Raw genomic sequence first — 72,089 nt, forward strand, 5'->3', positions numbered from 1 at the left:
ATTCAATCAAAATTAAATAAAAGCAACATCAAACAATCAATAGGAACTCACCTAACCTGGATTTCCTTAGCTTCTCCTTGACTCTCGCAAGCTCTCTCTTGATCACCAATGTCCTCCTTTTCCTTTTTCTCAAGACATCCCCTCAAGCTTCACTCAAAACTCACCCAAAACTCACCAATTCGTGCTCTCTTCTGTACCCACACTGATAAGCTCACCAAACCCTTTCTCTTACTCCTAATTGGCTTTTTATTGGGTTCTTAAAATGATTGAATTGCACTAAAACGAATTTTTGCAATTAATTTATCATTAACATCACTTAATGGCCTATTACCTTCTGTTTTCCAGCCACCCTTGCTGCCATATACCCTAGGGTTTACGTGCCTCTTCATGTCCATGCTAGAGTAAATTTTTGCAAAAATAAAGAGACTTTGTTCTAACCAAGGTTTGAACCCATCACCACACAATTCAACTTTAAATGCACAAGCCATCCAACCAATTCACATTTCATGCCAATAGTTATGCATCTAAGACTATCTAGTTACTCATCACAATCCATACATCTCCTTAAAATTCATAAAAAATAAATAGCATACAATTGGCACACATAAGACTCCAACCCAAGTCCTCTCACACAATCAAAGTACTCTTAACCATTTAAGCTAGTACTTTTCCACATCATGAATGTCAGCATTTAATACCTTAAAGGCTTCTCTCCCTCACATTAATTAAATAATTAATTATTTAATTATTTAAATTTAGTGGGTCTTACAACACCCTAAAGATAAATCCATGAATAAGAAATAAGCAAAATCACAAAAATCCAAGTCAAGCATTGCATGAAGACGACAAGAAAAGCTTGAAAAAGTGAAGAAGTTTGGATAAACCAAGAAGAGAGCAACAAAAAAATTGAACCTTGCGGTTTTCTTTATCTTTATGATAGAAGATAATTTGGGAAAAATATATCTTTAGATATATCATAAAATATTAAAAGATAATAACTACCAAATCTTTTTAAATATGACAAGATCTTCTTGAATCTTTTTAGATCCACAACAAACAAATATATCTTGAAGATATTGGATTATTTAGAAGATAATTTGAGGAGATTGCAAAGGGTTGACTTGAAAAATTAATACAAATATTAATTGGTGATAATTTATCATATATCTTTAATTAATTAATTAATTAATTTAATTATATTAGATATTGATATTATCAACCAACTATATTTGTCAAATAGTATATATCTCTCCAAATATTTTTAAATATTTATCTTTATCTTTATCTTTATTTTAAAAGATATTTGAGAGATTTTAGCAATAGAAAAGTCCAGTCCAAGTCCTATATAAAGAGACCAAGGGAGTAGAAGAGGAACAAGCTCGACACTTCGGAATTTAGGAACCCTTAGGGAGGCCTAATTTATTTCTCTCTCTTTTCTTCTTCTATTTTTATTTTATTTTGCATTTCATGGAGTGCTAAACTTCTTGGGTTGATTCCATTGTAATTTCATTGTGGATTTTGATGTTAGAATGAAATAATTTCTTTGCTCTTTTTATTATTGTTGAGGTTTTAATTCATCTATGTCTTTTATCTTTGAATCACGTGAAAAGTAATGGTCTTTACATCACAGCTAATTACTGCGATGTCTTAATCTATATGCATATCAATCATATAAGCTCAAGGGTTTTTAATTTTAGTTGAGAATTTACTTTGATTAAATTTAGAAACTTTCATGTGATTGAATGGGTTTTTTACCAATGATTGAGAATGTACTTTGATTAGAGGTGTAAACTTTAACTAGAATTAATCAAGAATTTACTTTGGTTAATTGGCTTTTTGCTTGATTTGAGAGGTAAAAGAATAGACATGATTAAGGATAATAATATTTAATTGAGAATGTACTTTGGTTAAATTTACTATGATTAATCTACAAAGTTCTTGCTTTTGATTGAGAATTTACTTTGGTTAATAGTGAGAATGCCAACAAATTAATTGAGAATTTACATTAATTAATTTGTAAATCTACAATAATAATTAATTGAGCAATAATCTTTAGATAACCGATGATGGATCTATTTTGAAAAAGTAGTGGAATCAATAAACCAAATTATAGGAAATCCAAATTAAATCAATCTTTAAGCACACAAATTCAATTAAATACCCATAATTAAACATTAAATTAGGGCAAAAATACGCACACATCAGTGCTCCATCAACAACAACAACAAAACCACCCTAGTCCTTACACTAGTGTTGATGATGAGAGTGATGATAACCCTCGTGCCTTTCATCAACTCTCCAAAGAGGTTCATGACCTCAAAACTTAAATAGATGCCATGCAAGTCAATATACATTTCTTAACTAAGCAATTTAAGGCATCCAAAAATAATCAACATGTTTCTCCTAGACCTTTTCGTCCTCCTTCAAGGCATGAGCATGAACATGTTCATTATGAGGAGGATTTTGAGCGCCCTCATGAGAGAAAATCGCCTCATCAAAGAAGGAAAAGGCGCCCTCCTCCTCCCAAGGAAGTTAGGATAAACTTGCCTCCCTTTCATGGGAAAGATAATGTTGAAACATATCTTGATTGGGTGGCAAAGGTTGATCAACTTTTTGACAGCCACATGATAGAAGAAGATATACGTGTCTGTTTGGTTGTCCTTAGCTTTCAAGGACATGCCCTTAATTGGTGGACTTCCTTAGTCCTTCAAAAGAGAAGAAAAAGGCAACCTGAGATTGACTATTGGTTTGATCTCAAAGCAGTCCTAAATGCCCATCATATTCCTTCATATTACAAAAGGGAGCTTATGGATAAACTCCAAAGGCTCCAACAAAGATCAATAACTGTAGAGGAATATAAGCAAAAGATGGAATTGTATACTCTAAGGGCGGGGATTGAAGAAGAGGGGGATTTAACTATTGTTAGCTTCTTAATTACAATATAAGAGATAGAGTTGAATTGCTCTCATACCAAGGTTTGAATGACCTAGTGCAAATGTGCATCAAGGTGAAGCGTCAACTTTCAAGAAGACCTTCTCGCAAGGATTCTTCTATCTCTTTTCCTAACAATGATCTTTCAAAAGATTCTAAGAAAGATTTTTCAAAGGAATAAGAGACCACTCATAGAATCCCTGCAAAGGTTAATGAAAGAGAAGAGTCCTCCACCAAAAAAACTAGTGACATTAAATGTTTCAAATGTCTAGGTAGAGGTCATGTAGCTACCCAATGTCCTACAAAGCGCACCATTGTGCTAAAGGAAAAGACCTCTATAGCAGTCAAGAGGAGTCTACTTCTTCAAGTGACTTTGAGAGTTCTCATTCTAGTGCTTCCAAAGAACATTCTTTTGCCAAAGAAGGCAATCTTCTTATGATTAGGAGGTTGCTTAACAATCAACCTAGCCTTCCTCTTAATGATCAAAGAGAAAACATTTTCCACCCAAGGTGTGATGTTTTAAATAACACTTGTTCTCTTATCATTGATAGTGGGTCGTGCTACAATTGTTGTAGCACTAGGTTGGTTGACAAGTTGAACCTAGCATTAATATCCCATCCCAAACCTTACAAACTTCATTGGCTTAATGAAGATGGGGATTTCAAGGTTCGGCATCAAGTTGAAATCAAGTTTTCCATTGGCAAATTTAAAGACAAAGTTTTGTGTGATGTGATACCAATGGAAGCTTGCCATATTCTCTTGGGAAGGCCGTGGCAATTTGATCGCAAAACCATCCACAATGGCCATACCAATGAGATCTCCCTCCTTCATCATTCTAAGACTTTTGTCCTTCACCTTCTAACTCCTAGCCAAGTTGCTAGTGATCAATCTCAAATGAGAGCTAGGATAGAGGAAGAGAGTTCTAAGAACTCTAAAGAGGTTTCAAAGACTAAGGTAGGAGAGTTCAATGTCTCTAATCCTAAGGTCATTTCTCATGAAGTGTTTCTCACTCAAAAATATTTTTTCCATACTTTTCATGAGGAACAACCTTCCTACCTTCTTTTGTGTCAAGCTATACTCACTTTTCTCTCTAGCTCTTCACTTAAGAATCTTCTTCCTCCTATTATTGCTCTCCTTCAAGAATTTTAAGATCTTTTTCCAAAAGATGGTCCTCATGGACTTCCTCCTTTTAGAGGGATTGAGCATCAAATTGATTTTGTCCCAAGGGCTAGTCTTCCTAATAGACTTGCCTATAGGACAAACCCAATTGAAACAAAGGAGATGGAATCCCAAGTGAATGAGCTTCTAGAAAAAGGGTGGGTACAAAAGAGCTTGAGTCCTTGTGTTGTGTCTGTGTTGTTTGTGCCCAAAAAAGATCGTAAATGATGCATGTGTTGTGATTGTAGGGCCATCAACAACATAACCATCAAGTATAGGCACCCAATCCCAAGACTTGATGATATTCGAAATGAATTACATGGAACCCAAATTTTTTCCAAAATAGACTCAAGAGTGGTTACCATCAAATCCGAATTCAAAAAGGAGATGAATGGAAAACCGCCTTCAAAACCAAATTTATTCTTTATGAATGGTTAGTCATGCCTTTTGGCTTAACCAATGCTCCAAGTACATTCATACGCTTAATGAATCATGTCTTGCGTGATTGTATAGGTAGATTTGTTGTTGTTTATTTTGATGATATTTTGGTTTATAGCAATGGCGGATTATTATGGTGGCAAGGAGGGGCCTTACCCCCCCTAAATTTTGAAATTTTTTTTACAATAGGTATTTTTATTTTTTTATTATAGATATTAGGTATTTTTATTTTATTTTGTTATAAATATTAAATCAAATATTTTATTTCTTTTATAAACATAATAAATAATACTAATAAATAATAAAATATAAAATCAAATATAATAAAGAATAAAGATTAAAAAGATTTTTCAAGATATTTTATATTATTTGTTTTCATTATAAGTTGTGTTTTTCATAAATTGTTCTCACTTTTCATTCTCATCTATTTTTCTTTTTGTTTCTGAAAAGAAAAAGATCTATTATATTTTCTCTTATTTCTCCTTTATTCTCTTCCATCCTCGAGGGAGAAAAAAAGAAAGTAATTCTTTCGTCTTTGATAGTGAAATATTAGTTCAATAATTTATTTAATGAGCCTCTTTTATATGTTTATGCCTTGAGTTTCTTACAAATTGTTCTCATCTTTCATTCTTATCTATTTTCTTTTGTTTCTGAAGAGAGAAAAATCAATTATTTTTGCTCTCATCTCTCAAATGTTCTCTTCCGTCCTCGAAGAAATAAAGAAGAAGGTAATTCTCTTTTGTCTCACTTGATAGTGAAATATTAGTTTAATAATCTATTTAATGAGCCTCTTTTATATTAATTTTTTATTTTATGAACATAGAAGAAAAGATGAATGTATTGTGTGTTTTTTATAATTGAATTTTAAGTGTGGTTTGATTATCATCGAATTTTCTTTTGTATTTATGTTTCTCAATTTTTTATTAGATTATGATAAATCATTTTTTAGTATTATTTTTTTAAAATAGGTATATTGATGAAGAATAAAAGAATAGATTCATTTTTATTAGATTATCGTTATACTAAGTTATGTATTCATTTTTATTGTGTTAGTGACAATAATAAAATATATAAATTTTGGATGTATTATTTTGGCTCTCTCAACAATTTTAGTCAAGATCCACCACCGGTTTATAGTATTAGTCTTAGTGGTCATATAGATCACCTTAGGATAGTTCTTTCTCTTAGGACCAATCAATTGTATGTCAACATAGACAAATATAATTTTTGTTTAGATAGTGTTGTTATTTTAGGGTTTATAGTCAATAAAAATGAGTTCCATGTTGACAAAACCAGACACTCTATTTTGCTCATCTAACTCCTACAATGTAACGTCTGCATCTCCTAAAAATATAACTGTGCAAACATCTATGGTTATGTTAGAAAAAGAAGACACGTTTATCCGGTGAGAAATATAATATAATTACTTAGCTAGTAAGATAGTAAAAAGACAAAGGATCAAAATAAATTGACAGAAAGATGGCAAAAAAAGGCCGTTAAGTCTAGAAAAAGCAAAACATAGAGGGACCCACGAGAGGACGCAAAAGTCAGAAAGTGACCTCTTTGGCATGTGATGCACAGAATTGGTAACTTCACTCACTCACTTCACAGTTTCTCTCTCCCAGCGCACAGAACTTGAGAAGAGAGAGAGAGACAGAGAGATTCACTGAGAAATACGATGCCATCATTATCTTCTTGGTTCTTCACAACGCTTCTATGCTTCTTAGATGTTACTTTTGCAGGTGACCCTTATGTTTTCTACGATTGGACGGTTTCCTACACCTCAGCCTCCCCTCTTGGAGTTAAACAGAAGGTTTGTTATTCCTTTTCTCTGGTAATTCTATAGTGTGGCTTTGTTTTTCTTTTTCATAGTCATGCCAATGTTGGATGCTGTTGAGGTCAAGAGTTTTTGAAAAACTTGAAATATTCTTGGTTTACAAGTTGCCAAACTCCATGTGCTTCTGGATTAAGGCTTGTGTTGTGATCTGAAGTTCTGTTTGTGACTGGATTCATGAGGGAATGGTCAAATGTATCCTAATATGTGGTGGTAATTCTGTTTTCAGCTAGAAATGTTTTTTACTTATGCCTGAATTTTGTGGTAAATTAAATGTCGGTTGATATACCATTCTGATAGTATTTACTTGATAGTTAATTCTGAATTAAGTGCTAATTATTATAACTCAAATGGACAAGAGGAGAGTATACTATCAATGTCAATTTTTGGTATGTTAAATATTTGGCATTTTGTGATTAACAACAGATGAATTTAACCTTCTTTCTTGCATATTGGTATTTCTGGTGAATAGTTTAGATGGGATCCGATTTTGACCTTTTTTTGCCCTTAAAATGTTCAGTAAGGGTGTCTTTGGTGGAGTGGAGGGGAAGGATGGAGAGGGAGGGGGAAGAATTTTGGGCGTTTGATAAAGGGAAAGGGGAAAAGAAATAATTTGGGGGACCACTATATTATTTCTTACATATATATATATATATATATATATATATATATATATATATATATATATATATATATATATATATATATATTCACCTTTCTATCTTTTCTTATTTTCTATCAAATTATAGAACTTTCAAATTGTGTCTCTATTTCTCACCCATTTGTACTCTATCAAACCACTCAACATTCAATTTTTTCTTTTACTTATTTCTCTTTTTATCAACTTGTTTCTTTCCATTTTCCATTCCTTCTATTTCTCTTTTCAAAAACCAAACGCAATATCAACAATTAAAGTTAGTCGGAGTATCACCTTCTATAGTGTTCTTAAGAAGCTCCAACATATTTTAGTACTTTTGGGTTTCCTTTTTGGGGCTGATTCGATTTTCATTCAGTGTGTCCTTGTAAATGTCGTTTTATGGTATTTTAGGATAGGAGGAGGTTGGGGATGAGGAACCTTCCAGTTCAAATGATAAATAATGCTGAGCTGAAAACCAAAGTAGAGCCTAACTGACAATGCCCTTCTGCAATCCTACCATCAACCAAAACAGTGAAGTAATCATCATATGTTGTCATAGTACCTATTTGGATACAAACTAGCGTTGTATGCAATAGACTCCTACTCTCCTGTTCAGTCCTAGAGTTAAGGACCAAACACTAGCAGGTCTTAGTGCTGCAGTAGAGCAATAAAGGACACTTTGACACTCTAGTTAGGCTTCTTTATGAGCAAAGAGATGTGAGTTAAAGTGAATACCTGACTAGCCAAATCCCTTATACTTTGACATTCTACAGGGGCAATGATTTTTGGATATCCTATTATTTTAAACCGTCCATCATAACCTCTAATTTCTCACTCTTTCTCTCTTTTCCTATCACCTATTATTTTATCTCTGTCGCACTTGCTGTTGAATAACATATGGGGAGTCCAAATATATTTTTCCTTTTCATAATGGGAGGTGGCTTGATAGAACACTTGAGGAGGGGCTGATACAACATGAGAAAGATGATGAAGAAGGCCATGTTAGTGGAAGGCCCAAGATATGGAAGGTTTACTCTAGGGTCAACTGCCACTCCCTGTTCTGAGATAACATGGCCTAAATATACCACTTGTCTACTGCCAAACACACACTTCTTTTGATTCACCACAAAAGCTTGTTGCTGTAATAGTTGCAACACTAGAGATAAATTCTCTAAGTGGTCTTGCCACCTTCGACTATACACTAAAATATCGTCAAAGAATACTAAGACAAACTTCCTTAGATAGGGCTTGAAAACTTGATTCATTATTGATTGAAAAGTGGCTGGGGCATTAGTTAACCCGAAGGGCATTACCAAGTACTCGTAATGGCCTTCATGAGTGCGAAAAGCTGTCTTGTGCACATCTTCCTCTCTCATTCTAATTTGGTGATACCCGGACTTCAAGTCTAGTTTTGAAAAGTAAGCAACTCCATGCAACTCATCCAATAGCTCTTCCACCAAGGAATCGGGTATTTATCTGGCACTGTTACCTTGTTCAGTTCTCTATAATCCACACACATCCTCCATGAAGCATCCTTCTTCTTAACCAGAATGACTGGGCTTGAGAAAGCACTTGTGCTATGCCTAATAGTTCCTTGATGTAACAATTCACTCACCTGTTTTTCTATCTCTTCTTTGTGATGATACGGATATCTGTAAGGTCGCACACTCACATGTCCGACCTCCTTATACAGTTCAATACCATGAGAAATCTTTCTAGCTGGAGGTAGTCCTTTCGGTTCCTTGAAAATTTCTTGAAAAGTGGACAACACTTGCTGCACTTCATTCAATTGTATAATAGACAAGCCCCTGTCAATACCTAGATAATTTTTCTGTGTTCTTTGGGCCATTAAGCTTTGCAAAGAAGCCACCATTTCTGTTTGACATCTCCTTTCTGTTTTCTGCCCCTGTAATTCCACTAGGTATCCCAACCAGTTAAAACTGATAACTCTGTTTTTCCAATCGAAAGTCACCTTACCAAATTCTTGTAACCAGGCTACTCCCAATATCATATCCAGCCCTCCTAATTCCAACACATGCAGTATTACAACAGTATGAAAATTGCCAAATTGGATTTTCACAGGCTTGCATCTACCCAAAGTGGGTATCTTATGGCCATCACCCAACTGCACTCCAATAGGCTTTTCATTCTCCATTTCCAATCCCAAAGCTGCCACTACATGAGGAGATATAAAGTTGTGGCTCGCCCCACTGTCAACCAAAACCACCACAAAAACTCCATTAATAGATGCTTCCAAGCGTAGGGTCGAAGGAATAATCCTTTCATTTCCACCTATCTCCACTCCTCCAAACATTCCCATAGCTCCGCAATCCAATGTGGACTCTTCCTTTTGCTCCATCTCCTTACTAGCGATAATCTCTCCTTCCTCATTCACGGTTTCATCATCACCCAACACAAGCAGCCTCAACTGTCGTTCTGCACAATTGTGTAATGGATGATATTTTTCACCACATCTGAAACAGAGCCCTTGTGCCTTACGATTCATTAATTCAGAATAAGGGAGATGTTTAGTACCCCTATTTCGTTCTGATGGAGAAGATCGATCGCTATCAGCACGTTGTATGGGTGATGCAGCAGCTCTCGCCCCTCCTTGGGCCACACTTTCGTTAGAGAACCCTTTTGATTGGGCTCTAACACTTGGACCCACTCCTATACCCATCTTATTTGGGCTGTAACCCGACCCGATACCAGTTCTATCTGGGTTATTCGAAACCCATCCTTGATTTCCTCTTCCCATGCGTCCTCCGACTCCTCTACCACTTTGTTCCCCATATAACTCAATTTCTACGTTCCTCGCGATTCGCATAGCCTCTAAGCGGTTGATAGGATTGAAAGTGCGAACACGTCTTCGAATCTCCGGTCGAAGACCACCGATGAAATATCCTAAATATTGTTCTTCCGACAATCGTGATACCTGGGACGAAATGAATTCAAACTCCGACAGGTATTCCTCTATGCTTCCTGTTTGATTCAAGTCCTTAAGTTCCTCATAGGGATTGTCACTTCAACCACCTCCGTATCTCCCAATCAGCTCCCGTTTTAACTTCGTCCAAGTCAACCCCTCACCAGAGTCGCGGAGAAGATTGAACCAATGGATAGTGGCCCCCTCCATGCTTAACTTAGCCAATCGCACCTTCATTTCCTCCTTCGACCCCTGAACCTCGAAATAAGTCTCTGCGCGCGTAATCCATCCCACCGGGTCAGTTCCGTCGAATAAAGGCAGTTCTACCTTCTTCGCTGTCATTCTTTCCTCCGGTGACGCTTCCATTTCTGGAGACGATGAAACTCGCTCTTCACTTCTTGCAGTATGCAATCTAGCAAATTCCTCCAACATAGATTGACGAAACTCCACCAACGATTGTCGCATTGAAGCCTCCATTGCCGTCAAACGCTCCTCCAATGCTTCCACTCTATCTGACATCTTCGGTGGCATGGAAGAAGGGTAACTCCGCTAACTCTCCTAGCAGGTATCTGGCAGGTCGGACCAGTGATAGAACTATGACCACAAAAATAAATCAAAACAGCACAGCAAATGATAGTGTATGAAAACTGTATTATTGAATGTGTGAAAATGAGCAAAACGATGGTATGACAATATTTGGAGGAGGGAATAATGATAGAACACTTGAGGAAGGGCTGATACAACATGAGAAAGATGATGAAGAAGGCCATGTTAGTGGAAGGCCCAAGATATGGAAGGTTTACTCTAGGAGGAAGAAAACAGGCCCAGGGAATATTAATTAGTTAGGAGGGTAATGACGTGGCAAAAGAAGAGAAGTATTTGAGAAGGGAGGAAAGAGAGAGGGAGGATACGGAAGTTTGTTATGAAATAGGGTAAGGAGAGTGATCTCTCTGGAGGAGTCATAGACTCTAGAGATATTCTATATTGTCATACCACCGTTTTGCTCATTTTCACACATTCAATAATACAGTTTTCATACACTATCATTTGCTGTGCTGTTTTGATTTATTTTTGTGGTCATAGTTCTATCATGGCTCAATGTGAGAAGGCCTATATGACTTGATCTATAGGTATACTAGCGATAGGACTTACATCTTTGGTTTTCGGTCTCTACCTGATCTAATTCAGCTCCAATGAGGATTCTAGTTTTTGTTCTTGTGCAGTATATATGAGATCTGGACCAAGACGTCATGCTAACCGCCCAAACTCCACCACTAGGCCAACCCTAGTGGTTTGAAAATTCAAAGTTTCTAAAACACATACCATGATGTTTTTAATCTATTTTCTTAATGACAATGATCCATACAAACATGTACAAACCTTCACTTTTCTTACACCGTATCCCCCCCCCACCACCACGCCCATATTTAATTTCTTTAATCTTTTTCTAATAGTTATGCACTTTCCAAGTTTTCATGGTTTCAAATGCCTTCATAATGTCCCTAAACTAATTATAACCATACCATGATACCATCATTCAATTCAGTTGAGTGTAAAACAAAAGGAAGATCCCCTTCCTCTCTTAAAAAAGGGACATAAATACTTTGGCATCACTAGAAAGAACTTACAAGGACATGATATGAATTAGTACAACAACGTTAGGTTATCAATCACCCCCTAAATTAATTAGACTACTGAGAATGTATCCTAAAACCTTTTAATAATTTAGATATCTTACAAACTAACAAAGAAGCCATTTTGACTTATCCCTAGTTTCTTGCTCTCTTTTTTCCACCAGATCCCAAATGGATTGTAAAGACAACCCTCCAAAGTCTTTGGAGAAACCTATTCACTTTCAATATACGTTTGACCATTTAACACTGTACTCGAGATTTCTTATGTGTTGTATAAGTGCATAAAATTTAATTCATTCGTTTTTATTAGACTAGTGCATGTAAAAACATGTGGTTTGTTTCTGTATTTATAATATACTCTGTAGCTTTTTGAATTTACTTGTTTGTTTCATACTCACCTATGACTAATGCTGTTTTTCATGAACCCTCTTTTGTAACAAATTTCTATTTCAGGTTATTGGGATCAATGGACAATTTCCAGGACCAACTCTGAATATCACCACAAACTGGAATGTAGTTGTCAATGTCAAGAACAATCTTGATGAACCATTACTTCTAACATGGTAACATAATTGGGTTTTGTCCAGAATGATGATGTAACTAGTAATAATGATGGTAATGATTATGTTGCGTAGTTAAATGCAGGAATGGCATACAACATCGGAAAAATTCTTGGCAGGATGGAGTTTCGGGAACTAATTGTCCAATTCCAGCAGGGTGGAATTGGACGTATGAGTTTCAAGTTAAAGATCAGATAGGGAGCTTTTTCTACTTCCCTTCCTTAAACTTCCAGAAAGCTGCAGGAGGATATGGAGGTGTCATCATAAACAATCGACCAGTTATTCCTGTTCCCTTTGGATGGCCAGATGGAGATATTACCCTATTTTTGAGTGACTGGTACACCAAGAGTCATAAGGTCCTTTTGCTTTCCCTGACTGACTTTGGTAATTTTTTTCTTTTTCTTCATAGAGCTTTGAGCATTTCACATGGTGAAACAGGATCTCAGGAAAGATGTTGAAAATGGGGTTGACCTTGGAGTTCCTGACGGAGTGCTTATTAATGGACTAGGTCCTTATCGCTATGATGACAATCTTGTCCAAAATGGCATTTCTTACCAAATAATAAATGTGGAACCAGGTAAGAACATAGGCAATGGATTTTTTTTTTTTCACTTAGTTTATAAGCATGGGAGAGGCATGTGACAGTAACATACATGGCAAGTTGGCAACAATCTTCCTTCTCCTTAGAACTTTTATTTTCCAGAGGAGTCCACACGAAGTTTTATGTCTGAAATTATAATTTAATATAATAAAGCCATGCCTATTGCAGATAGTCGCAAAACAGTTTGGATTTGAAATAGACAAATTGTATCTTATACAAGATGACAAAGTCAAGCTGGGACATCGTGTTAACTTTCGTTTTTTTACCAATCTGGGTTAGTTTGCTTTTGAAATATAGAAATATAGAATAAATAATAGTTTTTTGCCGAGTTATTGAAATTTGAGGTATCTTATTATCCAGTCCTTCTATGTTGTCCTGAAATACGCAGACCAAACTCTTGTCTGCTTGACTTGAGCTAATTGTCATCTGTGACAAGGCAAAGTCTTTTATATCATAAGTGTATGCATTTATGTTTCATGATCATGTGATCCAGTGATGAAGGATTCTCTTGTTCCTTTTTAAAATAATTGAATATGGTGTGAGTTGATTAAGAAAGCTAAGTGAAATCCCCACTGGATATTAAGATAGCAAGCTATCTAGATGTGCAGGTTCCTTTCACAATGCTCAAGAGAAGAAGATGATAGATTGATTCAAAACAAAAAGGAAATGGAAAGCACATAAACCATAGAAAACCAAGAACAATTAAAGGAAGAAGAAAACATAAAATGGAAAGGAAAGAAATGGTAAAAAATGTGAGAAGCACGCCACTACAAGGCTAGGGTAGAAGCCATGGCAACCTTGAAGATGAGTGGATGTGTGCCGCCACTTGCTATGCAAGATAAGGCTTAAAAGTATTCACTCCCAAGGGAGGAAACTCTCACAAATGGTTGAGACACAAGAGTGTTTTTACTTCAAAATGTTCAACCCTTTTACATGTTTAGGAGCACCCCTTATATAGAAGAGTTTAGGGGCCTCTAAGCAAATAAAAGATACCTAAGAATGTCTCTACAAAAACCTAATCCTAGCTTCTAGAAACTAGGTCAAATAAGGTTTCAAAAATGAGAGACAAAAGAGCCAACTATGGTGTGTGCAAGGCTAATTTCGTTCTAGCACAAAAGGAGACAAAGAATGTGTCTCATATGTCTCCAAAAAGTGGCCAAAGTGTGTTAAATTCAAAGGAGACCAAAGGTACATAGGTACACTTGCTTTATGCATTTTTCTTTATGCTTTATGCATTTGCTTTACTCTCTCCTCCACATCATTTATGCTCCTCAATCACCATGCGCCACCTAGCATTGCTTTCTTACTCCTAATTAACTTACAAAGCAAATAAACATAGATTAGTATGTTGGCTTAAGTCAAGTCAACTATAGTCAACAAGTCAAACCTAGTCAAAGGTCAACAAGTCAACTAAAGTTGATTCAACTAAGTCAACTTAGGGAATAAAAAATAACAACCACAAATGAAAGGGATAATGGATTAGTGAACTTCCTTTCTAAACATGCTTAGTCTTCTTAAGCATGTGCCTCCATCCTTGGTTGGGGTTAATCCTTCATCATCCTCCCCTTCTTGGAGAGAATTTGACCACAAATTCTTTAAGCCTTTGTGGATGGAACTTGACTTGATTTGGGGGAGGATTTGCGTCTCCCTTTTAAGAGCTTTTATTCCATCCTTTCTAAGGGTATGACCCCTAGCTTTGGTTAGGCCATCTTTATTTTCTAGACTATTCTTCCTCTCTTGCTTATGCTTTGGGCCTTCCTTTTTGGCTTGGGAAGAGAAGGACGAGTGATGCACATCTTGCTTTGGAAGAATTTTTTTGTAGGCAAGTAACACCTTGGTGAAAGCTTGCTCCTTTTCTTTTTCTTTTTTATCATTTCTTATTATATTTCTATCCTTATTAACTTCTTGAGGTGATAGAGGTAGTAAAGTTGTCTTTTTCCCATTTTTGAAGAAAATGTATTAGTTGGTATGACCATCATGTAAAGTTTGTTTATCAAATTGCCATGACCTACCTAGTAAGATATGTGTGACTTCCATGGGAACAACATCACATAGCACCTCATCTTTGTAGCTTCCTATAGAAAAGTTAATTAGGACTTGTTTATTGACATCTATTTCTCCCTCTTTACTTATTCAAGCAAGCTTGTAGGGCTTAGCATGAGGAATGGTCTCTAAGCTAAGCTTTTCCACCAACCTTGTGCTAGCTACATTGGTACTACTTCCTCCATCAATAATTAGAGAGCAAACCCATTTGTTAATTTTGCATCTAGATTGAAAAATGTTTTCTCTTTGAGTTGGCTCAAGCTCACTTTGATCTTGACCTATCATGCACCTTAATAACAGGGTCTTTCTCAAAAATTTTAGTTTTACTAGAGGAAGAAGATTCTTTTGAAAGAGAATGGGGAGATGAGTGTTCACTTTCAACATCATTACTCTTCTTTAAGATCATGGTCCTCTTGGTTGGACAATTTAAAGCAATGTGATTATAACCCAAACATTTAAAACATTTAATGGAACTTGATCTTGAAGAAGTGGAATGGTGAATGTGATCACTTGGAGACTTACTTTTACTTGGTGGTTCTTTATGAGAGTTAGAAGAGAACTTATCATGTTTCTTTTTATCATTTCCCTTCCGTGAGTGACTAGAGTAGTGGTTGGGTGAGTAACTCTTTTTTGCCCTTCTTTTTCTTTTCAATTGAATTTCAATCCCAAGGACAAGTGTGAAAACATTTTCAAGAGTGGAGTACTCATACAACTCTACTTGGTCTTTTATGTCTCTCCTAAGACCACTCACAAATCTTTTTATTTTCTCTTTATTAGTTTCTTTTATTTCAACCCTACGCATTTGAGACTCTAATTCTTTAAAGTACTCACTCACACTCATAGAACCTTGGTGAAGCCTTTGGAGCTTCAAAGGAAGTTCCTTCCTATAGGATGGAGGAACAAATCTAGCGCGCATAAGAGTTTTAATGTCCATACAAGAAGCCGCGGGTGGCCCTTGGTCATAATTCTTACAAACTTTATGCCACCAAGTATTGACATACTCCAAAAATCCTAAAACTACTAGATCAACTTGTGCTTGATCCTTTACATGATTTTCATTGAAAATTTGATCAACTTTAGCTTCCCAATCAAGATTTTTGGATCACTTCCACCATAGAACTTAGGAATCTTTGGAGTTTGCTTCTCTTGTGATGGGTTGCGCCTAGAATGCCCTCTTTTCCTAGCCTCTCTTTCTTGCTCTTTAGCTTCAAGCCTTTGAATGTGCTCTTGGATTCTTAGGTCACTTTGCTCCTTTTCTTTTCTCAATTGTTCAAAGGACTCCTTCCTAGAGAACTCCAAATCCCGAAGTAATCTCATCAATGTATTGTTTTTGTTTAGAGTAAGTGCATTTGATGAACTTGCCATGATTCCTACAACAAAACACTCAAAGCCAAGACAAAATAAATGAATTAGGAGTTAGACAACATGAAAACCGAGACCAATTCCAACCCAAAATGTAACCCAAGTGTTTAGATCACTCTCCCAAAGTAATAAGGCAAGGCTACACTCAAAGCTCCTCCAAAGGAGTGGAGCAAACACTTTTAAAAACTTGTTCAAAACCTTTCAAATGCAAGGCAACTGATTCGGCAACAACATCCAAGAGTTTCAAGAAAAGAAAAGTACTAAGACAAAACAAAGAACACCTAGTGACAAGCAAGAAAAGCACAAAAACAAGGAAAGCTAAACTCTAAAGAAGAAAAGTTTGAGACAAAATTTTTAACAAGACTAAAACAAGAAAAGCACATTTTAAAGACTCTATGGAAAGCACTTAACAAGCATCTTCAAGTCTTAAATCATGCATACACCAAGAAAGATCATAACTAAGTTAAAGCATGGAACTAATTAGCCAATATCACCCAATTCTCAAGTATGAAAACTAGTAGCATAACACCTAGTGAAAAACACACTTTTAGTTCACCAAGGAGCAAGGTTGCTCTCGGTTTTTAGGCAAAAATTGGTGCAAATTTTTCTTCTTTCACAACTAGTTTCATAAAATGGTGAGAAAGAGTTTTAGGTGGCTTGGACACTTACTTCCTCAAGTTTTAGGCCAAAATCAATTTCATGGAGCATACATCAAGCAAGACATAAAGTGAAAGCAAGATTCAAATACTTGGAAAAACAAGAATAAGAAAACTTCAAGCTAACATATGACATATGACTCAAGCAAAAGTTAGGCACATTTAAAGACTCAAACATGTAGCTATCATGCATTTAAACTTTTGGAAATAAAGGTCAATGATTAAGCACACAAAGACATGTTATCCAACAACATTTAGGAGTAAGAAGAGTAACAAAAACAGTAGCCAAAACTGTCCAACATAACCTGAAAAACGTTGATTCGCGGTGATCTTGGCAGTTCTGACCTTTGCTCACTATTTCAATCATAACTCTCTCCACAAAACTCCAAATGCATTGGTTCTTTTTTTGTTAAAAACTAGACTAACAGAGCTTTCTTTAGACATCAAGAACGTTATTTTTAGACCACTGAGCAGGTGCAGTTTAATCTTTTAAAATCGTGAACAGTTTTTGCCAGCATTGTTTTTATGTGAACCATTAAAAGATAGCTACACAAGACAAGGTTAGAACATGAAAACACCATATTCAAGGACAACCAAAGCTCTAGATACCAAATGATGAAGGATTATCTTGTTCCTTTTTTAAGATTATTGAATATGGTGTGAGTTGATTAAGAAAGCTAAGTGAAATCCCCACTGGACATTAAGATAGCAAGCTATCTAGATGTGAAGGTTCCTTTCACAAAGCTCAAGAGAAGAAGATGATGGATTGATTCAAAACAAAAAGGAAATGGAAAGCACATAAACCATAGAAAACCAAGAACAATTAAAGGAAGAAGAAAACATAAAATGGAAAGGAAAGAAATGGTAAAGAATGTGAGAAGCACGCCACTACAAGGCTAGGCTAGAAGCCATGGCAACCTTGAAGATGAGTGGATGTGTGCCGCCACTTGCTATGCAAGATAAGGCTTAAAAGTATTCACTTCCAAGGGAGGAAACTCTCACAAATGGTTGAGACACAAGAGTGTTTTTACTTCAAAATATTCAACCCTTTTACATGTTTAGGAGCACCCCTTATATAGAAGAGTTTAGGGGCTTCTAAGCAAATAAAAGATACCTAAGGATGTCTCTACAAAAACCTAATCCTAGCTTCTAGAAACTAGGTCAAATAAGGTTTCAAAAATGAGAGACAAAAGAGCCAACTATGGTGTGCGCAAGGCTAATTTCGTTCTAGCACAAAAGGAGACAAAGAATGTGTCTCATATGTCTCCAAAAAGTGGCCAAAGTGTGCTAAATTCAAAGGAGACCAAAGGTACATAGGTACACTTGCTTTATGCATTTTTCTTTATGCTTTATGCCTTTGCTTTACTCTCTCCTCCACATCATTTATGCTCCCCAATCACCATGCGCCACCTAGCATTGCTTTCTTACTCCTAATTAACCTACAAAGCAAATAAACATAGATTAGCATGTTGGCTTAAGTCAAGTCAACTATAGTCAACAAGTCAAACCTAGTCAAAGGTCAACAAGTCAACTAAAGTTGATTCAACTAAGTCAACTTAGGGAATAAAAAATAACAAACACAAATGAAAGGGATGAAGGATTAGTGAACTTCCTTCTTCCTTTTTAAACATGCTTAGTCTTCTTAAGCATGTGCCTCCATCCTTGGTTGGGGTTAATCCTTCATCATCTAGACACTAATTATGATTTTTGTATATTCTTTTATTCTGCGAGTATGTCTTGCTACCATATCATTTTTGTCATCCTCCCAAATCTTTCTCTGATCATGTTGTTCTTCTATATTGGGGCATAACATTTATTCAGGCCGTAGAATAACATGCACAAACATAGCTTCTGCACAGGGCTCCAATTATCAAGGGTCTATAGATTTTAAATTTTGGCTCCCAAATACGCTGCTTGACTCTTTAGGATGGAACCAATTTTCATGATTAGAAGAGGACCTCTAAGAATTTTAAGATGTCCCTTCATATTATGCAGCACTTAAGATTTTCACCCAAAAATAGATGGTTTTTAATTCTATCACTCACGTTTACATGCTCAAACAAGAATTTGCAGATACTTTAGTCATTTTAAATCTAGATATCTAAAGTAGTTTGTAAACAAGTGAGAACTTAAATTTTTCTGTAGTCATGTATCATCAACTGTTTATCATTCTGTTTGACACAGGAAAAACATATCGCCTACGTGTTCACAATGTTGGTATCTCAACAAGTTTGAATTTTAGGATACAAAATCACAACTTGCTTCTTGTGGAGACTGAAGGATCATACACGGTTCAGCAAAACTACACCAACATGGATATTCATGTGGGTCAGTCATATTCATTCTTGGTTACAATGGATCAAAATGCCAGCACTGATTACTATATTGTTGCCAGTCCTCGGTTTGTTAATTCATCATGGGCTAGAGCTACTGGAGTTGCCATTTTGCACTACTCTAATTCTCTGGGACCTGCTTCAGGCCCCCTTCCTAGTCTTTTGGGTGAAGATGATCCTTCATTCTCAATAAATCAAGCAAGATCCATAAGGTTATTAGTTGGTACTTTGTCTCCTAGCAGAAACTTTTGCTTTGATAAAAAACTAGGTGAATACTATAGTCCCTAAGTTATTACACTGTCTTTTTGACATTGGCGTTTAGGGGGACAATACAAAAAAAAAGAAAAAACAACATTAATATATTATACTTGCTGCCCTTTGATCACACCTTAAATTTTACGGTTAGGTCTAGAGTATTTTAATATCATAAAATTTTGAACATTCAAACTCTCATTCGATTATGGTACTTTTAGGTGGAATGTTTCTGCTGGTGCTGCACGTCCAAACCCACAGGGCTCCTTCAAATATGGTGATATTACTGTGACAGATGTATATGTTATTCTTAATAGACCTCCAGAGCTTATAAATGGAAAGTGGCGAACTACCCTTAATGGTATATCATACTTACCACCTTCAACACCTCTGAAGCTTGCACAACAATTTAAAATTTTGGGTGTGTACAAGATTGATTTTCCAAATAGATTGATGAACAGACCCCCAAAAGTTGATACTTCTCTGATTAATGGTACTTACAGAGGTTTTATGGAAATAATATTTCAAAACAATGACACTGCAGTCCAGAGCTATCATTTGGATGGCTATGCATTCTTTGTTGTTGGGTAAGATTTTAGCTTTAAAATTTCAATTTATCATTTTGGTTTTTTATCTATGTCGCACTAAAATTGAGGATAAGAGGGAGTGAATTTCTCATTTGAACTGTAGCATGGATTTTGGAGTATGGACGGAAAATAGCAGGAGCACTTATAATAAATGGGATGGTGTGGCTCGCAGCACTACACAGGTATTACTAACTTACTTCCTTAGCCACACCACAATCTCTTACTCCATACATTTGCTCAAAAACTTATGTGAAAGTTATGTTGGAATGAACCATTTTCATATATAACAAGGGGAACCAAGTATAGAGATTGTTTCACACATTCAACCATGAATTACTTCATTTTAACCTGTCTGCAGGTCTTTCCTGGTGCTTGGACAGCCATTTTGGTATCTCTTGACAATGCCGGTATTTGGAACCTTCGTGCGGAGAACCTCAACTCTTGGTATCTGGGCCAAGAAGTTTATGTGCACGTTGTAAACCCAGAGAAAGACACCGATGAAAGTAATTTGCCTGACAATGCAATTTTCTGTGGCTTACTTTCCTCCCTTCAAAGGTAAGAGTTCCTTTAAAGAAAGTAAATTGTAATAGCAATATACTTCAACTAAGACAATCAAATTCTCAGAATTTCACCAAGATTTGTGCTTTAAATGAAGAAAAGGATGTCATTGAAATATAAATATTTCAGTTATATAGCTTATTAATAAAAATTTGAAATCTCTTGTTGGATTTTGATATTACGCCCTGTTTTTCTCTCAAGATACATTGATGTATACTAATTTTTTTTATAGTAACACTATTGCTTGTTTCTCTTCTGCAGGGATCAATCTCACAAATTCCAGTTCTCCAGGGGATCACCGTTTTGCAGTAATTCTCTAATTTTGTTGTTCATGCTATTTCTAGCATTACTTGAAAGTTTATTTGGTATGTCGGGTGTTGAACTTTAAGTCAATTAAAACAAAGAAAGTTATTGTTTGTAACATGACAGTAGCCATTTAAAGATTTATAGGTTTTTTTGTCAGAAATGAATTTTTGTGTGTACAACATGGAGAAATTGGTGCAGTGATGTATTCATAATTGTAAACTAGAATCCTACATTGAAGTTCTTTTTTCCTTGTATTTATAATTTTGGAGGATTGTAACCTTCCCCCAAGGATTTTCCTACCCAACTAATTTGGTAAGAGAAAGTCGTTAAAGGAATGCTTGATGCTTAAATTCATTATTGTTGTTGTTGTGTTCTTCTCTTTTTCTTCAATTCTCAACAATCTATTATCCATAAAAAGGATATGGTTTGATGCTCATTCCTTTTATTAAATTGAGTTTGAATTCCACTACCAATGTGAGTACTTTATTAATGAGTAATTTCTAAATATCTATACATGAGTGTGGAGCATTGTCGTGTGTGATAATCATGATGAATTCTACATACTGCAAATATTTGAGTAATAAATGTGAAAAGGATTACGAAAAGTACAAAATTTGAAGAAAACTAATAATTTGGTTCAACACTTGTTTGGGGAAGAAAAAAATGGTTATTTCGATGGAATGAAATCATTGGGGTTTAATTTCTTTAACCTATCCTACCATGCAATAAAAACTATTCTTATTCAAATAAATCTGTGTTATGATTAGGGTTGGACATAATTTACTGAACTATACTAAACTATAGTTAATTGTACTATACTAAATTAAAATATACTAAACTATTCCTAATAATAATTGAACTGTATTTTCACTTTTAAGAAACTAAATTTATGTTAAGTTAACTAAGTTAACTGTTGAACTATAGTAAATAGGTTATTAATGTGAAAGAAAAGATTGAAAGAGCAAAATTAGGATAAGAATTGGATTTATGTGTTTTGGGTTTTATGTTCTATTCTTTCTCTTTCATATTCAAATATTTATTTTATTTTGTTTTAATTTTTTTTTTTACTCTTTCTCTGAGAAAAATATACAATATTTGTAATTAATTTATTAAACAAATTATAAATTCATTCAAGATCTTATTTTATTTTGAATGAATTTTACTATGTAATGTTGTACCACACCTAGCTAAACTCGACCAAATAATTAAGCAATACATATACCAAGGCAGTCAAGTATTCAGCCTAGGCCGAGTTAGCCTAAGTTTTACCAGTTCTAACCTAAACATCTAGAGGAATAACCTACACCTCATATAACCAACATAAGCTGTCAAGATAAGTAGCCGGCCTAGACCAACTACTCTAGCAGACCCAATAAGATTAAAGCCTAGGCCGACTACTCTAATATACTTAGTCAAATTGAAGCCCCCGTGTTCAACAGGTCCTAAGGGCCTGGGCTAGGGCCCAGGCCCACTTACAGCCCAATCCATGGCCCGGCACATGGCATAATCAGATACAATTAATGCTCTATAAATACACGTGGATCCCAATAATTAAAGGTACGCATTCATTAATCATAGATTTGACCTTTTTGAGAGTTTTGACTTACTTGAGCTTCGGAGTCCCTTCGCCAACCTCGCTTCACCAGATATGCCCCTCTTACCGTAGTCCGCTCCCGCATCCTCGACGAAGCCCTACAAGCTTACCTAATCCCTCCACCACGCAAGACAACCACACCTCCCAACGCTGATATGACCAAATATTGCCGCTACCACCACAACCATGGCCACACTACAGAAGAATGCAAAGCACTCCAGGATAAAACAGAAGAATTGGTCCGTGCTGGCCATTTTCGTCGTTTCATCCGTAGAGATGACCATTCCTCTTCCTCTCGATCCCGCTACTCCCCTCGATCCGACCACATACGTCCTCAACATGACTCCCATTCCGACAGACGCCCCGCCCAACCTCCCAACCTAGAACCCGAACCGGCCCGCACCGATATCACCCCTGTCGATCCCCCCCCTACGCGGCACCATCAACACCATCTCCGGTAGCTTCGCTAGTGGAGGATCCATTTCTTCTGCTAGGAAAAGACACCTTCGCCATATCCAATCCATCAACCATATCACCCATTCCCACCATAGACGCTGTATGCCTCCTATCATCTTCACAGATGACGACTTTCATGGCCTCGACCATCAGCAAGATGACCCCATGGTTATCACGGTCGAAATCGAGAACTACGCTGTTAAAAAAGTCCTCGTTGATCATGGCAGCTCTGTTGATATCCTCTACTAGGCCACCTACCAAAAACTTCAGCTTCCGGACACCGTCATGGTCCCATATGACGAGCCAATCTATGGCTTCTCTGGTGAACAAGTATCCACCCGTGGCTATATCGACCTCCACACCATCTTTCGTGAGGGGACCTAAACCAAAACCATCCCAATCCGCTTCCTTATCGTCGACGCGCCAACATCCTACAATATCCTCCTGGGTCGTCCTTCCCTGAAGACCCTCGGCGCCGTTGTTTCCACCCCTCACTTGGCCATGAAGTTCCCTTCCCCTCCCGGCGACATCCTTACCATCCACTGCGATCAGCGCTTGGCACGCGAATGTTACATGGCCAGCCTACGACCACAACTCCCAATTCAACAAACCAACCACATTGAGCGACCCCCTGGCTCTTGCATCACCCTGTCTGGCGAAGATCTAGACCCCAGAGTAGGCTGGAATGTTCGTCTTGAACCAATCGAAGAGACCTCCCCTCTAGAGCTTCCCAATGGCCACTCTATCAACCTAGGCACCGATTTAAACACTGACGAGCATGCCATCATCACACCCATCCTCATCAATAACACAGATCTTTTCGCCTGGTCAGCCGCTGACCTCGCTGGGGTGGATCCTCTAGTAGCATCCCACAAACTATCCATCTATAAAGAAGCCCGCTAAGTATCCCAGAAAAAACGCAAACTTGACGAAGAATGTCGGCTAGCAGCTAAGGTTGAAGCCGACAAGTTACTAAACGCAAGATTCATAGAAGAAGCTCAATACACCACTTGGCTTTCTAATGTTGTCTTGGTGAAGAAAGCCAATGGCAAATGGCGGATGCGCGTAGACTACACAAATCTAAACAAGGCTTGCCCTCGTGATGCCTACCCCTTACCCAACATCGATCGACTCGTTGACGGCGCGGCAGGAAACGAGGTGCTTAGTTTTTTGGATGCATATTCCGGGTACAACCAAATTCACATGGCCTCATCTGACATGCACGAGACCACCTTCATCACGGATAATGCCAACTACTTCTATAGGGTCATGCCCTTTGGTCTCAAAAACGCTGGCGCAACTTACCAACGGCTGATGGACAAGGTTTTCAGTCATCTAATGGGACAATGTGTCGAAGTATACGTTGACGACATGGTTGTCAAGTCTCCAAGTCATCGACAACATGCCGAGGACCTATCAGCAGTTTTCTCTGCACTACGCCAATACAACCTTCATCTCAACCCAGACAAGTGTGTATTCGGCGTTGACCGGGGTAAATTCCTTGGTTTTATATTAACCCAGCGCGGCATAAAAACCAACCCCGAAAAATGCAAGGCCATCATCGAGATGCGCAGCCCCACTACTATTAAGGAGGTCCAACGCCTTATAGGCCGTCTCACAGCCATTTCCCGCTTCCTACCCAAACTAGCCGAACAAACCCAACCCATAGTCCAACTCTTAAAAAACTCCTCCCGCTTCACGTGGACTGATGATTGTAAACAAATCTTCCCAAAACTCAAAACAACCCTAACCTCCCCACCTATCCTCCACAAGCCGGACACCCATTAACCCCTACTCGTATACATCACAACCACCGACTACACCGTCAGCGCCGCGCTTGTCCAAGAAATAGAAGGCACGCAGCATCCTGTGTATTTTGTGAGCAGAACGTTGCAAGACCCTGAAACCAGATATCAAATGGTAGAGAAGTTGGCCCTATCTTTGGTCCACGCAGCACGTCACCTACGCCCATATTTCCAAAACCACAGCATAACCGTTAAAATTGACTACCCAATCCAAAAGATATTAGAAAAGCCAGATCTAGCCGGACGCATGTCATCATGGGTTGTCGAACTGTCAGAATTCAACATCCGCTATGAACCCCATGGCCCCATCAAAGCCCAGTGCCTCCTAGACTTCGTCAACGACCTCCAGCATACACCCACAGAGGACCAGTGGATGCTTCATGTAGATGGTTCCTCAAATCCAAGAGGTACCGGCGCTGGCATCGTCTTAGAAGGCCCCAACGACATCCTCATTGAAAAATCCCTTCACTTCGCCTTCAAAACGTCAAATAACCAAGCCGATTACGAAGCAATCCTCGCCGGCCTCTCCCTGACCCGCGAGGTAGGTGTCAAGAAATTAACGTGCAAAATCGATTCCAAGTTCACTGTAGGCCATCTAAATGACGAGTTCCAGATCAAAGACCCCATCCTTCTACAATACTACCATCTGGTTCGTGCAGTCATTCAATCCGCCTTCGAACAAGTCCGCATCGAACACATCCGAAGGACCGACAACATCAGAGCCGATATCCTCTCCAAATTAGCCAGCACCAAGTTAAAAAACCGTCACCGATCGTTATTACAACAAACACTATCTACGCCCTCCATCACACACACTTGTCAAAGCTTAACCTACGCCCCAGTTGACAACGTCACCCCCTCCCAAAACCATAACTGGACCACCCCCTATGTCCAGTACCTCAAAACCGGCAACCCCCCTCAAGATGCGGACAAAACTTGGCTGGCTAAGGCCGCCATGTACACCATGATAGGCGAGGACCTCTATAAACGCGGATACGGCCAACCCCTTCTCAAGTGTGTCACGGCAGAACAAGCACAATATATTAATAAAGAGCTACACGAAGGCATTTGTGGCTATCATTCCGGCGCACGCACCATGGCTACCAGAGTTCTTAGAGCCGGATATTTCTGGCCGACCATAAAAGCAGACTGCCAGGATTATGTCAGAAAGTGCAAACCATGTCAGAAACATGGCAACCTTATTCACCAAAAACAAGAACAACTACACCACATACTATCCCCATGGCCATTCGCTAAGTGGGGAATGAACATTCTCGGCCCCTTTTCACCCGGCAAAGGCCAAGTGAAATTCCTAATTGTAGCCGTCGATTACTTCACCAAATGGATAGAAGCCAAACCGCTAGCTACCATCACGGCCCAACAAGTTCAACAATTTGTTTGGAAGGATATTATATGCAGATATGGTGTTCCACATACCATCATCACAAACAATGGCCGACAATTTATTGACAAAGAGCTAGCCAAGTTCTACATTGGCCTAGGCATCACGCACATCACAAGTTTTGTAGAACATCCACAAACCAATGGACAAGCAGAAGCCACAAATAAAGTTATTCTCGTGGAGCTGTGCAAAAGATTAGATACCGCCAAAGGCCGATGCCCCGAAAAGTTAGTAGAAGTGCTATGGGCTTACAGGTGCACCCCTCAATCATCAACAAACAAATTCCCATTCAGCATAGTTTACGGCGCAAACGCCATGATACCAGTTGAAATCGGCGAACCATCCCTACCTTGAGAACTATATGACCCAACCCACAACCACCAAAACATGGCCATACATCTCGACCTTCTACCCGAACTCAGAGAAAAAGCTCAGATACGCAATTTAGCTGCAAAACAACGAGCTGCCAGAAAATATAACGTAAACCTATGTCCACGATCATTCGCCATCGGGGACTTAGTATGGAGAATGGCCAGCAGTGCTAGAAAGAAGGATGGCAAGTTCTCCGCCAATTGGGACGGCCCGTACCGCATACGCGAAGATGTAGGAGGAGGAGCTTATCGCTTGTAACACTTATCTGGGGAAGAGATTCCCAACACTTGGAATGTATCACACCTCAAATTCTATTTCAGTTAAATGTATGCTACCTAAGCCGAACACTTGTAACCCTGGTGTACTCTTTTTCCTCGCCCGGTCTTTTTTTCCTAAGGAGGGTTTTGGCCAGGGAGGTTTTAACGAGGCACCCCTGTTCAATAAATAAAATGAAGGGTTCTCAACTATACAACTTTTCTACGTTTTTTACTGCTTAATTCGTTTAAGTTCCCCACCCTTACCACAAGTAAGCGGCCTGGGTCGAACACCCTTAACTTGCGCTTAATTAGTTTAAATTCCCCACCCTTACCACAAGTAAGCGGCCTGGTCGAACACCCCTAACTTGCGCTTCATTCGTTCAAGTTCCACACCCTTACCACAAGTAAGCGGCCTGGGTCGAACACCCTTAACTTGTGCTTAATTCGCTTAAGTTCCCCACCCTTACCACAAGTAAGCGGCCTGGGTCGAACACCCCTAACTTGTGCTTAATTCGTTTAAGTTCTCCACCCTTACCACAAGTAAGCGGCCTGGGTCGAACACCCCTAACTTGTGCTTAATTCGTTTAAGTTCCCCACCCTTACCACAAGTAAGCGGCCTGGGTCGAACACCCCTAACTTGTGCTTAATTCGTTTAAGTTCCTCACCCTTACCACAAGTAAGCGGCCTGGGTCAAACACCCTTAACTTGTGCTTCATTCGTTCAAGTTCCCCACCCTTACCACAAGTAAACGGCCTGGGTCGAACACCCTTAACATACAGTCGATCATATCACACATACACCACATATCATTAAAACACAACATACATAATAACATACACAATCTTAATCGCATTTAAACACAAGTGCAATAATGTACCAATGTAGCTAAATGTACCAAATATTACAGACATAGGCTCAAATAATATTCTTGAATCAATTAAGACCAAAATCCTAGTCTGCTGCGACATGTGCCTCATCGGGATCGCCCGCCTTCTTCTCCTCCGCCGCCTTCTCCTCCGTCTCCTCATTCGCACTGTCCTCGTCCTCCTGGACCAACTTCCCGTCAATAATGTCCTTATTCACATTGAACCTTGAATCCGTTACGTCGACATCCTGATGGAAAAAAGCTGCGTGACGCAGTCCCTTCTCAAAACCATTGATATGTTCCTGTATAATACTATTCTTCAAGTCGTCAAGCTCTCCCACGGCACCATCATACTTATCCTTCAGTTCTTCATAATCTTCCTCCCACTCCCTTATTTTCTTGTTCAGTCTTTCCTCTGAATCCAAACAGCGAACCCTCCACGTTATCAATCTTTTCCTCTCTGCTTCCCAACTCTCCTTCGCCTTCTCCAACGCAGCCTTCTCCTCCTCAAGCTTGTCAACCTTCCCCTGCAACTCCTCTACCCTCTCCTGACCCCCTCCTTCACCTCCCTCTTATATAAAGACCCCACACGCCGGCTCAATATTAAGGCCTTACTTCCAAACTCCACCATCGTCCTCACAATATGGTCTGCATCCATGCCGTCAATGGAGTTTACAATGGTATCTGGGAAGGTGATTGCAATATCCTTCCTCACAGATATTTTCGGCAATTCGATTAAACCAGATTCTGGTCCCTTCTCCCCACTAGCCGACCCCGCTCCATTGGCCGACCCCGTCCCGAGCAAGACCGCCCTCACTTTCTTCACGTCTTTCCCCTTGCCATGTCGAGACGGCAACTCAGCCTTCCTCTTCGTCCCGCCGTGTACATGCAGTTCCACCACAGACTCTTGTAGGTTGGGAACATCAGTCTTCCCAACTGCTTTGGCCTTAGCGGCCATCTCCTTCCTTAGCGATTGGAAAAGTGCCAAGTTTTTCTTTCCCGATTGCGCCATGTGCCCTACAATAATATATTAACTCGGATTAAAACAACTTAGAATCATTAACACAGTTTAAGTAATAAACAGATACCTTCAATATCTATTATCGGATGCACCGAATTATAAACTCTAACTAAGCCCTTAGTGGGCAACTTATCAACAAACTTCAACAAGATCTCCACCACCTCCTTATCACCCGCCGATAACTCATCCATCCCCATATCCTTATACCGAGAAGGGTTACCCGTCCAACTAAATGAGAATTTGGTACTCCCATCTGCGTTCAAAAAGTGAGCTTTACCTTTTTCTTTAACAACAACCTTGAAGTATCCGTCTTTGAAATGCTTGAAAGACTGGGAAAACGCGTCCAGTCTGCTGATACTAGGACGACTTATCAAAGACAGCCAAGTAGTCGGCCGACGGGGTCTGGTGTCGTAGAAGTACAAATAAGCATAAGGAGAAGGCTCCAAGTATAAAGACTGGCACAAGATGCGAAAGGCTTGCAAGTAGGTCCAACTATTCGGATGCAACTGTGTAGGTGCCACATTCAGTGCGCGCAATACACCCATAGTAAAACTGTCTAACGGTAGCCGCACATGTAGTTGAGAAAAATGACACATGTACATGTAGTAAAACTTCTCTGTAGCCCCCTCCTGCCCATGACATACTCGGTCAATGGCGCTAACTCTCTTCAGGGAAACGATATCCCTACTTACACCCTTTGAGATGACAGGCGTGCAGTTTAACCAGGACTTCAATAGGCGAGACCACCGGAACAAAGATGATTGGTTGCGGACGTCGACAGCCACCCACCTATAACCGCCTTTAGCCGGCCAGTTACTTTCGGCCAACTCCTCAGGGGGATCTTCTCGAACCTCCCTCACCGTCTCCATTGGAATCCCACTTACCATGCCTCCAAAACTTGTACCCTCTTCGTCAAATTGCCTACCCCTACTTCTCTCCGACCCTGTACTCTCACTACTAGATGTGGATAACGATATACTATCGCTACTAGACATACCTGTTTTCGTGTTTACGGGAAGATGTCGGTTGAAATTGGGAACTAGTCAGACAGTATAATGCACACAAGACCTCTGAATTCAAAACTCTCGCAAATGAACCAAGTAACCCCTCACTTGTTTTGAAACCTATATTTATAGGCCAGAACCTCATGCAACGAAAACCCCTTCCCGCCAAAACAACAGCCCATACCAATCAACACCATCATTGCGAGATACATGACTCTTAAAAACTACGACGCCAGAACTTCCTGATTTGACCCCTGACACCCCTTCACCTACCTTCAGATGATTACCACTTTTTAGCCTTAACACTGTTCATCACACTTAAAGGCTGGGGGACTGGTGTATCACACCTAGCCAGTTTCGCTAGCATACCAACACATATCACCCTTGACCGACAACTCATATCGAACAAGGCTGGGGGACTAGTGTACCACACCTAGCCAAACTCGACCAAATAAGTAAGCAATACATATACCAAGGCAGTCAAGTATTTAGCCTAGGCCGAGTTAGCCTAAGTTTTACCAGTTCTAACCTAAACATCTAGAGGAACAACCTACACCTCATATAACCAACATAAGCTGTCAAGATAAGTAGCCGGCCTAGACCAACTACTCTAGCAGACCCAATAAGATTAAAGCCTAGGCCGACTACTCTAATATACTTAGTCAAATTGAAGCCCCCGTGTTCAACAGGTCCTAAGGGCCTAGGCTAGGGCCCAGGCCCACTTACAGCCCAATCCATGGCCCGGCCCATGGCATAACCAGATACAATTAATGCTCTATAAATACATGTGGACCCCAGTAATTAAAGGTACGCATTCATTAATCACAGATTTGACCTTTTTGAGAGTTTTGACTTACTTGAGCTTCAGAGTCCCTTCTGCAGGTAACCCCTTCTAGGTCCAAACCGACATGTATCAACCGGGAAAAGACCAACTGAGGAGATAGCGGACTACATGGTAAGGTGACGTTTGTGCCTAACTCATCTTGTTTGTTCTCTACAGGAACAAATGTTATTTTTATGTTATGATTTTACAAAAGTTGTTTTTAAAAATTTAATTTTGTGACAGCTAACATTTTTATAATTTTTTATTTAGAGTAAAGTTTTTCGTAACTTAAATATTAAAATTAGTATAATAAATATAAACATTGGTACTAACGTATTTTTTATTTTAAAATCTTATGTAATATTATTTTTTAGTTTTAAAATATTTATCATGTGGCGTCAACTTTCTTAAAGAATATTTATTTTAAAAAATTCTTAAAAAATATAAAATTTATTGGTTCGGTATTTCACGAAATATATTTTAGATCTTCATAAATTTTATAGAACATTTTTCACATAAATATTAATGAATACAACTGTTAAAAAAAGATATTAATTTTGATAATTTTCTAAAATAAATCTTTTTAAAAAATTTGACGCAACATAATAAACATCATAAAACTAAAAAGTAATATTATATAAAATTTTAAAATATAAAAAAAAACATTAATACAAATATTTATATTTATTATATTAATTTTAATATTTTAATTACAGTTATGGAAAACTTTAATATAAACAAAAAAAATTATAAAAATGTTAATTGTGACACAACTTAACTGTTGAAAACAACTTTTGTAAAATTATAATATAAAAATAATATTACATAATAAAATTCATTCAAAATAAAAAATAAGATCTTACATAAATTTATAATTTTTTTTAATAATTAATTATGAATAGTATAGAAAAAAAATTAAAACAGGATAAAAAAAATATTTCAATGTGAAAAAGAAAAGCGTAAAATAGAAAACCAATATTTTATTTGTTGGTACTTTACTTTCTTAGTCTTTTCTTTCATATCAAAAGTCTATTTACTATAGTTTAATAGTTAACTTAGTTAACTTAATAAGAGTTTAGTTTTTCAAAACTAAACTGTTTTATAATTCAGTTCAATTAATTCTATAAATAGTTTTATTTAATATAATATAATTAACTATAGTATAGTATAGTTTAACAAATATGCCATGCATACAACAATGCCAAACTAACCAGATACAGAAAAGTTTAATAGCGATAAAAGGAAATTTAAAGGACAGTCAATACATGGGCCGTGGCCCTAAAAGAAAGTCCACTAAGCAGGATCCAACCAAGGCGGGCTAAGCAGCTGAGTCACCGTTCCCCTGTTGACCGTGAAGACCTCTCGCATATGCTCACATCAATAAATTGATGATCATCACAAAAGAGAAGAGCCACCTACAAGACAACCAGACAAACAAATAGGGTAAGCTAGAGTAAAACAGTTCATCAAGTAGTCACATGCCACTACACAATCCAAGCATTTTATATATCATCCAAACATGTTCCGACTTCTCAAACAATACACTAGACTCTAACTCGACTCATCCGGATACATATAATCTGGTCGGATTCAACGGATGCTTGCACTTTTGGTGGATACCTCTGCTCACCCCTGAGCTATGTGTTACAAGTGTTACAATGAATCAATCCCCCCACACAAGGTTAGCCCTTAATGAGTTTCAGGTCTCCTGCTACTCTCACCACAAGAGTCAATCCGCTCTAAGTGAGACTAACTGACTCCTTAGAGTATCAAGATGCAACCTTACCTTGAATCCTTACCAGACCATATAGATGGGGCACCACCATGGACAACGACTAATAGGGGCCATGGAATTACGTCCTAACCACTGAAGCACGACCCTGAAATCTCACCTACAGATTTCAAGGATTTACGCACTGACCACAAACCAATCATAATCAAACAAGAAATATTTAGCATGCATATATAAGTCTCATGCCCACCTTTACAATGCATCCTCATTTGAATCACATGTGAAATTCATACCAACACATCATTCCCAAACTATGAATATAGAATTATTTCTCATAACAATACCATGTCAAGGGTCATCATTTATTATCCATCAATCCCTCCATATTTCATATCAACTCCATAACCAACTCATCATATTAAATCCATGAACCAATCCCATACATACACATCATGCCTCTCATGTTTTAAACAAACCAAATCACCCAACAATATAATAATCATACCAGAACAAGAGAGAAAATAGAACCTGGTGCATTCTCGCCCAGCCCCTCGCTCAGGCAGAGAAGTCTCGCTCAAGCGAGAGAGTCTCTCGCTCAGGCAAGCTCCCTTCGCCTAGGCGAGGGCTCGAAAAGAGGAACAGTGGCGCTGTCACACACTCTCGCTTAGGCGAGACGTGCTCTTGCTTAAAGCTGGAGCTCATCGCTTGAGCGACAGCTCGCGCAGGCAAAAATGGGCAAGTGCTGCTAATCTCGCTTAGGCGAGACAGGTCGCTTGGGCGAGAAAAGCAGGACCCTCCACTGTTCACGCACGCACAGATCAAACATTTTAATCGCACCAAACACACAGTACATATTCACAACACCATAACTTCAATCATGCATTCAAGATCACGAAAATGGGCATAAAACTTATCAATAAAGCTTAAGACGCAAACCCTAACTTCCCTTACCTAGAAGTGTTGGCTAAAAGGCTTTGACACCCGAACCGTGACGAACAATAGCTCAAGCAGTAACTTCGAGAGCTGGAAAACAGTGAAACCAGTTCAAAACGAGCTTACCAAGACAAACCCTAGTTGGAACCACGAAGAAAGAACTAAATGGAGACAAAGTATGAGTTGGAACAGACTTACGTGAAGTGGAGATCTGGTTGGAGTTCACTTGAAGAGGCCAAAGAGCGGAACCCTAGCAGATGTTCTGTTTTAGGGAAAGAAAAGGCAAAGCGGCTGTTTTTCTGAGATGAGAAAAGAGTGATGTGTTAGGGAAGACTTAGGGGTCTGGTTCCCCTTTGGCTCAGCCCTTAGACCTAACCCACATGGGGCAACCCTTTTAATTTAGGACAGAAAAGAATAAGAATTTTAATGGACCTTACAATGAACTTATAAGTTATCCTATTCTTAAGGTCTTAAACAACAAAAAAATTTTTTTTGTAGTTGAATGACTTGCATTAGGAAAATAGGTTTTATCTCTCAACAATATTCTTTGTTTTATTTCTATACATAAATAATATTGATGGTGTTTTTCAAGTATAGTCCAAATTGAGTTTTCTTAAACACAAATAACTATTGTGGTAATGCGCGGGTCCTAGAGGAAAAAACCCGAATCAGAAACGCTGTCGTTTTCATGGCTTCGGTGTTTCAGTTGCAGCGTCGTTTCCTCTGCACGTCCTCCTCGAAATGGAGGGTGAAGCAGGTAACAGCTTCCATCTTCGAAGAGACCCTGCAAGAGCTAAAGACTCACATCTCTTCCTCCGACTATGTAGCCGTATCCATGGAGGACCAGCTCTCCGTCGCCGCCGTCCTGGCTTCGCCCTCTACCTTTCGACACCGCCCAGACCGCCTACTACAAGGCCCGCCGCGCCGCCCACCGCTTCCAGCTCCTCCACTTTGCTGTGTGCCCCTTCTCCGTCTCCAGCTCCGACAAACTCCTCGCTCACCCGTCAGTTCCCGACACCTTCGCTGCTTTTTCGTTTTTGGAAAATACTGAGTCTCGATTTGTTTTGAAGATAATGTTGAAAATTTGCAGTTATAATTTCGTGCTGTTTCCGAGAGACGAATTGAAAATGGGGATGCCTGCTTACAGCTTTTCGTGCCAGACATCGTTTCTCGCCTCCATGGCTCGCCGGGGCTTTGATTTCAATGCTTGCGTTTATAATGGTGAGCTTTTGTTGCTTTTGTGTGTTCTGGTTCTTGTTCTCGTTTTGGGCGCGCTAAGTGGGTAAATTCAATTCCTTTTGCTTGATGGTTTAAAATTAGCACAAAACCTAGAACATCTTCCCTGAGTGCTTCTGGTGCTGTTCTACGGATCAAATATGATTTGGGCTAGAAAATTTTCAGCACTTCTGGGAAAGAATAGTGGTAGAAGAAAAAATTGAGACTAGTTCCTCCGTATTCTAAAATGCTTAGAGTGTGTTTGGATAGAATATTTTAATGAAGTAATTCATTTTTATTTGAAGAATTTAGATTTTTTTGCAATGAAATGTTTTGTTTGGATACAAAAATTAAAAAGTATTTCAAATGTAAGCATTTTTTTGAGGGATTTCAATTAGCTAAATTAGTAGAAATTCAAATACCCCTTAAAATAGGTGGAATTTGAAATTCTTCTCACTCAACCTCACATTGTAGACTCTTTGGTAGGTCCTATGACACAAACGGAGCCAACGATTCAAACGGGTTCGACGACCCAAATGGGTTCGACGATCCAGACGAGTCCGACGACCCAGATGGGCCCGACGATCCAGACGGGTCCAACGACCCGAATGGGCTCGACGATTCAGACGGGTCTGACGACCAAAATGGGCCCGACGACCCAGATGAGCCCGACAACCCAGATGAGCCCGACAACCCAGACGGGTCCGACGACCTGAATGGGCTCGATGATCCAGACGGGCCCGTTCGTCAATCCGGAAAGGCCCGTCCGTCGACCCGGACGGGCCCGACGACCCAAACGAGCCTTACGACCAGAATGAGCCTGACGACCTAGAATAGCCCGATGACTCGGACGTGGCAGACTATCCGGACAAGACCAATGATCTGACGGGCCCGACAATCCAGACGGCTCCGACGACCCGAACGGGCCCGACGATCTAGATGGGCCTGACGACTCGGACGGGTTCTACGACACGGATTGCTTGACAACCCGAACGGGCCCTTCCAAACCTTCGGATCCGACGACCCGGACGGGCTCGACAACCTGGACAGGTTCGACGACCTAGATGGGTTCGACAACTCGGACGGACCCTTCCAACACGTCAAGCCCGACGATCTAGACGGACCCGATGAAATGGACGGTCCCAACGACACAGACGGGCTCGATGACTCGGACAGGTCAAACTATCCGGACGAGCCCGACGACCCAGACGAGCCCGACGGTTTGGAAGGCTCGTATGAGTCGTCGGACCTGTCCAGGTCGTCGGTCCATCTAGGTCGTGGGGCCCGTCCGGGTCGTCGGACCCGTCCGTGTCGTCGGGCCCTTCTTGATCGTCGGGTTTCCAAATTTATCATGAACTCAAAACATAATTAAGTTTAAAATAAATATTGTTAAAATTAAATTTGATCTCACAATAAATTCAAATTTTTTTTCCAAACAAGAAATTGAAATGTAAGGTATTTTAATTTCCTTATCCAAACAAATTATTTAAAAAATGAATGGAATTTAATTGCAAGAAATTCAAATGCAAAGCATTTCAATTTCTAAGCATTGTTAAAATGTTTCATCCAAACACAAGGTTAAGCTAATTTGTAGAAATTTTCTTTGGGAGAAGTTTGTTTAAACATATCTCATGTTTGGTCCAGTGTTTGGAATCTTAAAACTTAGTTTGTTTTGTAAACCCCCAGTTTCATGGCATGCTTGTTTTCTGTTGTAGTAACACTTGCAAATTTGAGGAATGCTGGTGACATCCTTTTAACACACTTTACCATTGATTAAAATGTATTGGAAACTACAAAACCAGGAGATGGAGTCATTATATGTTGGACCCATTAGAATTTGTAGTTCCAGTATATTTCAGCCGATAATAGAGGGTATGTTTAATGCTCATTTTGGTAGAGGTAAGAAATAGAGGAAGTGAAAAATCGATAGATGAGAAATGAATGGAAAAAAAATGTTGTTCGGATAGAAAGAAAATATATTTTAGTTATTATAAATGATTTTATTTATTACTATTGATACTATTTTTTAATTATTTATTTTATTATAATAATAAAAAGAACAAAATAGTAAAAACTAGACCCATATGTGATTATGGGTGTCCATAGTCGATTATGATTTTCAAAAGAACTTTATACTCATGGCCAATTCCTCATGTTTCTTCTTTGGAATTTTGCATGAAAAGAAGACGGTTAGAATTCTTCCAACCAAACTACAACTTCCTCCCTTCACCTGCTTTCCTTCCTCTCCTCCCACTTTAGCTCTAAGAAACGTAGGTAAAAGAGTGTTAGAGAGTGTGTTGTTAGTATTCTGTTGCACATTTATATTTGACCTAAAACTATTTTTCAGTTGAAAGCACAAAACGGATGCTGATTTTGCAAAATTGGTTTGCAAGAGAAATCCATGCAAACTTAAGTTTGCAAACTTTAATCTAAATATTTACTTATCTGTTGACTTTTAATGCTAGTATTTATTTATGAACTACTGAGGGGAAACTCAACTTTGATTGGAAAGCAGCGTAAGCACATGAGGAAATATTCCTGAATGGGAAAAAGATAGAAAGAGTTTTTTTCCGTCCTAAATATGAAGTAGGGTTTCGGTCATGGTGATTGTTGCTCGCCTGAAGAGATGGTCCCTTCAACTGTACACTGGAATGTATAATCTGTTTAGGGACTCTTCTAATGTGGTAAATGTGGAAAGAAAGGTTATGCTATGACATGTAAACTGAGGATTTATTGTTCTGTTACTTATTTAGGGATCAGGATTCCAAGCATTTTGATTTTCACATAAGCATGATGACCACTGTTGCAAGGACATCGGACAGACAGGTCATATATTGGATGTGCACAAGGTTTTTATCACTAGATAAAATAAGCTATTTGATCTTCATACTTCATTGAAAGTTTGCAATTGACTGACTGTTGAAGTGTGTCAAAATCTCTTTCTGTGGAGAATCTGAATCCCTTATTTTGATATCCTGGTGACCTATGACCGAGAATGAGCCTTTAGCTTGGATAAACTTGCTTCTGTGTTGCTTAGAGGTCATGGATTCAATTCCTCTTGTGGGGCTAAGACTGAGTAATTTACATTCCCTGCACCTCATTTTCCGTTGGCCAGTGCCACCTGCACTAGGTTGCTCTCTTTTAATAACCTGTTAGTTTTTATTTGTATGACAGGCATATCATATCTATCTAGAGCTCAAGAGTCAGCAGCTAAAGTTCGTCTTGGAACTGCTCTCTCTTCTCTTCCAGTGGTGAAATCTTCTTCATCACCTACTGTTGCGGACACAGTTTTTGTTGAGAGGATTAGATCACGGATTAAACATTGGAGAAAGACATGTGAAACTCATTTTTTTCTTAAACTCATTTTATGCAGAAGAACTTATCAACTTCCTTAGGAATATTGTCCTGGGAGGTGAACAGTTCAGATCAAGACCTTGCATGACCATAGATGTATGCAGTGAACGTCAAGTGCAGCTAGTTCTTGAGGTTTAGTGAACCAAAAAGTTTTAATTGTTCTAATCTGAATAATACAAATATGATCACCTCACTATCTGTTTTCTTTTCTGTTTCTTGGCTGTTTACTTGTAGATGTTGTTAGACCACTCAGATGATCTTCTTCCTTTGCTGATCCCTACAAAGAGTGGGACCATACATGCAATACGAATTGTTCTGGTAAATTCAAAAGAAGATAAGGAATCATTGGAGGTAATGAGAAATATCTACCCACTTGAAGAGGTTTTAGAGAAATGAAACAGTGAAAAACTATCACTGTTACTGTTTTACCATTGTTTATATAAGAAAAAATAGGCAGAATATAAAGAGTCATCAGTCCTAACCCTAATCCTAAAGAAGGGATCCCATACATGATAATAAAAAAAACATTACATTTCAACACTCTCCCTCAAGCTGGAGCATATAGATCATATGCTCCAAGCTTGGAACATATAAATTGAATTCTAGGCTCTCTTAAAGATTTAGTTAGAATGTCTGCAAGTTGTTCATTAGAGCCGACAAACTTAGTAACAAGATCCTTGGATAGTAATTTCTCTCTAACAAAATGACAATCAATTTCTATATGCTTTGTTCTCTCATGAAACACCGGATTGGAGGCAATGTGAAGGGCTGCTTGATTGTCACAACATAACTTCATCTGCTCATTTTCACAAAATTTCAACTCTTGAAGGAGTTGTTTAATCCACACTAGTTCACATGTAGCTAGAGCCATAGATCGATATTCTGCCTCTACACTAGATCGAGCAACAACACTTTGTTTTTACTTTTCCAAGAAACAAGGTTCCCTCCAAGGAATACACAATATCCTGTGGTAGATCTTCTATCAATTGGACAACCAGCCCAATCTGCATCACAATACGCTACAACTTGAGTACTTCCCTTGTTCTCATACAAAAATCCTTGTCCTGGGTTCCCTTTTACATATCTGAGAATGCGAATCACAACATTCCAATGATCAATGTGGGGATTTTGCATAAATTGACTTAAAACTCCCACTGGATAAGAAAGATCAGATCTTGTTATAGTAAGGTAGATGAGTTTTCCAACCAACCTTCTATATCTCTCTGGATTTGAGAAAAGTTCACCTTGATCTCTTGTTAACTTTTGATTTGAGTCCATAGGGCTATCAATGGGCTTGCAATTTGTCAGGCCTGTTTCCTCCAAAATATCAAGAGCATATTTTCTCTGTGCAATGATGACACATTCTTTTGATTGTGCCACTTCAATACCAAGGAAATATTTAAGACGACCCAGGTCTTTGGTCTGAAAGTGGCTAAACAAATGGTTCTTCAATTAAGCAATTGTAGTCATATCATTTCCTGTGATAACAATATCATCAACATAAACCATAAGATAAACACATTTGTTAGGAGAAGTATGACCATAAAATACTGAATGATCCGCTTAACAACGTTTCAATCCAAAATTCTGCACAACACGACTAAATTTACCAAACCAAGCTCGAGGAGATTGCTTCAAGCCATAGAGAGAACGATGTAACTTACAAACTAACCCAGACTCCCCCTGAGCAACAAACCCAGGAGGTTGCTCCATGTATATCTCCTCTTCCAGATCACCATGAAGAAAGGCATTTTTAATGTCCAACTGATACAGAGGCCATTGGCGAATGGCAACCATAGCAAGGAAAAGACGAACAGGACTGGTTTTAGCCACAGGAGAAAAAGTATCACAATAGTCAAGGCCATAAACCTGAGTATACCCCTTAGCTACGAGACGGGCTTTGAGTCGATCTACAACACTAGTAGGACCAACCTTAATAGCATAGACCCATCTACAGCCCACAGGCTTCTTACCAGGAGGAAGAGAGACAAGTTCCCAAGTCCCACTGTGTTCAAGTGCCTGCATTTCATCAATCATGGCTTGTCGCCATCCAGGATGACCAAGTGCCTCATCAACATTCTTAGAAACCTTAATGGTAGACAAGGAGCAAACAAAAGAGAAATATGGAGGAGACAAACGATGATAACTCAAAAAATTATAAATAGGATGTGGATTACGAGTAGAGCGAATACCTTTTCGAAGGGCAATAGGCCAAGTATGATCAGAGTCAAGAGAAGACGAAGAGGATGAAGGATCCATGATTCGAGAATCTGGTGGAGAAGGATTTGAGTCCCAGGGGTCTTCAGGCAAGGAAGGAGTCCTTGGAGTGCGACGTTGATATGTGAGAAGAGGTGGTTGAACAATGTCATTGTCATTTTGAGTGGGAGGTTGAGTTTTAGGAATAACCAAGGGATCACAGGATGGTAAAGGAAGGACCTGTTGAACAGATGAACTCTCCTCCATGGAGGACAAGAAAAAAGGTGTGTCCTCAAAGAATGTAACATCAGCAGACATATAATACCTTTTGGTTGAGGGAGAATAACATTTATACCCTTTCTGAAGGCGAGAATATCCCAAAAAGACACACTTAATAGCCTTTGCAGAAAGTTTATCAAGACCTGGAGAGACATTATGAACAAAACAAGTACATCCAAACACACGTGGAGAGACACGATACAAAGGATCATTTGGAAAAATTATCGAGTGAGGAACTTTATTTTCAATAGAAGAAGAAGGCATCCTATTGATTAGAAAACAAGCAGTGAGGACTGCATCTCCCCAATGATGAACAGGAACATTAGTATTCAACATTAGAGAGCGTGCAGTTTCGATAAGGTGTTTATTCTTTCTTTCAACTATGCCATTTTGTTGTGGAGTGTGAGGACATGTTGACTGATGTAAAATTCCATGGGAAGATAAAAATGAGGAAAACGCAGTAGAAAAATATTCGTTAGCATTATCACTTCTGAGAATTTTAATTGTCTTTCCAAATTGGTTCTTAATTTCATTAAAGGAACGAGTCAATTGACTCAAGGAGATTAAATTGTAAGGACAATGAGGATTGTACAAAACAGAGTTTAAATTTAGTGAAGGAGATAAAGAAATTTTGCCAATTCCTTGAGATGCCACTTTGGATCCACTTGCAACAGTAATAAAATGAGGAATTTTGGGAGAGGAAATGGAGGAAAATGTTACCAGAGACATGATCGGAGGCACCTGAATCAAGAATCCATGGACTAAAACCTTCCACAAATTGAGAAATGCATGCAGTTGACATTGAAGAGGATGGGCCAGGATTGTTGGATTTCTCAGATTTGTACCTCAAAAATTCTTAGTACTCTTCATCAGAAAAGCTAGATTTTGAATGATCAGACTTGGACACATGAGCAGCTTTATCAGGAAAACCATGTAAGGAATAACACTTGTCTTGGGTATGGCCCATTCTATTACAATATGAGCATTGAGGACGCCCACTTCGACCACCACGTCCTCCACGGTTGCTTCGACCTCCTCCTCTTCCTCGTGGTGCTACCATTGCTGATGTTTCAAAAACATCAGTTGAACTTTCATCTTTGACCAATGTAGGTACACGAAGAAGTCTAGTAACTAAGTTGTCCATTGAAGGAATTTGATCACCAGCTAAAACTTGATCACGCACATGATCAAAAGTCGAGTGCAAGCTCCTCAAAATTAAGACCATGTAAAACTTATCAAGTTTTTTGTTGATATCGTCTAATGAATCAGCCACAAAAAAATTCTTCAATTCTTCTACTGCAGCCCTAGCCTTTCCTATATGAGAAACCATATCATGATTGATTTGCTTGAGTGAGGCTACTCTTTGAGTTGCATCAAAGAGGCGTTGAATGTCGTTAGCAAAAATGTCTTGTGCCCTTTTCCAAAAAGAGAAGCATGTCTTGTAAGGTCTCAAAATGTCTAAGACCCCTTGCTCAACCGATTGCCATAAAACAACACACAACTGAAAATTCAATTTCTGCCACTTAGGTTTCTCTTCTTCTGAAATAGTAGAGACCTCTTTTTCAAGATGATCATGATAGCCTTGACAAAGAAACCACAACTCCACCGAAGCTGACCAAGAGGAGTAATTTTTCCAGTTCAATTTTGCAGAAGTAACACGGCAGCGACGGCGGACGGCACGGCGGATGGCACGGCGGATGGCACGGCGGATGGCACGGCGGACGGCACGGCGGATGGCACGGCGGACGGTGGACGGTGGCGGAAGACGGCGGACAAGCGGCGGACGACAACAGTCGCTGTGACAAACAGTGAAGATGAACCAGAGAAGATATTCTGGCTCTTGATACCAACTTGAAGAGGTTTTAGAGAAATGAAAAAGTGAAAAACTATCACTGTTACTGTTTTACCATTGTTTATATAAGAAAAAATAGGCAGAATACAAAAAGTCATCAGTCCTAACCCTAACCCTAAAGAAGGGATCCCATACATGATAATAGAAAAAACATTACATTTCAACATACCCTTTGTGCTTGCCTCCTAACTTTCTTTTTTGGAAATACTTATGGTTTAATTGCAGAGAGAGCTTCAGAATTTTGAAGAGGAGGAAAGAAAGAAAATTCATGGATTTAGAGAGGTAACCGATTCAATTTCTGCTTCCCTGAAACCTGTTATCTGCTACAATTGCCTTAATGGTGTATCTCTTGAATGAAAATTATCAACTTAGTTGTAGTATCTGTCTGGTCTACTTTCTTCGTGTTACTAACTTCTCATTTACTTATGCAGATTGTACTCTAATCCATTCAAAATTCATTGCACCACTTCCACCAGAGGTAGATGAATTTGTGAGCTCTTTGCGCTCAGTTTTTCCCAATGTACTTGACATAAATTACTTGATGAGGAAACATGGAACCATGAGAAAAATGACCAACATTCCGAGTGCTATATCCTACTTGAATAGTAATTTCTTTGCACCTGTTGATTTGGAAATTCCTGACCAAGGTTAGTCACCGCTTCTTGTTGTTCACAACTTTCTCTTCTCGTGCAAAATTCAAAATCATGCTTATTACGTGGTTTCATACTTTCATTCATTTTGTCTAGTTTATTTTGTGGAAAGTCTCGTGAACAAGGTAAAGTTTCATACTTTACAAAACTGAATGCTTAGGCTTGCTTATGTTTTCACTTTTTTAATTACAAAACTGCTAGTTTTCAATCTGTTTATTGTTTTCAAATATTAGTAATAGAAGTATTAAAAAGAACTTCTTCTTTTTCTGTTTCGTGTTTGAATCTTTAAAAACAGAAACAGATTGAAAGTATAAGGTGACAATTTATATAATTAATTAACGGAAATGAAAATAGGAAATGAGACCAAAAAGTTAACCAGCTCTAGGGGGCTTTTACTTGTATTTTGTTTCTTGTTTTCACTTTTTAAGAACTGTCACCATGAAAGAACTTCACTAAAATTCACATTATACAACTCAAGCTATTTTCTATCTTTTATTTTTCATATGAGAGATGATACAAGTACACCATCACATGTACATACACCAATCCAACACTAATAGACGGCATTTTGATATGAGCTGGCATTTATGCATTGGCAAAATGAAAATGACATCTTGCAAAGCATTATTTAATAGGTGGCAGAGGGTAAAAAAGTAGTTAGATTGGGAAGAAAATGTAGAGTGAGAACGATGAGAGGGTGAAATAATGAGTGTAGAAGTTGCAAATGATTGTCAAAGCTCTTGCTCTCGTTGTCGAAGTGGGAGGAGAAATTAGAAGGGGACCATGCCGACGTTGTGGCAAGAAGTGGGCTTGCAAAATATTTGGTTAATTTCGTTACAAAATGTTGTTAATTGTGGTGTGAGATGAGTTAAATAAACTTATGATTTCCACAATCCTTATGAATGTCATCAAGCCCTTGGTCAGTCAATGGTTCACTCCTGGATGTCCTTTGTGGTTTCCACTGCATAATTTTGTGGTGACAGCCTTGGACTTCATTTCCAATCTCAGTGGTTAAAGTCATCCTGAAATGTGGTTACTTGTGGTCACGAGTTACTTAAATGGTATTTAGATTTGGACATGATGTTGACTGACCTAAGAATGAGCATGGGCATTGCATCAATGGTGCTAAACTGAACGGTGAAGCTATTTTTTATGATTGATACCTTGCTTAAGGAACTTTGATTGATTCCATCACTGAAGAGTGCCTACAAAATATTTGGTTAAATTAGTTACTAAATATGGTTAGGTGTGGTCTAGGATAGGTTGAATGAACTTATCAGTTCCTCAGTCCTTATGAATGTCATCAATTCTTGGTCATGCTTTATGCAATCAATAGCTCACTCCAAGACGTAGCTTAATGGTTTCCACTACGTAATTTTGTTGGTGACAACCTCAGCATTCATTGGCAAGATCAATGGTTAAAGTCATGGTTAATTGTCGTTTCATGTGGTCAGAAGTTAGTTAAAGTTAGGTTTGGAAGTGATATTGACTGACCCATATATGTGTGTGGGCACTTAATCAATGGTGGTAAAGTAAATGGTTAAGCTATTAGTTATCATTGACACCTTGCATGAGGGAACTTTGATTAATTCCATCAGTGAAGAGGGTCTACAAAATATTTGCTTGAATTAGTTACGAAATGTGGATAATTGTGGTGTGGATGGATTAGATAAACTTATGAGTTCCATAATCTTTATGAATGCTAAGAATCCCTTGGTGATGCCCTGCCTAGTGAATGGTCCACTTCATGGAATCCCTTCACGGTTTCTATTCCATAATTTTGTTGGTGACAACCTTGCAATTCATTGGAAAAAACAGTGGTTAAAGTCATGGTCAAAAGGGGTTACGAGTTGTTAGGAGTTGTTTAAATGGTGGTTAGATTTGGAAATGATGTTGGCTGGCCTTGGAATGATCATGGATACTACATCAATGGAGCTGAACTCCACGGTTAAGATATTTTTTGTGATTGACACCTTACTTGTGGGAACTGTGATTAAGTCCATTAGTAAAGAGGGTCTGCAAAATATTCGGTTTGATTAGTTACGAGATGTAGTTAACAGTGGTATGGGACGGGTTTAATGACTTATCAGTTACACAATCCTTATGAATGTCATCAATCTCTTGGTCAAGCCTTGTGCAGTCAATGATCCACTCCAAGACTCCCTTCATGGTTTCCACCGCATAATTTGTTGGAAAACAACCTTAGAATTCTTTTCTATGATCAGTGGTTAAAGACATGGTCAAATGTGGTTACATGTGGTCACTAATTGGTTAAATGGTAGTTAGGTTTGTAAATGATGTTGACTGACCTAAGAATGAACATGGGCATTGAGTCAATGCAGCTAAGTTGAATGGTTAAGCTACTTTTTATTGGCATGTTGTTGGTGGGAATTGTGATTGATTTCATCAATGAAGAGGCCTGCAAAATATTTGATTAAATTTGTTAAGAAATATGATTAAATATGGTGTGGGATGGGTTGAACGATCTTATCAGTTCCAGAATCTTTATGGATGTCATGAATTCCTCATGCCTTGGTCTGTGAAAGGTCCACTCAAAGACATCCCTTCATGGTAGCCTTGGAATTCATTGGCAAAAATAGTGGTTAAAGTCATGGCCAAGTGTGGTTACATGTTAGGAGTTGGTTAAATGGTAGTTAGGTTTGGAATGATGTTGACTGACCTAAAAATGAGCATGCATCAATGGAGCTAAACTCAACAGTTAAGCTATTTTTTATGATTGACACCTTGGTTGGAAGAATTAGTTGTGAAATATTTGGATGTTGATACCTTGCTAAATTTGGTTAAATTAGCTATAAAATGTGACGTGGGATGGGTTCAATGTAGTTATTTCCAAAGTCCTTATGAATGTATAAATCTCTAGGTGACGTCTTGCTCAGTGAATGGTTCACTCCAAGATGTCCCTTAATGGTTTCCATTGCATAATTTTGTTGTTGACTTGACGGTTTTGAAATTCATTGGCAAGATCAATGGTTCTTCATCCATAGTTGGCCCTTATGTAAACCATGATGTTTACCCTTGCACTTTGTCCTTTGCACTCTGCTTGTGACAGTTTTGAGTTTTCTCCTTTTTGAGAGAATATATTGAAAATCTCTTACTCAATTCATAAACTATTAACCGTGACTCACCAATGACAAAATACCCAACTCAGCTTAAAAAATATTATTAAAAGTCAGTAGTGGTATTGCAACGGTGTTCAACAAGTTTAAGTGTACATGAAACATTTTCCTTTTCATATTAGGTTGACTGTTGTGGCATTAGGCTGGTGGGAAAAATTTGTTGCAACTTTTCATGCTAGAGCACTGTAGCCGCTTTATGCTTTTATGCGTTGCCTTGGACTCAAAAGAAAAATACGCAAAATATTCCGGACATATCTTCTCACTTATGTTTTTTGGATCAAAATCTGCTGTTTAACTAGTCTTATTCATAAATTACTTCCCCTACGAAGGAATTTTGGGAGTCTAACTACCTAAATCCAAAGTTCAATTTCAATTTCATTTCTTGTTTTCACTTTTTAATTATGAAACTGTCATTTTTTTCCCATTTGTTGCTTATTTTAAAGATTTGTGCCGGGGACACTGAAAACAACTTTTTCTTTTTTGTTTTTTCTGCTTCCTGTAAAATACTTGAACACAGGAAACAAATGGAAATAAGGTGACAACTTTGTTATTTAAAAATAAAAATAGTAACAAAAAGTACAAGTAAATTCCCCCTTAGCTTGTCTAAATTTAGAGAAGACTGAGTTATGTTTTTTTTATTTCTTTAAGAATTATTTTAGACAAAAAATATAAAAAGATTTGTTTTATTTTCGTGATGACTTGTAAGTCTTATTTATTTTTTTTCTTTTGTTGGTTTACACAGCTACTGTAAAAGAAGGCAAGATTCATGGACTTAATGCATTAAGACTAGGCTATTTATTCATGAAGCTATGCTCTATATTGAAAATTTCCCCAAATGTAACTGATTCTGGCAATAAGCATTTGGCTCCAGAGCTTTCAGACTTCACCAATGTATTCCATCCACGGTCAGCTCCAATCCAAGATTTATCTAATGCCGGGGATGTTGGCGTGTGGACCAATAATGCAAGAAAAATCAGTTGTGAACATTTGGTTTTCTTATGGGGATTCAATCTTGGTATGACTGCTGGCATGCTAAAGAGTTTACTTCGTTCATGGCATAATATCTTTTCAAGAGAGTTTGATGTTAAATTGGTGGACAAGAGTTGTGCCATTGTTGTTTTCTGGCAACCTGGAGTATCAAAACAATTTCTAGACATAATGAATAGTGAAGAAATGAGCGGAGACTTAAAGGAATTGTTGTCAGAAGGACTGAGGGTAACCAGTTATGAGACCTCGACAGAATATGCAGGCTAGGTTTGTGGGAGATGGATCTTATGGAGTCACTTGACAGAGCCTTGGAAAGTTCTTATTGTGATAAAGAGAGTAATTGTGAGAGAAAATCCTCTGAAATTCATTGGTATAATGACAATGTAATTAACTTGGATGATCTTTAATGTTGTCTTCTAATCTTATTATTCAAATGTTGGTTATCTTTCGTTGATTGCAAGGACATGAATTTTTTTATGATGCTGAACTTGTCATTCAGCAAGATGCTCCATCATCAATCACACGTATCAAGCTTGCAAATACAATTTTCTTCACTAAATTTACATATTTTAATTATGAGGCATTGGTGCTGATGTTACATTGTAGGAGTTAGATGAGCAGCAAAACAGAATGTCTGGTTTTGTTATAAGGTTTAATTATATTTTTACTGGTTTTGGTCTCTCAAATTAAAAAAAAAAAAAAAAAAACCTTTTCTTAGTCCTTCAAAATGGAAAGATTTTGGGTTTAGTATGTAATTGCTAAATTTGAGAAACTAAAATATGTTTTTTAGGATTTAGGAATTAAGAGTTAGAGAGTTTAAAGTTTATTTTTAGCCCCAAATTTAGTGTTTCAAGACTAGAACCATATTTTTCAATTTCGAGGGACTAAAAAAAATGCTTTTTTTTTTTTCCAAACCAAAATCAGAATAGTCCTAAATTTCTGGAATTTAAAATGTAATTAAAACTTGTTATAATTATGAATTTCAATTCTGTATGCAGTTTTTTAATCATGTTATGTAGAATTTTTCCAACAAATGAAAAACACATATATAGTATGGATTGTGTCGACACCCAATTTCGTCTGATTTGTTATGATTTGATTCCTATAATGTGCTGCTCTCATGACCAATTCTTTTCTTATATTGTTCATTACGATTGATTAAGGCTAGGATTGCATTGAGATTGCAATATGTGAATATAAATACGTAGTCTGTCATATGAAAACTGAAAAAAATTTCTCCACACTTCTCTAATTTTTTCCCATCACCACTCCCACACACCTTTTTTGTCTCTCTTTCAAAAAAATATATTGAAGAAGGTAGAAAAGAAAGAGAAGAAAACATTTTCTACACTTTCTCTGCACTATTTCAAAAGTTTTACAAAGTATCCATCCTTACACTTCTAAAATATGCAACAACACCACAAAAGACTCTTGAATCACACAAGAATCACACCAGCACTTCCAAAAGCTTCTTCCATTTGTTGGAAACCAATTGATGAAGTAACACCTTAGCTTGAAGCTTGTGAACCTGAAACACATTTTATAACAGCAATACACACAAGCTAGCAAGTATACAACTGTGATCATGCTCCCCCTATCAATAATATGGGTTCAAATTCAGATTTGATTATTGATTCCAATTTTTAATGCTTAGTTTAATGTGATCAATTATCCATTTTCCAATTTTCCAATTTTTCTCCCCCTTTGGATTCATCAAACAGAACAAATGCATAAAGATAACAAGCATTGCATTTCATTTCATTAATATTGGAAGGGGATACAACCAACAGAAACTGAAAACAGAAAACAGAGGCATAAAGCTGATACAATCAGCCGACTGAAATGAAAAACAACCAACTGAAACAGACAGAACTCAAACTGAAAAATCACAAACACAAGGATGCAATGCATGATCCTAAACAACCACCACACTCAGTCATCCTGAAGGTCATTTCTGGTCTGGAATGAGTGGAGCATATCATGGATATCATGGATTTGGCCATCCAATGCATTGAACCTCTCATTGCAATATTATGATGTTCATGTTGAGACACATTAAGCTCATGCAGCAGAATCAGCACCATCCTCTCAAAATGTGAGTACACAGGGCCTCTATCCTCTAGAGGATTGTAGGGAATCAAGTCCATGGGTCCAGCAGTTGGTTCTTCCTCTTGATTTGCACCACTTGGATCAGCTTCATGGTCATGTGCACCACCAACAACAGCTCCAACAGTTGTCCATCCATTTCCCACCTTGATAAAGCCCATTTTGTGCAGATTTTGGTTGGAGGTATGGTTCAATAGTCCAGTTGACTCCTCTAGCTCATTCTCTACATCAATACGAAAGTATTCAATGAATTTAGACACCAAAACCACATATGGAAGTCTAAAATCCGTGAGCCTCTTGGCCTTGAGCATGTGATCACGAAACACATAGATCCAATCCACTTGAATGTTGTGTTGAATGCAGTACATGAGTATCAAATCTCCCTCATTCAATGTTGAATGGTTGCTACCACGTGGAACAAGGATTTTTGTGACAATCATACCAAGTAACCTTTGATCCACCTTAAGACCACCAACATGGAAGTGTTTGATTTCAACAACAGGATTTCTCAAGCATTGGCCATAGTATTGCATCTTGTTGAATTTTGGAACATCCCCAGTTTCACCTTTTCTCACTTGCACACCCCTTGGTTTGAGTCCAACCACATCTTTCCAAGCTCTCTTGTTGATCTCCATTTGAATACCCTTGATGTTGGACAGTAGGACATCATTTTTTAACTCCAAGTTGGTGAAAAACACCTTCACCAAGTCTGGATATATTTTCCGTGAAAGTTCAAGGAAAGACTTCAACTTTTGATGCTTTAGTTGTTGGAATAGGCTCTCAAAGCCTTCAGCCCTTAGCCATGAGAACCTCAGCACCTTAGGAATGCTGATCTGCTTCCTGTTCATCTCAATGAAGAACACTTGAATGTTGTCCTCATGATCCTCAAACCATGCTTCAATTCTCCCATGGCTGTCATGATTTGGAGACCTTGTAGTAGGAGGAGTGGAGTGCTCATCATCAGATTGGGTAGCTCTTTGGGAACGACGAGGCATGATGAGTGTTGGTATGGCTGTTTCTAAGAGATGTATGATGCAAATGCAACAACACAAGTGCAGTATTTATAATTCAACTAACTGATTTTCAGAAACAATTGATTAAATAGTGCAGATTTTTCTTATTAATTCGTTTTATGTTACCTAAATCAATTTAATGCAGTCCAAAACAGTATCTCATGCATTCATGATGTTTTCAATGTGTTTTTATGAGAGAATCAATCAGTTCAGATCATGCGAGTTGCACGCACATTGGAATTGTACACTAGAATGCTTTTTGGTCAAACAATTCAGTAAAAGTAACACATGGCTGATGAAATGGGCAGTTAAGAGTAGATAGTACTTGACAAAAAAATGCTTTCTTTGATTGGGTTAGCTTAACAATTCAATTCGTGAGTAAAAGCACAGTTTAAGTAAAATCAACACGTTGAAAAATAGAATAAGTCAACTAAAACAGCATCAGAGCATTAGAGATTAAAAACAGAATCTGGTTAAGTGAAATCAGCTGACTGATTTGAAAATCAATCGATTGAAAATCGTGAAATTGAACTTCATTTTTCCAGATTCAGTTTTAATGAAATCAACATACTGAATTATGAAAACATCAGATTAAAAATCATAGCAGATCAATTTTTCATCATCTAGTGGCAGTTTAAATGAAATAAACATGTTGAAATACAGAAACAGTAGGTTGACAGATCATGAATTATGCAAACAAAGGCAGATTTAAGTGAAATCAACACGTTGAAATGCAAATTAAACAGGTTGACTATGACAATTTTTTAATTTTTGCATACTACAGCAGATTTTTATGAAACCAATGCATGAGTACATAAGATTAACATGCTACAAACACATTAGAGCACATTCTTGATGTCTAAACTACCTAGTTCAGTTCTTAGCTTGTTAAATCTATCTCTTGCTAATGGTTTTGTAAACAAATTCGCCAATTAATTTTCAGTTTTAACAAATTTGATTTCACAATCTCCCTTTTGAACATGATCACGAATGAAATGATGTCTAATCTCTATATGCTTGGTTTTGGAATGTTGTATTGGATTCTTGGTTAAGTTGATTGCACTAGTGTTATCACAATACAAAGGTACCTTGCTTAGCCTTACACCATAGTCCAAAAGTTAATGTTTCAACCATATGATTTGTGCACAGCCATGTCCAGCAAAAATATATTCAGCTTCAGCTGTGGAAAGTGCCACACAAGCTTGATTTTTGCTATTCCATGAGATTAGACTTTATCCAAGCAAATGGCAAGTACCACTTGTGCTTTTCCTATCCAATTTGCACCCTGCATAGTCTGAATCTGAAAAGCCACTAAGAGATATGTTAGAATCACATGGATACCATAAACCAACATTGGTTGTTCCTTTGAGGTACTTTAGAATCCTTTTTGCAGCCTTAAAGTGTGATTCCTTAGGATTTGCTTGAAATCTAGCACATAAGCATACTCCAAACTGAATGTCTGGCCTACCTGCTGTAAGATAGAGCAAAGACCCAATCAACCCTCTATATTTGGTTGAATCTACTGGTTGGCCAGCCTCATCTGCATCCACAAGGCAATTTGTTGCAATTGGAGTGACAACTTCCTTGCAATCCTCCATTTTGAACTTTTTCAACAAGTCAAAACAGTATTTTGATTGATTTTAAAAATGTTCCATGCTTGAGTTGCTTGACTTGCAACCCTAGAAAGTAGGCAAGCTCTCCCATCATGGACATCTCAAATTCTCCCTGCATAGCTGCAACAAACTCTTCACACAATGTGTTATTATTTGAACCAAAGATGATATCATCAACATATACTTGAACAAGTATAACATCATTATCATGTTTTCTAATGAAGAGTGTTTTATCCACTGCACCTCTAGCATAACCTTTTGATAAGAGAAAATTGCTTAGCCTTTCATACCATTGCCTTGGTGCTTGTTTCAAACCATATAAGGCATTTTTCAATTTGAAAACATGGTTAGGATAGAGATGATCCTCAAATCCAGGAGGTTGTGAAACATACACTTCTTCATTTAGGAAACCATTCAAGAATGCACTTTTCACATCCATTTGATGCAATTTAAAGTTACACATGCAAGCATATGCTAAGAGTAATCTCACAGCTTCTAGCCTAGCTACAGTGCATAAGTTTCATCAAAATCAATACCTTCTTCTTAATTATAACCTTTAGCAACTAGTCTAGCTTTGTTTCTTACTATATTACCATCTTCATCCATTTTGTTTCTAAAAACCCATTTGGTTCCAATTATATTCATGTCATTAGTTTTAGGCACTAGAGACCACACATCATTTCTTGTGAATTGATTAAGTTCATCTTGCGTAGCCACAATCCAATTACTATCACTCAAAGCATCATTCACATTCTTAGGTTCAATTTGAGATACAAATGCAACATGTTCACAAAATAAAATTCTACGTCTAGTACATACTCTCTGTTTGATATCACCTATGATGTTGTCCTTTGATAAGCCTCTAGGCTGGATCCAATCCTTGGGCAATTTGTTGTCTGCAGCTTTTTCAGTCGACTGTTTTTCCTTTTCAACCGAATGATTTCCTGCAGCAATGGACTTTTCTACAGTAGAAATGGCAATTTGTTGTCTGCAGCTTTTTCAGTCGAATGTTTTTCCTTTTCAACCGACTGATTTCCTGCAACAATGGACTTTTCTACAGTAGAAATCTGCTCTTGTAGTAGATCTTCTTCATCTGCATTCTTTGGCACTTGATCTTGCAATTTTGGGTTAGTTTCATCAAATACAACATGCATAGACTCTTCAACAGTCATCAATCTCTATGCATGACTTTGTGTAGCATAGCCTAGAAAAACACCTTCATCCGCTTTTGCATCAAATTTGCCAAGACTTTCTTTGCTATTATTTAAGATGAAGCACTTACATCCAAATACTATTAGGTGACTTAAAACAGGCATTTTCCCTTTGAAAAACTCATAGGGGATTTTCTTCAAAATTGGCCTAATCAACACTCTATTTAAGACATAGCAAGCAATGCTGACTGCATCAGCCCAAAAGTACTTAGGTAGTGAATTTTCATTCAACATAGTTCTAGCTAGTTCCTCAAGTGATCTATTTTTCCTCTCAACAACACCATTTTGTTGTGGTGTTCTTGGTGCAGAAAAATTATGGTTGATACAATGTTTTTCACAAAAGTGTTCAAACTTTTCATTTTGAAATTCCCCACCATGATCACTTCGAATAGACACTATTTTGGAACTCTTTTCATTTTCAAGCATCTTGGCAAGTCTTTTGAAAGCATGAAAAGTGTCATTTTGGGCAGCTAAGAACAAAGTCCATGTGTACCTAGAGAAATCATCAACAATAACTAATGCATAAAGATTGCCACCAAGACTCATGGTTCGAGATGGACCAAATAGATCCATGTGAAGCATCTCTAAAGGTCTTTCAGTTGAAACAACATTTTTGGATTTAAAAGAGACCTTAGTTTGTTTTCCTTTTTGAAATGCTTCACACACTTTATCCTTCTCAAACTTGAGTTTTGGTAGTCCTTCAACCAGCTGTTTTCTATTCAGCCGATTGAAATGCTGCATGTGTATGTGACAAAGTCTTTTATGCCATAACCAAGTATCATCCTCTTTTGTAAGCAAACAATGGATGCTAAATGATGCATGATGCAAGTCAAGTAGATATATATTATTGACTCTCTTGCCTATCAAAACAATACTACCATGTGCATCATATATCAAACAACTATTTGGTTCAAACATGACTTTATCACATAGTTGACTTATACTTATCAAATTGTGTTTGAGTCCTTCAACCAGCAGCACATTCTTGATGTTGAAAGAGGATCCATTGCCTATGACTCCTTTTCCAAGGATTCTTCCTTTGTTGTTGTCTCCATAGGTTACAAACCCTTCATCCTTCAACTCCAACTTTGCAAATTTTGTTTTATCTTGATGAAGGATTATCTTGTTCCTTTTCAAGATTATTGAATATGGTGTGAGTTGATTAAGAAAGCTAAACGAAATCCCCACTTGACATTAAGATAGCTAGCTATCTAGATGTGAAGGTTCCTTTCACAAAGCTCAAGAGAAGAAGATGATGGGTTGATTCAAAACAAAAAGGAAATGGAAAGCACAAAAACCATAGAAAACCAAGAACAATTAAAAGAAGAAGAAAACATAAAATGGAAAGGAAAGAAATGGTAAAAATGTGAGAAGCACGCCACTACAAGGCTAGGCTAGAAGCCATGGCAACCTTGAAGATGAGTGAATGTGTGCCGCCACTTGCTATGCAAGATAAGGCTTAAAAGTATTCACTCCCTAAGGAGGAAACTCTCACAAATGGTTGAGACACAAGAGTGTTTTTACTTCAAAATGTTCAACCCTTTTACATGTCTAGGAGCACCCCTTATATAGAAGAGTTTAGGGGCCTCTAAGGAAATAAAAAATACCTAAGGATGTCTCTACAAAAACCTAACCCTAGCTTCTAGAAACTAGGTTAAATAAGGTTACAAAAATGAGAGACAAAAGAGCTAACTATGGTGTGTGCAAGGCTAATTTCGTTCTAGCATAAAAGGAGACAAAGAATGTGTCTCATATGTCTCCAAAAAGTGGTCAAAGTGTGCTAAAAACAAAGGAGACCAAAGGTACATAGGTACACTTGCTTCATGCCTTTTACTTTATGCTTTATGCCTTTGCTTTACTCTCTCCTCCACATCATTTATGCTCCCCAATCACCATGCGCCACCTAGCATTGCTTTCTTACTCCTAATTAACCTACAAAGCAAATAAACATAGATTAGCATGTTGACTTAAGTCAAGTCAACTATAGTCAACAAGTCAAACCTAGTCAAAGGTCAAAAAGTCAACTAAAGTTGATTCAACTAAGTCAACTTAGGGAATCAAAAATAACAAACACAAATGAAAGGGATGAAGGATTAGTGAACTTGCTTTCTAAACATGCTTAGTGTTCTTAAGCATGTGCCTTCATCCTTGGTTGGGGTCAATCCTTCATCATCCTCCCCTTCTTGGAGAGAATTTGACCACAAATTCTTTAAGCCTTTGTAGATGGAGCTTGACTTAATTTGGGGGAGGTTTTGCGCCTCCCTTTTATGAGCTCTTATTCCATCTTTTCTAAGGGTACTACCCCTAGCTTTGGTTAGGCCATCCCTCTTTTCTAGACAACTCTTCTTCTCATGCTTGCACATTGGGTCTTCCTTTTGAGCCTTGCAAGAGAAGAAAGAATGGTGATGTCCATCTTGCTTTGAAAATCTTTTTTTAGAGGCAAGTAACACTTTGGAGGTAACTTGCTCTTTTTCTTTTTCATCTTTTCTCTTATCCTTCACTTTATTTTGGTCCTCATTTGCTTGATTGGGTGAGAGAGGTAGGAGTGTGAACTTCTTGCCTTGGAAGGAGAAGGCATAGGTGTTAGCATGGCCATCATAAAAGACTTTTCTATCAAATTGTCATGGCCTACCTAACAAAATATGAGTTTCTTCCATAGGCACAACATCACATAACACCTCATCTTTAAAATTTCCAATTGAAAAGTTAATGAGGACTTGTTGAGTTACTTTAATGTCTTCTTTCTTAAGCCATGATAACTTGTAGGGCTTGGCATGAGGGATAGTTTTCAAGCCAAGCTTGTCCACAACCCTTGTGCTAGCCACATTTACACAACTTCCATTATCTATGAGGAGGGGACATAGTTTGTCTTTGATATGGCACCTTGAATGAAAAAGGTTTTGTCTTTGAGAAGGGTCAAGTTCCTTGAAAACTTGTCTTAGTTGGTGCCTTATCATTAACAATCCACCTTCAAAGGGTTTAATCCTTTCACTTGAAGAAGAAGTGTGGGAAGAAGTACTTTTGGGGGAAGAGGGAGAAGAATGTTCACTCTCTACTTCTTTTTTAAGGTTTAAGGCCATGGTTCTTTTGGTGGGACAATTTGAAGCTATGTGCCCATATCCCAAACACTTAAAACATTTTATAGAACTTGTCCTTCTACCTTGAGAAGAATTAGGAGTTTCATTAGAAGGCCTAGACGAATTAGTCCTAGGAGGTGGGTCTTTGGAACTCTTAAGTGGTGATTTATCATGTTTTCTTTCTTTATCTTTCCAAGTACTAGAATAGTAGTCATTGTATGAACCACTCCTCTTGGCCTCTTTTTTCTTTTGCAATTGAGTTTCAACTTTGATGGCCAAATGTAAAACTTTGTCAAGAGAGGAGTACTCATATAACTCTACTAAATCTTGTATGTCCCTTCTTAACCCACTCACAAATCTAGCTACCTTTTCGTCTTCACTTTCAAATTGGAGTCCTACTTTTAGAAGCATGGACTCCATTAACTTGTAATATTCATCCACACACATGGACCCTTGTTGAAGCCTTTGGAGCTTCAAAAGAGTCTCCCTCCTATAGTAGGAAGGAACAAATCTAACGCGCATCAAATTTTTAAGGTCCCTCCAAGAAGTCGCGAGTGACTCTTGGTTAATATTGTCCATACATAATTGATGCCACCAAGTCATGGCATAATCCTCAAACTCTAAGACTACCAAATCTACTTGCTTTTGATGACTAACTACATGAATGGTAAAAATTTGGTCCACTTTTTGTTCCCACTCAATGTAGATGTTTGGGTCATTTTCTCCTTTGAACTTAGGAATCTTTGGAGTTTGCTTCTCTTGTGATGATTTGCGCCTAAAATGCCCTCTTTTCCTAGCCTCTCTTTCTTGCTCCTTAGCTTCAAGTCTTTGAATGTGCTCTTGGATTCTTAGGTCACTTTGCTCCTTGTCCTTTCTCAATTGTTCAAAGGCCTCCTTCCTAGACAACTCCAAATCCCGAAGCAATCTCATCAATGTATTGTTTTTATTTGGTGTAGGTGCATTTGATGAACTTGCCATGATTCCTACAACAAAAACACTCAAATCCGAGACAAAATAAATGGATTAGGGGTTAGACAACATGAAAATCGAGACCAAATCCAACCCAAATTGTAACCCAAGTGTTTAGATCACTCTCCCAAAGTAACAAGGCAAGGCTAGCACTCAAAATTCACCAAAGGAGTGAAGCAAACACTTTTAAAAACTTGTTCAAAACCTTTCAAATGCAAGACAAGTGATTCGGCCACAACATCCCAAGAGTTTCAAGAAAAGAAAACTACTAAGACACAACAAAGAACACCTAGTGACAAGCAAGAAAAGCACAAAAACAAGAAAGTTTAACTTCTAAGGAAATTTTGTTTTAAAGACAAAACTTGAACAAGACTAAAGCAATGAAAAACACTTTTAAAAACTCTATGGAAAGCATTTGAACAAGCCAAGATTATACCTCAAATTATGCATACACCAAGAAAGATCATAACCAAGTTAAAGCATGGAACTAATTTGCCAATATCACCCAAAATCCAAGTATAAAATTTTGTAGCATAACACCTAGTAAAATTGGCCAAATGGATTCACCAAGCAACACATTAGCTCTCGGCCAAACTGTTTTTGGTCATGAAAATAATTTTTCTTTTCAAAACTAGGTACTTAAGATGATGAGAAGGATATTTTAGGGTGTCTTGAACACTTAGTTCCTTAAAAATTAGGTCAAAATCAATTTCAAGGAGCATGCTACAACAAAAGGCATAGATCTCATGCAATAGCTCAAATACTTAGAAACAAGAATAAGAAAATGCAAAGAAGCATATGACATATGACTCAAGCAAAAGTTAGACACATTTAAAAACTCAACATGACATACACAAAGACACAAACATGTAGCTATCATGTATTTAAACTCATGGATTTGAGGCTCAAAGAGTAAGCATCAAAAGACATGTTATCCAATCACATTTAGGAGCAAAAGAGTCACAAAACCGAAGCCAAAATTGCCACAACATAACCTGAAAACGTTGTTTTTCGTATTCTCGGCAGCTCTGACCTTTGTTCACTCATTTGATCATATCTCTCTCCACAGAACTCCAAATGCATTAATTCTTTTTTTGTTGGAAACTAAACTCACAGAGCTTTCTTTTGATATAATGAACGTTAATTTTGGACCACTGAGCTAGCTGCAGTATTTTTTTCAAAAACACACACGTTGCTGCCAGCACTGTTTTTATGTGGACCATTCAAAGATAGCTACACAAGACAAGGTTAGAACATGAAAACACCATATTCAAGGAAAACCAAAGCTCTAGATACCAAATGATGAAGGATTATCTTGTTCCTTTTCAAGATTATTGAATATGGTGTGAGTTGATTAAGAAAGCTAAACGAAATCCCCACTGGACATTAAGATAGCAAGCTATCTAGATGTGAAGGTTCCTTTCACAAAGCTCAAGAGAAGAAGATGATGGGTTGATTCAAAACAAAAAGGAAATGGAAAGCACAAAAACCATAGAAAACCAAGAACAATTAAAAGAAGAAGAAAACATAAAATGGAAAGGAAAGAAATGGTAAAAATGTGAGAAGCACGCCACTACAAGGCTAGGCTAGAAGCCATGGCAACCTTGAAGATGAGTGGATGTGTGTCGCCACTTGCTATGCAAGATAAGGCTTAAAAGTATTCACTCCCTAAGGAGGAAACTCTCATAAATGGTTGAGACACAAGAGTGTTTTTACTTCAAAATGTTCAACCCTTTTACATGTCTAGGAGCACCCCTTATAAAGAAGAGTTTAGGGGCCTCTAAGCAAATAAAAGATACCTAAGGATGTCTCTACAAAAACCTAACCCTAGCTTCTAGAAACTAGGTTAAATAAGGTTACAAAAATGAGAGACAAAAGAGCTAACTATGGTGTGTGCAAGGCTAATTTCGTTCTAGCATAAAAGGAGACAAAGAATGTGTCTCATATGTCTCCAAAAAGTGGTCAAAGTGTGCTAAAAACAAAGGAGACCAAAGGTACATAGGTACACTTGTTTCATGCCTTTTACTTTATGCTTTATGCCTTTGCTTTACTCTCTCCTCCACATCATTTATGCTCCCCAATCACCATGCGCCACCTAGCATTGCTTTCTTACTCCTAATTAACCTACAAAGCAAATAAACATAGATTAGCATGTTGACTTAAGTCAAGTCAACTATAGTCAACAAGTCAAACCTAGTCAAAGGTCAAAAAGTCAACTAAAGTTGATTCAACTAAGTCAACTTAGGGAATCAAAAATAACAAACACAAATGAAAGGGATGAAGGATTAGTGAACTTGCTTTCTAAACATGCTTAGTGTTCTTAAGCATGTACCTTCATCCTTGGTTGGGGTCAATCCTTCATCATATCTCCTGTCACATGTCTTGAACAACCACTATCAAGGTACCACAAATCCTTCTTATCACCTTTCATGACCTGCAAAATAGATTTGGATTATTTGGTACCCTTTGATAGGTTAGGTCCATCATGGTTATGCCTTTCTAGATCCTTTTGGGATCCATTTCATAATCCCTTTAGGAACATCATATTTTCTAGCATGACAGTTCTTAATAACATGACCTTTTTGCATACAATAGTTGCATGAAATGAATGGCATGTCACTTGGCATGCTTTTAGAAAAGAAACTAGAGAACTTCTTGGTTTTCTTTTGAAAAGAAGGATTGAAACCAAGTCCAGCTTTGCCAAACACAATTTTGTGAACCAAGAACATCCTCTAAGTTTGCTCCTCCTCTTGTGAACCTTGCACAGGTCTTTATAAGGTATTTCACTTGATTTTTCAAAACTGTGCAGTTTTCACAAGATTTTTCAGCTGACTGATTTCTAAAACAGTCGGTTGAATTACTGTAAATCATTTCCAAATGTTCAAAATCAGTTTTTAAATCAGTTGTTTCTTTTTCCAATTGACTAACTTTGTTTTCCAGCCAATTATTTAAGCCTTTCAACCGATTGTTTAATGCAGAAATCTTGTTTGCTTCATTATGCAACTCTTCAAAATCATGCAACAATTGATTATAGTCATTTAAGTCTAGAGAACTTACTTGGCTTGAGGAAGATGACTCATAGCCAGCCATGAGACACAAGTTAGCTTCTTCACTCTCATCTTGTGAGGAGCTACTTGTTGTTGAATCATCATTGTCCTCCCATGCAATGTATGCACGTTTCTCCTTTGGCTTTTTCTCCTTTTTCCTATCAACACTCTTCTCATTTTCTTTGTTAGCATTTGGACATTCAATTTTGATATGTCCTTGTTTTCCACAGTTATAACATGTAAAATTAGAAGAGTTTGATTCATTGTGTTTGGAAGTATACCTCTTGGAATTACCTTTGATACCTTTCCTTTTGAGATACTTACCAAACCTCTTGACAAGGAGATTCAAGTTCTCACTTTCACTTGATTCAGCCACCTCATCCTCAAGTTCCTCATTTTTCTTGGTGCTAGTCTTCAAGGCTATGTTCTTGACCTTTTTCTCACTTGACTCAAGCTCATTAAGCCTTTGCATCTCAATCTCATGCTCCCTAAGCTTACCAAACAATGCGGTTGTAGTCAAAGTGGATAGATCTCTTGTTTCTGAGATAGTCGTGACCTTTGGTTGCCAAGATCTATCAAGACACTTTAGCACCTTGATGTTTAACTCTTCCTTGTCAAATTCCTTACCCAAGCCTATGAGATGGTTGACTGTGTGAGTGAATCTCTTTTGCACATCCGCTATGGATTCTCCTTGTTTCATCTTGAATAGCTCATATTCTTGAACCAAGGCATGCTTTCTTGCTCTCTTAACATCATTGGTTCCTTCATGAGTCACTTCAAGAACCTCCCACATTTCCTTGGCACTCTTGCATTGTGAAACACGAAAAAACTCATCCATGTTGAGAGATGAAGTAAGGACATTCTTTGCATTGCAATCATATTGGGCTCTCCTCCTTTCTTCCTCATTCCATTGAGTCCATGGCTTATTAACCTGCACATCATCAACAATATGCTTAGGAGTATATGGTCCATTTATGATTGCATCCCATATCCCTTGATCTATTGATTCAATAAAGATTTTCATCCTAATTTTCCAAAATTGGTAATTAATGCCACTAAACATAGGGGGTCTATGAATTGAGGCACCTTCACCAAAGGGTAACTTGTTTTCAGCCATTTCAAGTAGTTCAAAACAGATTTAGGACCTTACTTGATCAAATTTCAAGTACCTTGCTCTAGATACCAATTGTTAGTTTTGAAATGGTTGAAAAGCCAAGAAGGGGGGTTGAATTGCTTAGTTAAAAATTTAGGCTATCTTTGCAAGCTAAAAATCACCTTTGATTGAATCAAATAGATCACCAAGTTAGAATGCAAACAATACTGAAATACACACTTTCAATCGATCAAAAACAGAGTTACCAGATTGATTTTTCTAAACAGATTCTGTTATGGTATAATCAATCGATTAAAACTGAAAAACAGTTGACTGAAACACTGGGAAAAATACAGAAATGTGAATTTGAATTTTAAACCAGAAACAATGCTCAAGAATTATCAAGATCAGTTCCAAATGATTATACAAACATGCTCAATGCTTCATATGCTATGAAAACATGCAAGAACATGAAAAAGATGATTAAAGCACAAGTTCTTGAAACTTTAAAATGAAAATGCAAAAGAGAAGGGTTAGAGAAGAGAGGACACCACGAATTTTTATACTGGTTCACTCAAACCTGAGCTACATCCAGTTTGTCAAGGCAACCTTAGCTTGACTTTGCACTATTTCAAAAGTTTTACAAAGTATCCACCCTTACACTTCCAAAATATGCAAAAACACCACAAAAGACTCTTGAATCACACAAGAATCACACCAGCACAGCAAGAACCCTCTTGCAGACCTGGAAAATCACCAGACACACACACAAAGCTTGAGAAAGATCAAACCTTAGTGGTAGCACAACCTTGCCTACCACAAACCGCTTTCTCTAAGCTTCAAACCAAGCCAAAAGCTTCAAGAATTGATCCAAGATCAATCTTCAACAGTTGCAACACCTATGATCACGAAGGAGAGAGTTTCCACAAGTTTCTAGAACCAAATCGTGCTCTAAAATGATCAACAGACCTCTCTTTCGAAAATCACAGCTTTTATAGTCAAACTGTTATGAAATTCAACAGGTTTATTTTCAAATCAATCGGTTGATTTCACTTGACTTAAGTGAAATCAGTCGATTAAAAACTAAATCAACTGATTGAATTTGTTATAGTTTAAGACTACTGCAGCCAATCTTTTAACCTTTTAAAAAGTCATTTAACAGATTAAAAGAGACATTTTAACCTGTTGAAAAACCATTCAACAAATTAAAAACACAACAAAGACCAAACTACATCTAATTAATGCTTTAAGGTCTACAACATGAATTACAAACTACAAGTACACTTTCTTAATTATGTAACTACATGGAGAGCACATGTTTCAGCCTTGATCACCATGGATATCATCAAATATCCTTTCCTTCATCAATGTAGGCTTCATTCCAATGTTTATAGCTTTACGATAGTTCAAAAGAGCTTCATTCAATCCTTCAAGAAGCAAACCTTGGCTTCTCATGTCAACACGGGATGCAGCTTTTTTTACTCTTTTTTCTCTTTTTTTCTTTTACTTTTTAATGTAGACAAACTGGTAATAAAAAAAGTTTTTGGGTATAGAAAAAAAAAAACTTTGAGGTCAGAGAAGCGCCCAATGGAAATATAGATTGTACTAGATACACTAACGAGATGTATAACGAATTTTAAAAAAAGAAAATCACCTCACTCTTATGAATCACATAAATATAAAGCTGAGTCATCACAGAACCCTAAACTTTTTAACAAAAGATTTACATTGAACAAATATTAAAGCTTCTCGAAGATATTCTTGATAACTTTCAACATATATATAAGAAAAGTATATAAAAAAACATACTAAAGATAACTTAACTGACTAGTAATAATCAATTATTCTATTATTAATTTTTTTCAAAAAACACACTAGAACAAGATTATGCTACTACCTCAATGATTATTCGTGCAAATAAGGTTTTGATACTTAAAAACATTAACCGATTATTTTAAAAGATAATCGATTATTGACATAAACATGTAAATTTCTAGAATATTTTAGTTTTTCTAAGAGATTTGGAAGTGAGAAAATACATTAATTGACTTAACTAATATATCAAGATACATTAAACAAATTCATACCCTCTCTATTTAATTGTATATAAAATATAATATATCTAATATATATCAATATGGAGATATTACAAATATAAAATTAAATGCTTATAAATGAATTAATAGATACTGATATAATCTCAATAAAATATACTACACTCTATTAATATCATCTCTAATCATATGAAAATTCTTGATATTTTACTTATTGGATTAATTCAATAACTTGCAACACGTGATAAGTTAATCAAATTATAAGTATAATTAATAAAATAATAAGAGCTTCTTTCCACTAAAACAAAATTAAAACACTAATATATCATTTGTAACATATAAATACTTCTATGAACATATTTTATATGAGATAGAATGTCTTCCCGTTCTTTGGTAGATCTTCACCAAAATTTTTTGGGAAGCCAAAATAATATACTCAAAATTTATATATTTAACATTACTGTGACTAATTCAATAAAAATAAATGCATAATCTAATATATTTGTAACTATAAAAGAAATTACACATATCTAAAGGAATGTCTATCGTTTTTCATATTTTTGAACTCATGTTAATTGGATCATAATTAAATTTTTCAGTTAACTTTTTTCTATGTAAATAATCATATTATCTGCAAAATATTCATCTTCTATTTTATTAACATGCATTTGATTCAAAAAGTCTTCACAAACTTTCATTTTATTGTTATACGCATGAGCAACCATATTATCATGTTTTCATTTCCACCAACAGTTTCTCTATCAATTTTAAAAAATAAATTTATTCTTTTATTTCATCAATATACCTATTTAAAAAAAGTTTCAGATTAATAATTTATCATAATCTAATCAAAAGTTGAGAAACATAATTACTATAAAAAACTATGATAATCAAGTTACACTTAAAAATCGACTATGAAAAATCACATAGTATATTGTTTCTTCTTTTATATTAATAAACAATGAATATACAAAAAAATCATGAGATAAAAAATATTGTTAAATGTTAAACAAATATTTCACTATCAAGTGAGAAAAGAGAAAGTTACTTTTTTTATTTATTTAAGAATAGAAGAGAAAATATGAAAAAATGAGGACATAAATGATGAGTTTCTATCTTACCCTTTTTTAGTAACAACAAAAAATAAATAAGCATGAGAGAGGAATACAACATAAGAGAAACTCAAAAGACAATTGAAGATAAAATAAAAAATATCTTAATAATTTTGTTTCTTTATATATTTGATTTTATATTTTATTATTTATTATTATACTTTATAAAATAAATAAAAAATACATAATTTAATTTTCATTAATTTTTAATGTAATATTATTTAATTTAAAAGGATACATACAATTTAAAAGAAATTAAAAATTTATGTAATTAAAAAAAATTAAAATATAAATAATGTAAAAAAATTCAAAAAATTTGGGAGAGGGGACCTGTGGCCGGCGTGCCCCTTCTAACCTCTATTCATGTTCCCATTCATTTCTTCTTCTCCTGAAGTAGATAACCAAGATATAAATATAAAACTCTGAAAATATATATATATATATATATATATATATATATATATATATATATAATTTCATAATCTTGTTTATATATGTATACATATATAAAGGACGGTTCAACTATTTGGGAGGTCAAAAAAATTTAAAAGAAAATAAGATATTTTATTTAAAATTTATTTTTTGAACATTTTTATTATACAAAATTATTATTAAATTGTCATAATTAATTTCAATTAACATTTTTTTCTCAAGAGATAATATAGCTAATCTGTAACGTCCCATTTAATTATTAAACGAAATTAAAGGAAACGTCACGCGATAATAGTATTGCAGAGTAGTCTTGGGGTCCCTAACACAACCCCTACTAAACTAGGCACACCACGATGCCAACAAAAACAGGGTAGCTGAATACGAATACAACGTAGAATGTAGCGTAGAAATACGGAAAGAAATACATGGGCCTTGGCCCTAAATAAAACACAAGAAAAGACGTTCGAAAAACTAGCCCGGATGGCTAAGCTGCTGGATCACCGCTCCCTTGCTGACCACGAGGACCTCGCCCATCTGGGATTCAAGCTAGCAAAACGCTCCGACAAGCCCTCGCTACCGAACGTACGAGCACCGCAGCTTCAAGGAACGAACGGGAGAACTGGAGTAGGGGAAACTTCGAACTGGCTCAACAACAGTGGGGCGGAACCCTAGCAGAGGTGTGTGTGGCGGCTGCAGCTCAAAGCAAGGACCAAGGTTCTGAAAGGTGTAGGGTACCCTAGGGTTTTAGGGCAGACTTAAGGACATATGTACCCTGGGCCAACCCTTAGGCCCACTTAGGGGCAGCCCACTAAACTTTTGGGCTGGAAAAAGAAAATGGGGCCTTATATTCTCCCCAACAAGAAAAATTTTCGACCTCGAAAATAAAGACTCACCAGGTAAACAAGTGTGGATGTGATTTTCTCATGTCCTCCTCTAACTCCCAAGTCGAGTCACCTGTCCTCCGATCCCAGATGACTTTGACAAGACTGACGGTCTTTCCTCGACGTTCCTCAACCTTGCTATCCTCAAGAGCGATGGGTGGTACTTCCATTGTGAGATCTTCCCTGACCTGTATATCCTCCGCTTCCAACACGTGAGCCGGATCGAATACATACTTCCTCAGTTGTGACACATGGAACACTGGATGGAGGTTCGCCAACTGCGGGGGTAAAGCTATCTCATAAGCCACTGGTCCAATCCTCCTCGTGATCTGATACGGGCCAAGGAATTTAGGTGAAAGCTTCTTTGAGCGGAGAGCCCTTCCCACGCCCGTGGTTCGGGTCACCCTCAAGAATACATGATCTCCTGCTGCAAACTCCAAAGGCCTCCTCCTGCGATCCGCATAAGCCTTCTGCCTACTCTGCGAAGCCAACATCCTATCTCTCACCATCCTCACCTTCTCGGTGGTCTGTGCTAACAACTTCGGTCCAACCAACACTGCCTCTCCATCCTGATACCAACAGAGAGGAGTCCTACACCTTCTGCCATAAAGAGCCTCGTATGGCGCCATGCCAATGCTCGCATGAAAACTGTTATTGTAGGTGAACTCTATCAAAGGCAATACCTCGTCCCAAGCACCCAGATGATCTAATATGCAAGTCCTCAACAAATCCTCTAGTGACTGGATCGTCCTCTCAGATTGGCCATCTGTCTGAGGGTGATAAGCTGAACTCATAGTGAGTTTGCTACCCATAGCACTCTGTAGCGTCTGCCAAAACCGGGATGTGAACCGTGGGTCTCTGTCGGAAACTATGCTCGAGGGTACTCCATGAAGTCTTACTATCTCCTTAATGTACAGCTGGGCTAGCTTGGCCATAGACATCCTCAAGTTCATCGCCAAAAAGTGAGCGCTCTTGGTCAACCGATCCACTATCACCCAGATGGTGTCATGTCCTCTAAAAGTCCGTGGAAGATGAGTCACGAAATCCATGGAGATGCTGTCCCATTTCCACATTGGTACCTCCAACGACTGTAGAACGCCACCGGGTCTCTGATGCTCCACCTTCGCCTTCTGACACGTCAGACAGGCGGATACAAACTGAGCCACATCCTTCTTCATCCCCTGCCACCAGAAAGTTTTCTTGAGGTCCTGGTACATCTTAGTCATGCCAGGATGCAAGCTAAGACGACTTTTGTGTCCTTCCTCAAGGATCAACTTTCTCACCTCAGCATCATCAGGAATACATACTCTACCTCGAAACCTCAGTATGCCATCATCACTCACAGCAAAGTCTCTAGCCTCATCTGTCCCAAGCTGTTCTCTAACCCTGTTCAGACTAGCATCCAACAACTGTCTCTCTCTGATCGATCCCAAGAAGTCACTAGATATAGTAAGGGTACTACACCTAATTGACTCGGACTCCAACTCCACCTGTATCCTCATATCTCTGAACTTCTCTAGTAGCTCTGCCTCTTTTATCATGAGATGCGCTGTGTGTACCGTCTTCCTACTCAGAGCATCTGCCACTACATTTGCCTTCCCCGGATGATATAGAAGCTCGAAGTCGTAGTCCTTCAGGAATTCCATCCACCTCCTTTGCCTCATATTCAGCTCCTTCTGATCAAACAAGTACTTTAAACTTTTGTGGTCGCTGAACACCTGAAACTGAGCACCATACAGGTAGTGTCTCCAGATCTTCAAGGCAAAAACTATCGCTGCCAACTCAAGATCATGAGTGGGGTAATTACGCTCATGTATCTTAAGCTGCCTCGAAGCATATGCCACTGCCTTCTTTTCCTGCATCAAAACACACCCAAGCCCAAGGTGAGAGGCGTCACAGTAGACTTCAAATGGTTTCCCCACGTCCGGAATTACCAATATAGGAGCACTCGTCAATCTCCTCTTTAGTTCCTGAAAGCTCTCCTCACACCTGTCCGTCCAAGTGAAAGGTTGGTCTTTCCGCGTAAGCAAAGTCAAAGGTGCCACAATCTTGAAGAATCCCTCTATGAACCTCCTGTAGTATCCTGCTAACCCCACAAAGCTCCTAATCTCTGTGGCTGATTTAGGACTCTCCCATTTTACCACTGCCTCGACCTTCGTCGGATCCACTGCAATCCCTTGTGCTGATATCACGTGCCCCAAAAACTGAACTTCGTCTAACCAGAACTCACACTTGGACAACTTGGCATACAACTGCTTCTCCCTCAAAACACCAAGCACCAACCTCAGGTGTTCTGCATGTTCCTCCTGGGTCCTGGAATAGATAAGGATGTCGTCTATGAAGACCACGACAAACCTATCTAGGAAGGGTCGAAAGATCCTGTTCATATAGTCCATGAACACCGCTGGGGCGTTGGTCACACCAAACGGCATAACCACATACTCATAGTGGCCATACCTCGACCTGAAGGCTGTCTTCTGTACATCGTCAGCCTTTACCAAAATCTGATGATAACCCGATCGCAGATCTATCTTCGAGAACACCGATGACCCATGCAACTGATCCATCAAGTCATCAATCCTCGGGAGCGGGTACTTGTTCTTGATAGTCATCTTGCTCAGTTGCATGTAATCCACACACAGGCGTGAACTCCCGTCCTTCTTCTTCACCAACAACACTGGTGCCCCCCAAGGTGAAGTGCTGGGTCGGATGAACTGTTTCTCCATCAGGTCTTCAATCTGTTTCTTAAGCTCTACCAACTCTACCGGAGCCATGCGATATGGGGCCATCGAGACCGGGCCTGTTCCTGGGACTAGATCGATAGAGAACTCCACCTCTCTACTGGGTGGCAACCCTGGTATCTCCTCCGGAAATACATCCACAAAGTCCTGGACGACTGGTATCACCGACGTCGTCTCTCCCCTCTCCACCTCCATATGTGTGAAGATCATGTAGCACTGTGCGCCGTCCTGTAGTTCTCTCTTAACACCCTGGGAAGACACTAACTCAGGTTCCTCTGAGTCGGGAAACAACAACTTCTTCTCCCGACAATCTATCAGAATGTGATTAGCAGAGAGCCAATCCATCCCTAAGATCACTTCCAAGTCTTGTAGAGGCAAGCAGATTAGATTCACCTTGTACCTGCGTCCCTCTACCTCCACTGGACACCGAGCACACAAGGACGACGTCGTGACCAATCCCGACGCCGGAGAAGACACCGCGAGCTCGCACTGTAGCTCGCTGGCAAATCCAGACGTTCCACACAAGCAAAAGACACAAAAGAGTGTATCGCTCCAGAATCATATAGCACACAACAAGCAGAACCAGCTATCATGCAACTACCCATAACCAAGTTACCTGAGCCTGATGCCTCAGCTCCTGACATGGCGTACGCTCTGCCCGTCGCCTGAGGCCTGTTGCCTCTGTCTCTCCCCTGATGCTGATGGGGTGTCTGGACTGGAGGGCGCGTCGCTGCCCTAGCAAGGTTGGGACAATCTCTCCCAAAGTGGCCTTCCTTGCCACAGTTGTTGCACCGACGGTAACCCTCCCTACGTGGACACGCATACCTCGGGTGGGGTCCTCCACACGAGTAACACCGAACTCGACCCTGCTGCGGAGGAAAACTCTTAGACTCCTGAGGCTGATGGTGTGGTCTATCATACGGTCTCCTCCGCTCCTCATGTCTGGGCCTGGACCCAGATGGTCCACCAATCCTCTGGGGCGGCTGTGACTGCGGTGGGTGTTGGCCTTCCACCTCGCGCTTCATCTTCTCCATTACTCTGGCCTTCTCTACCAGAGCAGCAAAGTCCTTGATGGACAAGGGTGCCACCATCAAGCGAATATCCCCCCTGAGACCGTTCTCAAACTTACGGCATCTCCACTCCTCATCCAGTGGCAGTGTGTAGAAACGGCTGAGGTGTTTAAACCTCTCAGCATATTCTGTGACAGTCTTCCCTCCCTGAGTCAACTAGAGGAACTCCACCTCCTTAGCGTACCGGATGCTGTCAGGAAAGTACTCGGAGAGGAATTTCTCCTTGAAAGTCTCCCACGTCACTGGCTCATCCCTCTCCTCCAGGATGGATCTGGTACTGCTCCACCAATGCTCTGCCTCTCCAGTGAGCATATAGACCGAGAACGCCAATCTGTCCTCTGTAGGGCACATCTTGGCGTCGTAGATGCGCTCCAGGTCCTTCAGCCATTGGTCTGCGGCGTCAGGACTGGTCTTCCCATCAAACTTCGCCGGGTGGTGTTTCAGAAAGTCCTCCAAGCTCCACTCCCTGACCGCAGGTCGTGGCTCAGGACCAACCACAAGTGTCGTCGTCCTGCTCTCCTCCATCTGGCGGAGGGCCTCCATATGCTGCCTATGAGCATCCTCAGCAGCTACCCTTGCAGCCTCCATCTGCTGCATCACCGCCTGCTGCTGCTCAAGCGACGCCGCCTGTCGCTGCATAGATGCCTCGTGCTGTTGCATCATCGCAGCACTCTACTGCGTCATAGCTGCTACCATCGCCTCTATAGCTCTGGCGATATCTGAGGTGTCCCCCTGGGATGACTGAGAAGCTCGGCGAGGAGGTGCCATAATCCACTGGCACACAGAAAATCACTTGGTTAGACTCGATAAAGGCAAGAATTTAACTAAGAACACTCAGAAGACACACAGAGAAGCTAAGCGGACATCCAAGTCCATAGACCTAAGGAATAACCGCTCTGATACCATAATTGTAACGTCCCATTTAATTATTAAACGAAATTAAAGGAAACGTCACGCGATAATAGTACTGTAGAGTAGTCTTGGGGTCCCTAACACAACCCCTACTAAACTAGGCACACCACGATGCCAACAAAAACAGGGTAGCTGAATACGAATACAACGTAGAATGTAGCGTAGAAATACGGAAAGAAATACATGGGCCTTGGCCCTAAATAAAACACAAGAAAAGACGTTCGAAAAACTAGCCCGGATGGCTAAGCTGCTGGATCACCGCTCCCTTGCTGACCACGAGGACCTCGCCCATCTGGGATTCAAGCTAGCAAAACGCTCCGACAAGCCCTCGCTACCGAACGTACGAGCACCGCAGCTTCAAGGAACGAACGGGAGAACTGGAGTAGGGGAAACTTCGAACTGGCTCAACAACAGTGGGGCGGAACCCTAGCAGAGGTGTGTGTGGCGGCTGCAGCTCAAAGCAAGGACCAAGGTTCTGAAAGGTGTAGGGTACCCTAGGGTTTTAGGGCAGACTTAAGGACATATGTACCCTGGGCCAACCCTTAGGCCCACTTAGGGGCAGCCCACTAAACTTTTGGGCTGGAAAAAGAAAATGGGGCCTTACATAATCCGTATAGACATTGTTGATCTTAAATAAGTTTTTATTATCTTTAGCTTTAATAAATTACTTGGTTGAAGCATTTGGAAAAGAATGTATTCTTTTTATATAATTAAAAATGTCATTTCCTTTATCATTTTTCAAACCTATAATTTTTCTAAAAATATTTAATTCTAAAAATAAATCAAATTCATCAATATGCAACAAATAATGATGTATTAAAGAATTTTCAAGGTTTTAACCTTTTTTTTTCAAAAATGTATAACCTAGTGACTTTAATTTTTTAACACTAAATAAAAAATCAAAATATATTCATATATTTAAATGGTTGAAATCTACTTTGAAGTGTGATAATTATTTTATCTACAATATATAAAAAAGTAATCAATTTTAAATGATTATTAAAGAGATTTTATAAGTTCATTCTCAACATTCTCATCAAATTGTTTTTTTGTGTGTCTAATATACTTTTCACGAAACTTAGGTTCTATATTCATTTCAAAAAAAATTTCTTTGACAAAAAATTACCAAAAAAACAAAACTGGGTAAAAGAAACACATTTATAATTCTAATACAAATTCAAAACACAATAAAAATACAAACACAAATAGAAAAAAAAAACATATTAACTAGAAAAGAGGATGAAAAAAATGGTACACAAACATGAGATTCAAAATATTTAAGGAATGTAATAAAAAGATAATAAGAGAAGAAGATAGGATATTGATTGATTATGAGAAAATAAAAATAAGTAGTCATTCTCTTTCTTATAAATACAATTATAATTTACTAAAGAAGTATTTTAACTCATTAATTATCATTTTTACTATCAATCAAAATTAGCATACACTATAATAATTTAATTAAATTTATTTTCAAATATAAACTTATAATTAACATAACAGAACTATTGATGAGTGTGTATTTTTGTCCCCATTTAATGTTTAATTTTGGGTATTTAATTGAATTTGTGTGCTTAAAGATTGATTTAATTGGGGTTTCATATAATTGGATTTATTGAGCATGAGATACAAAAACATGTTAAAATAGCTTTTTAGTTGCATAAATGTTGTTTAGATATTTTGAGGTGTGTTAGTGCAGCTGCAGCTAAGTTGAGCTCATGGAGGTGTAAAAATAAATTGATTAAAGCTTCATGACACCTTAAAGATAAATCCAAGAATAAGAAATTATTAAAAGCACAAAATTAGCCAAACATTGCATGAAGACAGCAAGAAAAGCTTGAAAAAGTGAAGAAGTTTGGCTAAACCAAGAAGAGAGGAAAAAAAATTGGAACTTGCAATTTTCTTTATCTTTATGATAGAAGATAATTTGGAAAAAATATATCTTTAGATATTTTAGTTGATATTTTTAAACAATTATTTTATTTAATTATATTATAAAATATTAAAAGAT

General features: G+C 38.0%; 1 protein-coding gene and 2 pseudogenes across 2 annotated transcripts; 2 read left to right on the forward strand and 1 right to left on the reverse strand.

Annotated features, from left to right (window-relative positions):
- The first annotated feature begins 6,087 nt into the window (after positions 1 to 6,087).
- Positions 6,088 to 21,167, forward strand: LOC114193104 (monocopper oxidase-like protein SKU5). Its single transcript, XM_028082803.2, has 9 exons — positions 6,088 to 6,340; positions 12,009 to 12,118; positions 12,201 to 12,471; positions 12,554 to 12,692; positions 18,962 to 19,322; positions 19,584 to 19,949; positions 20,053 to 20,131; positions 20,308 to 20,504; positions 20,769 to 21,167. The coding sequence occupies exons 1-9, from the start codon at positions 6,206 to 6,208 to the stop codon at positions 20,893 to 20,895; spliced, it is 1,785 nt and encodes a 594-aa protein (XP_027938604.1). The 5' UTR covers positions 6,088 to 6,205; the 3' UTR covers positions 20,896 to 21,167.
- A 12,527-nt stretch (positions 21,168 to 33,694) lies between these two features.
- LOC114194344 (poly(A)-specific ribonuclease PARN-like) lies at positions 33,695 to 47,193 on the forward strand (annotated as a pseudogene). Its single transcript, XR_014984162.1, has 7 exons — positions 33,695 to 34,080; positions 34,168 to 34,298; positions 37,467 to 37,778; positions 37,881 to 37,997; positions 42,199 to 42,313; positions 42,405 to 42,620; positions 46,503 to 47,193. The product of XR_014984162.1 is annotated as a poly(A)-specific ribonuclease PARN-like (transcript).
- LOC146884195 (secreted RxLR effector protein 161 pseudogene) lies at positions 38,194 to 38,993 on the reverse strand (annotated as a pseudogene).
- Positions 47,194 to 72,089: the final 24,896 nt, after the last annotated feature.

The sequence above is a fragment of the Vigna unguiculata genome, chromosome 8, assembly GCF_037176805.1.
Source record: "Vigna unguiculata cultivar grain cowpea cultivar isolate G323 ecotype 2 chromosome 8, ASM3717680v1, whole genome shotgun sequence".
Lineage (NCBI taxonomy): Eukaryota > Viridiplantae > Streptophyta > Magnoliopsida > Fabales > Fabaceae > Vigna > Vigna unguiculata.

Coding starts and splice junctions, on each gene's coding strand:
- LOC114193104 (XM_028082803.2), top strand. CDS start 6,206: ATGCCATCATTATCTTCTTGGTTCTTCACAACGCTTCTATGCTTCTTA. Junction 12,693..18,961: donor AATAATAAATGTGGAACCAG/GTAAGAACATAG, acceptor TGTTTGACACAG/GAAAAACATATCGCCTACGT. Junction 20,132..20,307: donor TGGCTCGCAGCACTACACAG/GTATTACTAACT, acceptor ACCTGTCTGCAG/GTCTTTCCTGGTGCTTGGAC.